Raw genomic sequence first — 70715 nt, forward strand, 5'->3', positions numbered from 1 at the left:
GGGAAGGAGGGAAAAGGGTGTAGGTGGATGGGATCTGGCTGGCTCTCAGCTAGACGGGTGGTCTGTCACCCGAGGCAAAGGCTGAAGCTAAACCAAAGGTGCTGCTGTGGCTGAGCAGGACAGTGGTGGCTTGCCAAGAGGCGTCGGGTCAGAGCTCTCGTGGCCCAGGGCTCGGGGCTGGTCGTGTGGGCAACCAAAGGGGGCCCAAGCACCAGAGCTGCCCAGCAGCGGGGAGTCACAGCTGGAGTTACACACCTACCTCTTCCCCTAGCATGCTTACTTGGGAGGGAGGAAAAATCCCTGTGGTTCACTCTGGCTACTCTAGTCAGGATACCCTACTAAAATCCAAAAATCAGTGGAAAAAAGCTCCTTTTTCTTACATCTCCATTTAAAAAAAAAAAAAAAAAAAAGTATCACAGCAACCAGGATTCTCTGTAACTGTTTGGGACTTTCCTAATTTTTGTAGGGCTATTTTCCTAGCCTGCATTTCCCAATACAAAGCTGTGTTTAGATTCATTCTGCCAAATCCCTTCCTTCCTGTTTGTTCAAGCACAGACTCAGCTGAGTCCTTTCTCTTTCTTCTATTATTCCAAACAAAGCATTTATTGTTCTGGTTTTTTTTTGTTTATTTCTAAACACAGAAAGTACCTCTCCCTTTTCTATAGCCAAAGGTGACTTTCAGGGTCTTTTGTTTTGATGAATCACGATCAGAGAGGTGGATTTCCAAATGGTTCTGCTTCTTCCTCAATTCTAAGATGAATGCCATTCATCTTTGAAAATCATTGAAATGACACTATACGTGAAAGAACCAATGAGGGGAAGATTAAGCTGGTTAAAGGCTTAGTTTTTAACGGCTGTCAGAACTTTGTCCTGGTTATGCTCTGAAAGGGCCGGGCGTGGGGGCTGGCGATGCCCGGGGAGAAAAGCAGGTCACTGGGTATGTGCTGCCAGGGGCTGCAGCCTGGGCAAAGCCCCCAAGGTCCCTCCACAGAGAGCACGGAGCCTCCATCTGCAGCGTGTCTCTACGCTCTGACCTGCCTAAACCAGTCCCACACCCAGAATAGATGAAAGATAAAATCAGCTCCAGCGGTTTTTTTCCCAGGGGCTGCACATCAGCAGCGTGAGAACTGTTTGCGATATTGGCGTGTCAGGGTGAGTTTTTTCATCTTCAACTAATGAACACGAAAGGAGTTACGCATCTGAGTAAGGCTGTTAATGCAAAGGCTGCCAAGTTCACTCATATTTGGCCAGCTTGAATGCTTGCCCAGCACTTACCAGTTTGCCGCTGCTGGTTTGCATATGTTTGTATCTGCAGCAGGAAATACCAAGAAAACCCCAGCTTCCCAGTTCTGCCTTGATACGCAGCCTCAGTCACTTACGGCAAGCGGTACCAAAAACTTCCTCTCCACCTCATCTCTTTATCACTAAATGGCCGAGCACTTTCTGTAAGAAACACCTAGAAGAAACTTTCTTACAGAAAAAAATCCCACTTTCTACAAGAAACACTGAGCTAACACGTGGCACCAGTTACGGCAGGTCATAGGCAGGAGATGCTCCTTTTGCCCCCGCAGTACCTGCTGCAGCAGAGAGGACGTGCCAGGAGGTCAGCTCTGGCTCGGATGGCCACGGGCTGCTCCTGTACGCCTGTGTTCTGCTCACAAATCAAAGCTCGTTAAAACTCTGGCAGGCTCCTAATTATTTTAGCAGTTAACACTTTGGGAAATGCTGAATCATTTCCCAGGCATGGAGCTCAAATTCAAGTCTTGGGAAATTTAATGATTTAAGGTCAAGACTTGACATAAATCCCAACTCATTACTGTTACTAATTTACTCTTATTTTACTGTTACCGTCATCACCATCCTCATTATTGTTATAGGGCACTATAGTCTTTAGCTCCAATTATTTTTGACATAGTATATTCAGCTTATGGTTCCCAACCAGAAGAGCAGGACAGCTTGCGTACCATCCTCTGCTGCCCTACACAGAGGGACATCAGGACAGTGGTCCTGTGACTGCCAGCGCAGCCGGAGAGGGACCCATGGAGCTCTCTGCATGGTGCCAACCACAGCACATACCCCCGGCCTGGAGCCTTTCTGGGGTGGGCAGCAAGGGCGAGGGAAACACCTGGAGCAGAGCCACGACACAGAAGGACACAACTTGGACTCTGGGCATGGTGGCTTCCCGTTTTCTCGTTTCCCTCCTCAAAGGAAATAGCCCTCATGCCACACGCTTGGGAATGAGCTCATTCACGAGGGCAGCTCATGGCATGCCAGAGAGCACTCAGGGGAGGATTTACTGATTACCCCTATTCTGAAACTTTTTGCTGATCTTCTTGAGCTGCTTCCAGTATTAACAAGCATTTGTTTGGATTTTCAGTCCTCTCCAGCCTGCTGATATCCTCGGTCACAAGGATTTGTGTCTCGTTTTAGTGGAAATCCCCCTCTCTCCAACAGTCTCTCAGAAATCCGAAAGTTATTTAGCAAAGTTTGTTCTCTGCGTCTGCCTGAGCCTTTTCCCGGTCCCCATGGAAGTGTGGTCACCCCATCCCACATGAGAAAATCGCAGCAGGTCAAATCATCTTTTGAAGCAGTGAAGCAATGCAGCCAGCCTGAGCTAAGGGTACCTTGGACGATGCGGTGACACCTAAATAAGCTGCTAATAAATCAAAGCAAAGAGTCTACTGAGATGCCAGCCACAATCCTTGCAAGTTGGGAAGCCCTCCTGGGCTTGTTTCTACCAATTTTTGTTAGCTGGATTGGGGACTGAATGGAGACACTGTGAAGCTGGGGGCTCCCATGTGGTTCTGCCTGGGAAATCACAGTCCACAGGTGAGCTGGGTCACCAACAGTCCCAACTTGAAATTGTACTGTGCAGGTGCAATCCATGCTCCTGTTGCCAGACTCCTACGGGACACCCACCACCTCATATGGTCCAGCACCATCCCGATGCTGGCCAAGCTCTGCTCCTAATGGGGTCAAAAGCTGAGGGGAAACAAAACCTATGTCTCTGGTAAAGAAGCCAAGGCAGGAGCACAGCATTCCCAGGGGACCTGATCCATGTACCTTAGCAGTGCCAGGCACCCCCATAGGGATTGGGGGTGACAGAGGACCCAAAGGACTTATTGGAATGGCAGTGGCAGACCACGTAGAGGATCCCAGGGTACCTCACCTGGTGTGAGATGCTTTAAACCAGCATTAAACCATGCTATCACCTGTCTGGAGAACAGCACAGATATTGCTACACAATGCTGCTGTCACTTTTAAATGAGAATTTGGTTTCCCTAAATTACTGACGCACAGCTGAAAATTGTCCTGTAAACCAGCATCTCCTGTTGTTTGTGAGAATTCTTCAAACAGCAAAAGAGGAGAAAATTACACATATATACTGTTATTGGGAAAAAGCAGAAAATATGTACTGTAATTAGCTCTTTTTTCTTCTTGCTTCAAATCTGGGTAGTATCATTTTAAAATGCTGCCGCTGAAAGAAAAAACAGCTGCTGCTGTCTAGGATTTTGTTTTCCTATTACTATTCCCAAAGCCAAATCCTGCATTCAGGCTTGGAGTTTGCAAAGTTCACTGCTAGAGCTAACATCGACTGAGAAGATACAAGTTCCCTGGGACCCAGATCTAGAGCTCCTGGAGTGCTCGCCTCTGCCGGCACTTTCAGACTCTTTGGCTTCTCGGGCCTCTTTTTACAGAGGGAGTGACCGAAGCAAACCCAAACCTGAGTTTTCCAAAGTCCTCTGCTCCCGTTTGATCAGTTCAATCGGAACTGCCAAAACTCAAAATCCCTCGGCGGGGGCAGGCAGTTGAATACAATCATAGAATGGTTAGAGTTGGAAAGGACCTTAAAGATCATCGAGTTCCAACCCCCTGCCATGGGCAGGGACACCTCCCACTAGACCAAGTTGCTCAAAGCCCCATCCAGCCTGGCCTTGAACACCTCCAGGGATGGGGCAGCCACAACTTCTCTGGGCAACCTGTTTCTTTAGGTTTTCTGTTCCGAATTTGGGTGTGATGGTGAGGGACCATGGCTTCTACATCAGCTATATGCTCCAGTCACAGAAAGTCTTCTCCTTACTTTGCAGCAGCCTCAAAAAGAAGTCCTGTGTTAGGATCCTAACCCTGAGGTTGAACCCTTCTGTTTGTGCCCAATGAGTTGACACAGTGGATATCAGGCAGCTGCCCAAGAATAGGAGGGAATTTTGACAGGCTCTTTAATGCTCTGGGAAAAGGCAGGTCCTAGGGGCACTGGTACTTCCCTGACTGGGAAAAAAAAGTCAAAAAATGGCGAGCATGGCAATACAGAAATGTGCCAGCTTGGCACAGTGACCCCAGCAGGGTGCAGGGTACAGAAGCTCCCTGGGACCGTAGGGGATCCAGGCACTGAAATGGTGTTTTTCCAGTACAGCCAGGCTGAGTGAATCATAATTCAATTCTTTTCCTGTGATTTGGGAGAAAACCACTTCCTGCTGAAGAGAGACAAAAAGGAGGGGTTGGGAAGTGCCACGCTGAACCTAGATCCTGGTGCCTGATCTTGGTTTAGGATGCTTTGGTGCCCAAGACCTACGTCTGGATTTTGGGGAAGGGGTTGAGGAGGCGGGTAACAGGAGTCACTGCTCGCAGCCTGTGTTCAGGCCCTGAAATTTGGGAGATGAGCAACAGAAATTAGACCCAGCTGTCGCAATGTGATTGCCAGGCACATATTCTGCTGTCCCCAGCCCTGGGATGTGTCTGGAGCTGCTGTCCTGGCAGCAGTTCGATTTATTCTCTATTCTGGTCATTACAAAGCGGGGCTGAAACCTGTCGCTTTCTCCGGGAATCTATCCTTTAGCACTTTTCCCTTATTTTCCCCCTCTTCCAGACACAGCAGGGAGCTTTACCCCTCCCTCCCCTGGCAACAAGTGAGCCGGGAGGGGAGGCAGAGGCGCGGGAGAAGCGGGAGGGAGACACCGGCCCAAGGGGAAAGGGAAAGCCCCGAGCTCCGCAGCGAGGAGAGGCGGCACAAAGGACTTACTCTGCGGCGGTTCCCGGGCGGGCTGCGGGGCTGGCGGGACTCGCTGCGCGGCGGCGGGCGGCGGCGGCGGCGCTGGCTGCGGAGCCCCGGGGCAGCCCGGCTATAAGGGGAGGGCGGGGAGGCGGGGACCCGGCCACGCAGGGAGCCCCGCTGGCTGGGAAACTCCGGCTGCGCCTCCCCTCCGAAAATGGGCTCAAGCCAAAAGGAAGAGAGAAATCCCCTCCGGCGGGGAAGTGGTCCCCCGCGGGAGGGGGGGTGGCTGGTCCCCGGTGGTGGCGTCTGTTGGTCCCTGGCAGAGGAGCTAAGCCCCAAGCATCACATCCTCATGGACTGGTGATGGGGCACTCTGGCCTCACTGCCCCAGGGGTTTGGATGTATGATGTGTCTGTTCCCCATGGCAGCCTTGGAAACCCACCGTTAGGGATGGAGAAGATGCCTCCAAACGCTGTGCTCCCTGGGCAGGGCATTGCCACGGGTGGGCTGGCAGGGATGAGACACGTGCCTGAAAGCACAACCTGCTGTATCGGGGTCCTACATCGTGTCCAGGGTGAAGTGCTTTCCCCAGAGTGGGGTTCACGGCACTCCCAGGAGACACTAATATCATCAAGTACCTTCTGTATGATGGTTTGAGACCCTGCTGGGGGACTGGGAGACATGGGCTTCCTTCCTCATCCCAAAGCCTCTGAACCTTGAAGAAGGGACATTTGTCTTCCTGATTTCCTAGGTACATCCCTGGCTGTGGAGGTGTGGTGAGCCTGTTACACTGGGGAAACGTGTGCTGCCATGGCACGGGATGGCTCAAGGATAATCAGGGGACAGCTGGGTGACACTAAGGGCTGTGTGGAGCTATTGCAGAGGGTCCGTGAAGGCTGTGCTGTCCCCTGCTTAGATAGCCTTAACGAAGAGCATCTTCTGCATCCACATGGGTGAGATCTGGGCTGGAGCAGTGGCCCTACAGACAGAAAATCAAAATATTGTGGTCCTGCAGAGCCTGACCTCCTCTCTTCTTTCCTGGGAAGGTCTTGTGGGCAGAGAGGGGTCATCCAGCAGGTCCCAGTGCCTGGTTACTGTGCCCAGGACAATTTCTGTTTTATAACTGATAGCTGTGATCTAATACAAAACGCAAAAAAGCGGTCCAGAGACTTAAAACAGTGTGAACCATGAGCTTTCCTGATGCTGCTGATGCCCACGCTCAGCGCCTGTGTGGCTGCACAACTTTGTGGAGGGCTATGCAGGCCCAGCATGCGGTCATTCCTCAGCAGCCAACGTGGTCTGGGACCATCGTTTGTGCTGGCTGAATGGCCTTGGTGCTGGAGAGGAGATGCTTCTCTCAGTCTGTGCCTTTTGGCAGGCATTCTGCCCGCCGGGGCTGCCGCTTTCCTGTCTGGGACTCTCTCCCCAAAAAGACCATGGTAGCAGGGAAAAAATCTTCCCACCCAACAATGTCTGCCAAAACAGGAAGCAGAAGCGGAGGGGCCACCCCAATGCGCAAACCCATGATCTCCGGTCTCTGGAAAACACTGATTCATCTCAGGCCAGCCTGCGGCTGAGCTGGGCGGAGGGTACCCCTCTGAGATTACCCTGGGGTTGGGTCCCCCCCTTGACAACCGGTGTCAAGAAACAGTCACCGTCATGGGACAGAAATCCTAGGTACCACGTGGTCTGAAAATCATTGGAAACATGAAACGGTGTGAGATTTGGCTCCGAAGTGCAGTAACTTTCATCATTCTTGTATAAATGTCTGTACGGAATCATTTATGTGGAATCCAGAGTAGATTCACATAGTGGGATCTGTTGCTGGGCCTTGTCTTTAGCTTCTGTGAGTTAACTTCAGTGGGGTCAGGGCAATTCTGCCATCAGACAGGGGACCGAGAAGCATCTTGTAATTGGGCCTTAAATTAAAAACCTAGAGGTTAGGTGTCATCCTTCAGGTGCCCTTATTTACCTGAAACAAACTGATCACTACTCTTGGACCTCCTGCTGGTCATGGCATTGCTTGTCTAAGTAGCCTGATTTCTGGGACAGGCACCTTGTATTTACTTATACGATATTGGTTAGTGGCTGACCAAGATACACCAGGCTGCACTTCTTCTAGTGCTGCACAGGAATTTTTCTGTGCTCTGTAACTACTCAGGGTGTATTGCATAGGGCTGCACTGATATTCTGTGTTTATGCTATCTAAGGAGCCATCTTAAGTCTGTGATTTTGAGAAATCCGGGGTTTTACGCTTAACTTCCATAATACGTACGATCTATTTCTCAGCTGCAACCTACACTTAAAAGCAAAAGGTACTTCAGAGATTTGTAACTTAATTTTGCAGATGCTTCCTTAAATTTGAACAGTGAACTTGCGTGGGGTCATTCACCTCTTCTATACTGAGCATCAAAGACTTTCTCACTAGCAGTCTTTATATCCAAATTTTGCTGAGCTGGAGCCTTTAAGAGAGATGCGTCTCTACAGAAAAAAAAAAACACTTGTGAATCCTTTGCACTAGACAATGAAAGATTTTTCTTACCTCTAAAAATGCAGAGACAATAACAAGAGGTGTTGATAAGAAGAGTTTTGAAGCAAAGTTTTAATTTGTTCTTTCAGCATGCCGAAGAGCTGTTATCCTTTGTTGCCAGCTAAAGGTGTGTCAAGAAGCAGATTGTTATGGGGGTAAAGGTTTTTCTTCCTGGAATCCATTAGTTCAATATGCTTATTCATTGAATGGTATTTGAGATTTTTATTCAAGCTTGTTTTAATTACCTTTATTACCAGACAGGGGGACTATTAGTTTTCCTGTGGGATTTTCCATGAGCTTAACTCATTTCTCCTAAGTAATGACAGCTGTGCGTGCTTCAGTGATAGAAAAGCAGCAGGTCTGGGTGCAGGTGGCTGGTAGCAGCCCTCTGGGTCAGTGAGTACCATCTTGTTACCTTCTGCTGGGGATCTGGGAGACAATCTCCTGGAGCAGGTGGTTGGTACACAAGGAGGTTGGCCCAAGTAGAGCTGCCTGAAGAAGAATTTAAGTGAGTCAGAAAATGCTCTCAGGGTGGGATTGGACAGAAAAACCAGGGCCAGGTAATGTCCAGCAGTGTTTCCACATGGGATGGGGTGTGCAGCAACTTGGGGAGGGGACAGGGAAAGATGCCACTGTGGTGGCTGGGGGAGGTACATGAAGGAGTGTGTGATGGGGACCACATCTGCTGTGCCCTGAGCTGCTTGTACCTGGTTGCTTTGCTGCTTCTGTGCACAGAAATACCTCTTTTAATTCTGGTTACTCTGGGATATTTTGATAGAAGTGAGGGCATCTGCAAACAGAGGAGAATTTGGGGTCCTCATTAAAATGTGGAGTAAAAGACCAAGAGGTTGCACCAGCCACGTTTATCTGGCTCTCCCCAGAAGTTTTGGGTCTGCAAAAGGGTTGATGGTTTGAATTCTGAAGACTCACTCAGACCTGCAGGCCAGAGCAATGGCAGTTTAGTTGTGAGGGGCCCCAGCTCCTCTCCCTGAAAGGAGGGACATAGAATGTCAGTAAGCTGTGAAGGAACTTGCTGGCTCAGAAGGCACTGTCACTGCTCAGCAGCTGAGGCAAAGCAGCTGGTAACTGGTGGGAGGTCTTGAGGAGATAGATCCAGCTCTCAAGACTGTTGTGCATTTTAACTTGGACCACTCAAGTCATACAAGGATTGCTTGGATGATGTGCTCACCAAAGCACGTTACTTCTGATTGATTGAAATGCCTTCCTCTCCAGTAATGGCTGCAAGTAATGGAAGCAAGAGCTCTTTTTCTTCATCAGCAACCAGACTCAGAAGAGCTGTGATGATATACCCAAATATTGGCCTTATAGCATAGGAACAGGGTAGCTGTGAGTGGCAGGAACAGAGCATGAGAAAAGGAAGCTGAGGGAACCCGAGTTCACCATGCAGATTGTATTATGCAATACTCACCACTGTGGGAAATGTTCCTGTGACAGATGATGACTGCTTCATGTAAAAGACATAAATAAGTAGTGGTGAGCAAAGATGAAGGACCCAGGACTTCTCCCAGACAATACCAGAAACCACTAGGATGAAGTTTTGCTTCCTCTTGCATTTTCTTTGTGCCAATGAACAGAGAACCTCCTATGTTGCAGACAACTGGACTTCTTCTAAATGTCCTAGGGCCCAGCTTCAATGGGTTAGTGAAGAGTACCTCCTGGGACACAAGTTTGAAACCTTTCAGGCTGACAGGACTATAGTTTCTAGCTAGTCTGAGACACCTCCTGTGAGATGACAAGAGGAAAAATTAGAGGTTATATCCTATTTCATTAACTACTTCCCTGGCCCAACTTTGTTTTCGTTTGTGCCCCACAACCCTTGATAATTATCCATTTGCAATGAATTCTTTGTCCATAGACATGTGTTAAGTCATATGGTTTTAAGTAAAGCATCCTTTGGCTTTCAAAATGTTCAACATCTGTTGTATAACAGCCACTGCAGCAGTGTATCTTCATCCTTCTCTCAGTTCTGTCTCCCTTCTCTTCCTCCCTAAATGATGAATGCACGTGTTTTTACCCAGCTCTATTTGAGGGAGGTTGGTGTTGGGGGTTTGACCTGCAACAAAGCTGTGATTTAATAGCTTCGAAAGTGTGAGCCCCTTTTGAGAATTTTGCTACCAGCAAAGTTCTCAAAAGGTACAAACCTCACAAGGTGATAGTTTTGCCCCCTCCAGCCACATCTGAACCAAACTAACCATGCAGAGCTTTTCTGATTTTGGTTTGTACTGGTATCAAAAATCCTACGTGTCTGAGTAACAAACCAGGAATTCAGAACTGTCAGGAATGCCCGAAATCTTCATCAAAGGAAGGGCTTGTATGCAAGTGTGGTCTGCATCCCCACCCTGATATTTCTGCTTGAGGAGTGGTCCATAGCTGAGGTTCGTGACACCTTTGCCATGATATTTCTGGTGGAGGAGGTATCTGTCTCTGAGGCTGCTCTGGCACCCTCCCCCTGGTATTTGTGGGAGAGAGCTGTGCATTTTTGAGGTTGTTCTGCCACCCTTCCCTTTACATGGAGACTGGTGGAGAGGTCCGTATTGGAGGTTTCTGGCTGGGCCCAGCTGTCCCTGACATGTCCACAGTGGGCAGGAGACATGGCCTAGAAGTGTGGTCCCCTTGTCTTGACAGCCCTGGCAGCTGGACATTCCCAGTTTGCTATCCCTGGACCTTTGGCCGAGCAGCTCCATGGGACAAATTGTTGTCCTCCATGGAATGGAGGTAGTGATATTGTCCCTGTGTTTGGAGCTGCCTGCAGACTGATTGATGGGCATCCTCAACAACTGCTATGCAGAGACTTAGGGAGGAGAGGCAGGCTCTAGGGGAAGGGTGTAGCTTCTTCCTCTTCCACTGAAGGAAACTCGAAGTGTTCTTTCCTGGTGTGGAAGTCCAGTCATCTCGGCGCAACTCATTCCGGAGGAGTGGGAACTTGTGCTTCCTGCCATCCCAGTTCCATTGGGAAATGGAGGGCATGTTGTGGAATCACAGCACTGGGCTCGGGTCTGGGACGGGGCTGAAAGAAGCACTTGGAGCAGATCTGCGAGAGCTCTGGGCTGGGGCAATCGGGAGGTGTCACATCTGCCTGTACCACAGAAGTTTGGGGAAACACTGGTGCTTTGGAGAAGCTTCGGAGATCCTCTGACAGAAAAGCACTGTCGTTTTTATCACCCTATTTTTAAGGTACTCCAGCACTTGCTACCCCACAGTTCTTCATTTTTCCTGGCTGACTCTTGCTTCTTTATATAACACTGCTTCTCTGTTCACAGCTTCCTAACACCCTTGGAGGGGAAAAGCACGAACACACAAGGACCAGCTCTCTGTAAAGCTAGACAATTGTGTGTGTGCTTGGAGGATGCAGGCTGGCTTTCTCCCAGTGCTCCTGCATTAAAAAGGGGTCATTAAGATGGGGCCACTTTTGACTCGGGTGCCCTCAGAGGTCAGCACAGCCAGGGGCTGAGGGATGGCAAGGGGGAATTGCCTCACCAGCAGAAGAAATGGTGCAAGAGGCCACGTTCTGGGCAGCATCAGACATCCACGATGTGGCTCAGTGCTTCCAGATGTGATGGCACAGGGCTGGGTTGCCCGTCTCCTGGTCCTGAGGTGCCTGCTCTGCAGCCTCAGGTCTTCACTACACTCCCGAGCTCCAGATGGACAGCAGGGGCTGTCTCTAAGCCAAGCCATCCCCAACAGCCGCCGCAAAACAAACCTTGCCAGCTGAGCCCTGGCGCTGCCAAAACCGCCCTGCAGCAGCCAGAGCTGCTTCAGCCGTGTCGGTGGAGCTGCCCGAATACCTGCTGCCCACGGGTGTGGGAGAAATGTGCCCATTTTTAAAAGCTGGAGGTAGTGCATGCTTGTCCTTGCTGGCACTCAGCTCCTGGGTCCTCCTCAGATGCCAAGGTCGGTGCTCGGGCTGGCACACAGCCTGTGTGCAGGGCTGAGAGACCTAATTTTAGATGAGGGAATGCGACAAAGGTCACAGGATGGTACCAAATCCCAGCTGGCCCTTGTGATGGTAGCAGCATTGCGTTTAGACCTGGTGGGACTAATCAGGACATGTTTTCATGCCGGTGGTTTTCCCCCAGCCCAGGCCCCTTCCCTGCCCCAGGACTCACTGCTTTGGGGGTGTCTCTGTCTGCCGAGTGGGAAAAGCTGCCCATAAACTCCCCATCCCCACAGGGTGGAAAGTACTGGGGGGGAAACACACGGGAAACTCTAAAAGCAGTACTTCTTTTTGAGATCTTGAAAGCAAGACAGCAAGAAGTTCTTCTGTTTTGAACTTCCTTTTGGGTCCTCAAGGTCTGCCAGTTGCTGCTGCCAGGCTTTCTCCTGCTGGGTTATCCTGGGGTGCCCAAGCAAATTGAGGCTTGGTGAGTGGCATGGAGGGAAGTTTTCAGGGGAAATCCAAGTGGCTGTGAGGACTCAATAGCCTGTTTTTCAAGCCCTCTGACTTAGTAAGGAACTCATTGCTTATGCCGCACTGTCGAAATCAACAGGGCTGTTGCTATAGAATTTACTGGCAGGAGAGAGAGGCTCTTTATCTCTTTGTAAATAGCAGCATATTCCTGAGTGAGATTTACAGATCTCCCGAGGACTGAAATTCCCACTGACCTTGCAATTAAATATTCCTTTTTTTTTCCCTCAACAAATGCCTGAGGAATCCTGCTGGCTCTTCAGGTTAACAACCTTGTTCTTTGCCTCCCTCTGCCCTGGTAGAGCCTGCACCACTGGGCCAGGTAAAGTGCTTTTCTCCCCTGGGAATTGTCCCAATAGCCCAGCGGCCAGACATAGATCCTTCCTAAACTGTTCCAGCATTGAATGAGGTTGTCACAGTATTTCTAACATCCCTTTCACAGAACAGAGGAAAAGCTCTGAAGTAACTAAAGATGATTGATGGATCTGAAAACCAATATTGCAATGCCTGCGTGAAGGCAGTATTTAGGATGCCGTATTTAAAGGTAAGCCCCATGTGTGCACTTCTAACTCCTTCAGACTTCTATCAACCTGCAGTAATAAGAAGCAGCTTCACTTATAAGAGGTTGAAAGGGCTGTTACATATAGTATTGATGGGTTTTTGTTTTTTTTTTTTTTTTTTTTTAACTGTGGAAAATAATACTCTTTTGGGGATTCTGTTTGGAACACTCCATGCAAGCATTTTCCCAGAAATAGAGCTGTAACAGCAACGATGCAATTCAGTTTTCGTGTCGTGACTAAAACAATGGCTTCTAAATCCACAAACCAAAACCCAAGGTTAACTGATTGTGGAGTGGTAACGGTTGTTGTTTGCAATGGACTGTGAATAACTCTGGGGAAATTGAACAATATCGCTGTGAGTTTTGCTGCTTGTCTGTAGGCAGTTTTGTTAACTCAAGAATTTCTCCTGCTCTGGATGTTTAATAGAGCAAAACTAGGCATCCATTCAAGTATTCCTGCCCTGTTGCAAGCCAAACAAATCCTTTTTTTTTTTTAATTCATTCAGAAGAGACAGCCTTGAACTGTTTCAGTATTTAATCACTTGCAAAAGGCATTTTGATGGAAATGAGAAATCCCAGACCCAAGGTTCAGAGCCAAAGGCAGAGGAAGTGGCGTGTTCAGGTTCGGCCCCCCCCTCCCTGTCTCCCTGTAGGCAGCACTGAAATGTCACATGTGGGGTTCCACCATGGGGGGCTCCTGGGAGGTGCTCTCTTGCCATGGTGCAGTAGCCTTTGCCGCAATGCGGAGTGCTGCCATGTCAAGGGCATGCCCAGCCTGGGTGGGTGCCGCGGCTGCTCCAGGATCCTGACCAGCACTGCAAGGGAGGCTTTCTCACTCTCAAGGGTGATTTTTTCCCTCGCACAGAATAATTGGGTTGAAATTTAGGCCCCAACCTGGTACAATCCCATGGATCTATTTTTCTTTCTTGTGCTGTGGCTGAATTTGGCTTTGTGCTACTTGGTAGTGAAGAAATGAGTGAAAGTCGTATGGTTAACAAAAAAGGAAAAAAGAGTTATTTTTTCAGGTAAAAGAGAGTTGCAAAGAGGCATTTCACATGTGACACCACAAGGCTGCATGTCCACCCATAGGGCTAGAGGTGCTTCTGAGATAGGAGGGGATGTTGGACCAGAGCTGTGTGGGTGCCTCCTTCTCTGTTACCTTTTCCAGGGCCACCATCTCCTGCTGGGCAGATGCAGATGGAGGGCTGGGCTGCAGGCTAAGTCAGGGGCAGGAGATATACGGGATGAGCAGCACAAACCATTTCTTGGTACCTCCCTTCCCTGCATCCCGCTGTCTCCCCTTTACCCCTCACCCTACTTCACCAGGACCCAGTTCATCAGATCCAGAAGAAGGTCTCCTGAATCAACGCGGTGTCTCATGCATTGTCCAGCAGTCACAAGCAATCATGCTTCCAAATAACAGCTCCTTCTTGAGCTTGTTGAGAGAACTTATTATTGGCAAATTGAGCCTGGCCTTTTGGGCTGTTATTTCTCTCCACGCGTCTCCTTGAAGTCAGTATATGCATCATCCCGGGGAACAGTCTTTGTTTTGGAGGATGACTAATGGCTGCTTAGCAAGAACATGTGCCCGGTGGATTCAGCCTTGAGATCACTGAGGGGAGAGAGACACTGTGGGCTTTCACTAGTGCTTTGGAGGGCTCAAGGCCCATTCATTCAAAAGGTTCTCAACATGAAAGTATGTGTAATGCATTCTTGTGCTGTAACTGGGGCTGTGAGGGGAAGATGATGGTCCACGTGTGCAAGTGACGTGCTTTTGAAGACAAAAACCACCAGCTTTGTTGGCCTTGCTCCTCCTAATGAATCTCTGATGATTAATTCCATGATTGCGTTTTATCTACTCAATGAGTTTCTGTTCATAGCACAGTTCCTTCAGGAAATATTTTTTTAAGAAGTTTTGGAAAAAGTATTGTAGAGTTGTGAGCTCTCTCACTCAGGAAATGATCCCCAGCATTTTGTGCCTTGCTCAGGACACCAGACTTTTATGATCACTTTGTTTTTCTCTAATTTCAGCTCTGGGATTACCCACGATGAGCGTCAGCAGACAGGGCTGTTGGGTACGTGCACGTGAAAGCATGAGAAACTTCCCGGTCTTGTTCTTGCTGCCGGCACTGTGGGCCACCGAGGATGCAGCTGCTTGTTGTAGGTCAGCATCTGAACCAGTGCCCCTGGGGCTGGTTATGGCCCCACGGTCCCTCGCATCACTACAGCCCTAGAGAGTCAGTGTCACCAGGTATTATCAGCTGGTGGTTCAGGTCACCAGCACACTCCTGCTCCTATGTCTGGGTGGTCAGGCAGCACTGCTGAGAAGGGACCCAGCACATCTCTCCCCATCGCAGAGCAGGACCAGCCATGCTGGCACATCTCTTGCAGGCATCTGCCTGGCTTGCTGCTAAATGCCACTGATGGTACGGACACCACGCTGTCCTCAGCGCTTCAGCCCCTCAGCACTAGCAGCGGTTTTACTTCATCTCATCTAATTTGTGCCTACTTGCTGTAGCAAGTAGAGAGCTGGGACTCTTTAGCCTGGAGAAGAGAAGGCTGAGGGGAGACCTTATCAATGCTTATAAATATCTGAAGGGTGGGTTGAAGGAGGAGGGAGCCAGACTCTTTTCAGTGGTTGCCAGTGAGAGGACGAGGGGCAACGGGCACAAGCTGGAACATAGGAGGTTCCACTCAAATATGAGAAGAAACTTCTTTACGGTGAGGGTGACAGAGCCCTGGAACAGGCTGCCCAGGGAGGTTGTGGAGTCCCCTTCTCTGGAGATTTTCAAGACCCGCCTGGATGCAGTCCTGAGTAACATGCTCTGACATGCTCTGGGCAATCCTGCTTCAGCAGAGGAGTTGGACTAGATGATCTTTGTGGTCCCTTCCAACTCTAAAAATTCAGTGAAATTCAGTGAAATTCTCTGTGCCTGACCCACACAGAAAATGGAGAAGAGCTTATTTTTTCCCTTTTGCAGCAATTTTTTAACTGGCTTGAAGACGATTATCCTGTTTGTGCTCTGTGCCTTCCCTGGAAGTACTTTTTTAGTCCACAGATGGAAAAAAAGTTGAAGGCCACTGCTCTGCACTGACAAACATTAAGCAAACCTCTCTTTCTCTATGGATGCAGTTTGGGAGATCATTCCTGTTTTCTGGGCTTCCTTCTGATTGTCAGCATCTTTCTCCCAGCTGCAGTTCACCAGCCCCTTTCCAGGAGCTGAGTGCAGCCGGGGGACGGCTTGGCCAGCTGTGAAACCCCCCTCTTTCTGCCTTCTGGCTTCATTTGCTTTCTCTGTACTTGTGTAACACTGTTCACAAAAAAGCAGCTCTGTCTCGCCTGATGCCAGTCTCCCCACAGTCCTGGGGAACCAAGGCATAATCCTGCATCGTAACAAAGCCCAGGGCAGCTCCCCAGCCCCAGCTTGTTACGGAGCTCAGGTTATGGACCTAATTGTGCTGCCAGGCACAATTTCATGCACGGCCAAACATAAACTATGCCTGGTCAGACATCTTGGGACTTAGGTGCTCATCTTTGACCTGCCATTCACTTTTTCTGCCTCAAGAATATAATCTCCATGCAGCTAATAGAGAAAGCCTTACATGGGCACGTTGAGAATCTCAGTGATGGAAGTATCAAGATGGCAAAATTACTACAACAGCCTTTTCCTGGAAGTTTCTCCATTTTACACGTTACTCCTTTTCTGGGATAATGTATTTGAATTACTTGATACAGATTTATAAATATAAATGGAGAATGCTACGTTGGAAGGGTATTAGAGGCTATTTGCAGTGCTCCGTGTGACAGGGATGAACACAGGGAGGCAAAGTTCATGTTAGCTCAATGTCCTCAGGCAAAGAGTTAGTTATGTGGCTGTGGGACTAGAGGAAGTTCTTGCAGTTCTTGAAAAGTTAATCCACTTCTGCCACACATTAATTTACATCAATCTTTACCTTGATGTAAATCAATACTCTCTTATTATTGTAATAGTAACGATTTAAACGAGCTATGTCCAATAAATGCTCTGGCAAACTGATGGATCTCCTGCACGGGTTTTATGGGAGAGGTGGGCCAATCCCAGTGCTAATGTTATCTCATCGTTAGCAGTCTTATGTAAAAATGTCCTTAAGGGATGTAAATGCACAGTGATGCTGAGCAGAGCACTCCTGCCTCTGCCCAGTGCCCGCAAAACTGACGTGACCTGCTTTGGGGCAGTAAATCCAACCACAATGAGATTTCATGAAGAAATATGCAAAATACAGAAAATAAATGTTTGCTAAACACCGACAGTATAGAGAACTGTGATATATAATTACCGAAGTAGTTAGTAGCTGAAAAGTAAAGCTGCCCTTGAGATAATAATGTCCTGGCACCTCTTTTCTTCCCAGCTGTGTTTGCTGGGTGGTGTCAGGCCCAGTAGATGTAATGTTAGATATAATATTAGATGTAATAAAAGTAGATGTAATACTGCAATCCACTTCTCCTTAATATTTTAGCCCAATTTAGAGCTCTTTGCTGAAAGATAATACATGGCAGGGAGCTAAACATTATAGTGCTGCTGCACTAAAAGGCTTTTTCTGCAATATTTTGACTGACTGATGGATTAGGATCCTCAGCTCAGGGACAGCCTCCTGAGCTTTCCCTGCAATGTCTCAGTTTTATTACTTCCTTGCTTGGAGTGAACCTGTTTTCCATGTATAAAGCTGCATATTTTTTCCCTTTCCTTGCGGAGTAATTAGCAATTGAGTGACATGGGCTGAAGCAGGTGATGACTGCCAGCCTGGCTCCTGCTTTCCCTTTTGCAGACAGAGCTGATGCCCCCAGTGAGTGCCTGCCCACCCAGCTGGGCTCCTGCGTGGGCACCGGCAAAGCCCAGCAGAGGAGCTGGGAACCATGGACGTCTGCTGTCCGTCTCCGCTGGCACTTCCCAGGCCTTCCTTAGGGAGGGATCGCTCTAATGGGCAGTTTGGAGCTTTTCCAGCTGCTGGTGGTGAGCAATGGGGTGGCGCTTTGCTTCCGGGCAAAGACAATTCCACTAAATTGCTGAAATGATGGCATCTGAAGGCCAGTCTCCGATGGCAAATGCCATCCTGTGGGCCACCCTGGCTGCAGACATTGTTCCCCTGGACAGAATACTGGAAGCTCTCCTTTTCACCCCAAACCAGAAACAAACAGTATTGTGAAAGAGCAGAGCCCTCTGAAACAAACAAAAAATAAAATGTCGCCACCCACACAGTGCTGTGAGCTGTGCCAGGTCTCCCCCCTGAAAAACAGCGTTCACCCCTGAGAAGCTAAATCTGGAGAGAGTTTGGCTCTTCCAATTAGTTGGATACTTTTGAGAATGCCTTATTCACGGGAGGATATATCTGCACTTGGTGGTTCAGGGCCTCCAGGGCAAAGCTAAAGGTCTCCAGCTGAGTCTCCTGGTGGGGAACGTAACTGCCTGCTGGCGTAGGAATAGGGCTGATGGTGGAAATCACAGGGAAACAGCAAACAGAGGGAGTTAATGGTGTAATCCTTGGCACTTTCCTATAAAAGCAACATATTTCACAATAAAAGCCCTGAGAGGCCTCTCTTCTCTTTTATTGGAATGTAAAGTATGGTCCTAATCAACGCTGGGTGTTTCGCAGAAGACAGCTGGACAGCAGCAGGGAGCATAGCCCTTCTCTCCGGGCTCGGATGCCTCCAGGAGCTGCTCTTGCAGCCCAGACTGAGCATCCCCCTTCCCAGGGGGGGACAGGACCTCACTCCCCGCCCACCCTGGAGCTCCCTCTCCAGCATGGCTGTTGGGGCAGGACAAGGACAGAACTGTAGTCTCTTCCTAATGGGGTCACCGTTAAACTGGATTGCTTAAGAGCGAGCATCAGGGGAGCAGCAGCTCCCGGAGGAAGCAGGCTGTGCTCCTGCCGCTGGCTCACAGGATGCCAGGCTGCAGGATCTGACAGTCCCAGGAGAGGCTGTGACAAAAAGCAGGTCATTGTGCCCAGCTTTCCTCCATGACTTCAGGATAGCAACTTGCTTTTATTAGAAAACGGAAGCCGAGTGCCTTATCTAACCCCAGGGCCAGGCGGCTGGAGCCCGAGGAAAGGCAGCTGCTTTGTGGAGAGACCGCTAGTGAAATAATAAGACTGAAAACCCAGTATACGTTTAATGCAGTTGGGAAAAATTCTGGGCCGCAGACGCCTTGCGTGAGGTGCTTGGATGAGAGACGCACACAGGGCAGAGGGAAATTTCTGAGGCACAAAAGCTCCCGCTGAGGCTTTAGGGCCTCAAATCCCACACCCCTCTGAAAATCCAGTCTTAGATGTCTCAAGCTGAGGATGAAAAAGTTGAAAACCCCTTTTTATCCTCCTCCCTCCCCCCCTTAGTCAATGCATTTGACATTAAATGTAAATCTCTCAGCGCTGAAGCCCTTCCCCTCTGCTGGGATGGGGGATGTAGCTCACACATCCATGGGGGTGTAATCCAGGGCTCCCTGCTTGCACCGTGTCCTCAGGACAGGGAAGGGGAGCTCCACAGTGTTCCTGAGCTCTTCACACCTAACAGGAGATGCAGACGGCAGTTTACTTCTCCTTCTCCATAGCAAATACAGAGCGTCACCAAGCCAAGGATTTGCAGGAATTGTCACGAGCTGTATAGAAGAACGACGCAGGGCAGAAAATTCCTCCCAGGATTTCCTGCCTCAAGCTCTCAATTTATACCCAGTATTTCAAAGCCATCTTTAGAAAAACACTTCATCTTGACTGTGGAGGTAGCAAGTCTACCTTAGAAAAATTTTCATATGATGATTGTGAATTAAAGGTGGACTCTATAATTCTTATCCATCACAACAGCTCCCTTGACCTGTCACCAGCGCCTGCTGCTCACCCGGGTTGAAATTTATACTGGTGCAAACTGGAGCAAAGGAAGCAAAAGAGTCTCACTACTGATGCTCTAGGCTATGCAGCAGAAAAATTAGTGTTCCAAGGCTATGCCATGTCCACATTTATCAGATTAATTGATAGATCATAAACATGTCTCTGTACAGTCTTGGATTAATTCCAGCGGAGGGCAACCTAAAGGATAAATTGGATTAAATAAAATCAGATTTGTATGGCCGTAGGCTGCTGGATGTCTCTTTTAGACTCCCATGCAAATGCTGGATGTAATGCTTTGGATCCCTCATGGAGTTAAACCGTTGGTATTCCATGCCCATCAATGGGGGGATGCTGGTTTACACTGGATGAGGATCCGATCCGTAGCACTATGCCTGTCCGGTTCACATTAGGTTTCACACTGCAGTCAGATTGTACCAGGTTTGGTAAAATACATTTGAACAAACAAGAAAATGGACTAGGGGCACGGTGGCCCTTTTCCTCCGGGCAAGGAGGACTCGGAGCCTCCCTCCACGTGGCACGTCTGATCCAGACATGTCTGCCCACACAGAGAGGCTGTGATGGCATGAACAGGTCTTTGCTCCCTCAGGAGTTTTGCAAGGCAGCCCACGCGTGAGGAAAATCTGGCCACGGGGTCCGTCGTGGAATGCAGAGTGGTCCATGCGCTGCGTGTCCCAGCTGTGGGCTTTGGTTACCCTCCAAGGTTTTCCTCCTCAGGCAGGTAGTGGTTTGTGGCATCGAGTCACAACGTCACCAACCTTGTGTCATACCAGCTCAGCCAGCTCGTTCATGGGGAAGGGAAATATAACTTGGGCACTACCACATCCCTGCCCGAGCTCTGCCCCTCGGTTGCTCAGGGACACTAATTATGAAGGAGGCTTTTGCTCTGCTGCTGTATAATTATGCAATGCACACTTCAAGCCTTAATATAGCTCTGAGTGAACTCCTTTTGGTTTTCTCCTGTTGTCTGAAAAGAGACTCATTCTTGGACCAAACAACAGAGCAATAAAATCTGAATTGAATACAGGGTGGATGCAGTGCCTGGGCTGGGGCTGCTGCCCAGGAGCTCTTGCAGGAGGTCAGTGTCTTGGCGCGTCTGCTGCCTTGGGTTTCTGAACTCGGGGTAGCAAGTTCAGAAAACTACTCCTTTTCCCACAGCAGTCAAAAAGTTGCGTTTGCAGAGGAGCAAGGTGGGGTAGCAGATTTTGGATCACGCCGTAGAGGCAGCGCAGGAGGAGGGAGGATGCTGACTGATGTTTTGGTTCTGTTTTAGAAGCAGCTGGTGATCACCGGGGCATCAATTTCGGCGAAGAGCGTGCTGCCCTCCCCACCATCAGGGCTCTCCAGCACATGGTAGCCTTGCTGAAAAATCGCTGCTCTCCTGGCGCGCCCCAGCCCCCGGAGCATGAGGACCGCCAGGAGGTGCTCCTTCCTGCAGAAAGCAAACAAGACCTCGCTCAGTCCTGGTGAGCAAAACCAGCCCAGAGGTAAACAACCAACCACCGTGCCGGAGAGGGAGTGAGGCCATGGCAAAGCACTGGGGAACACAGAATCATAGAATCGTCTAGGTGGGAAGGGACCTTTAAGATCATCTAGTCTAACTATCAATCAACATCCCCTTACTGGGCTGGAAGAGCAACCAGGATGGGGGTCTGCAGCCTGAGGAGGTACCGAGGCAGTGAGCATCAGCTCCTACCACCCTGCGCTGGTGGGACACCCTTCTGCTGCTGGTCCTTCAGGGAATTTCCTCCTCTCTCTCCACACACACGTGACGTCTTTTTCAAGTTTTCCTGAGAGGCTGCAGACCTTTTATTTAATGATTATTTTGAGTTGAGTAATGGAAGTGCTAATATTTAGGAAGCTGACAGGCACTAATTAGATTAGAGCTAGGAAAGCCAACTTGGAAAGATACCCTGTTGCAGTCATCTTGGTATATAGAAATTCAGCAACGTCTCTGAGAGCTCAGGGGAAGAATTAACAGAGACCTGAACAGGAAGCAATGCAGGTCCAGCAGGTTCCGCCTTGTTTTCCAAACTTAATTGTTAAAATAATATTACTCAATAATGGAAAGCCAGGAAATAGATCAACCAAGAGGACAAGCCTAAAAACCTGGCTGGGGTCTAAGGCTAATGACGAAAAAGTACCACAAATCACAGCCTTGTAAATGGCTTTTCTGCCTGGAAAATTTTTTTCAAATAGCTAAGCCTGACTAGGCATCGTTTACCTCCCCCATTCTTTCCAGAACAGGCACTGCCTCCTTCATCAGCTGAGTCTGGCCACTGGGATTAAGGCTTTTTTTTTTTTTTTTTTTTTTTTTTTTGTAGGATAGGTGTGTTCACCTAGGAAATTACTCAGGAACAATTATTCTTTTTCAAATCCATGTCTTGAATTTCCCCACACAGATAAGCCTGAAGCATATCTGACCCACTCAAGTTAAATATACTCATGAAAAATTTTGAGCCTCGTATTTGGGGAGAGGAAAATATATTTAATGTCACTTTTTTTCTAAATATTTGAGAGTCCACATCAGTGTCCTGAGGAATTTGTTAAATTTATAGTTGATTTTGATTGTATAAGTGTTCTTCAGCAGAAACTGTGTAACCCAGTGCAAAAACCTTTGGTATTTTTCTGAAATGACTCTGATGAAACAGAATTATTTTGCAAGCTGTACCACTGATATTCCTTCACAATGGTTGGTAGAAGAGCCGTAGATGAGGAGGTAATTTCTGATACATAGCTGCTTAGCCATGCACAGAGCTAGTCACTTTGTTTACTTTTCCAGTAGACTTAAATTTTGCAGATGCTGCTTTGGAACAGCAAATGGAAAGTACAAAAGAAAGAATTTGTGATTTATTCCAAAATTTAGTGGTTGTGTTGAGGCCCTTTCAGAAACTGCAGCTGAACTGTGTCAAGGTCTGCTGCACTTTGAGGTCTGAGCCTGAGAGCAGGAGACAAAGTATTTGCTCCAAAGTTGGAGCCTGCAGGTTGGCAAACTGGTCTAATACCAGTGACGCACTGAAAGGCAACCTGGAGCTTTGAAGCGAAACAAGGTTCATTTGGAGCAATAAAATGGTATCCAGTGATAGGACACATGGGAATCCTTGAAAGCTGCGTCAGGGGAGCTTTAGATTTGACATTAGGAAGCATTTCTTTACTGAGAGGGTGGTCCAACACTGGAAGAGGCTTCCTAGAGAGCTAGTTGATGCTCTGAGATTGTCAATGTGTAAGAGGCATTGGGACAATGCCCTTAATAACATTCTTTAACTTTTGGCCAGCCCTGATGTGGTTGGACCAGGTGATTGTTGTAGGCCTTTTCCAACTAAAATTTCTATTCTAATTCTATTCTAATTCTATTCTATTCTGTTCTATTCTAGAATTAAAAGGCTTTTGAGGTAACTTGTGTGCATTATAAGATACAGCAGATGGGGAGAAAAAGAGAAAGGATACAGCCATAAAGAAAGAAAACCAAGGTGGAATGCCCCCAGTTGCTGGCACCTTGACCTCTAACGTGTGGCTACCAGCAGAGAAGAGAAGCTGAAGAGCTTGGCCAAGGCAAGGAGCGAGCTGGCACTGTTTGGGATGGAGCCCGGCAGTTCTGGCATCTGCCATTTCACATACCTGATATCTGGATAATCCTGACACAGCTCCCTGACGTACTCCTTGATCTTGTCTTTTTTATTCTCCCCAATGATGTTGGCGATGTGGTGTATGGCAGAAAGGAGCCAGTCGGAGTCAGAGCCCTGTGAACGAGGAGACGTACGAGGACGTGAGGGGGAAGCGCGGCACCTGCAAAATGCTTTTTACCTGCCGGGCAGAGCGCGGCAGCGGGTGGCTTTCCCTGGTGTAGGGCAGTCCTGCTGCAGGCAGGACAGGCTGCCCTGGGGCGGGCAGGGTGCTGCCGGGGGGTGGCAATGGCAATGCACCCCCGGGAGCAATGCCGGGCCTTGACTCCGTGCTCCCCGACACTCACGAGCACCCCAGGGAGGCAGACTCTGAGCAGGGCATTGTGGCCGTGGTCCAGCACAGCAGAGGATGCCAGAGCCTTCTCCCGCCTCTCCTCACCCCCCCACCCCACCAATAGATTCGTGTGCCTCACTGCTGAGAGGGATCTGCCTCGGCCAAGTAACCACCCAGGTGGGGCTCAGTGCTCCACACACCCGACTTTCTGCAAAACCCAATAAGTTCAACTTTGGCTTCCCTGAAAATCCCAAACTGATGCTACTGAGCCACAATGCGCACAAACAGCTGCAATTTTCTCCCCATCACCCTCCTGTACACAGACTGTGTGCCCGGATGGACCTCCTTGCTGGACTCATCTCCATGAACTGTACCCAGGGCAGGGATCCTTCCAAGACAAGGTGCATCCCATGGCCCAAGGGAACAGGCCCAGGACCAAGTTGCCACAGGATGAGCTTGATCCTGCAACATGTACTACTTGATCCCACAGCTACACAAAAGGCCCGTGGGCAATTGCAGAGCTGCCAGCTGAACATGCAGAAGCTGCTACTGCAGAGCAGCCACCAGGCTGGAAGTCCATGCCGTTAACCTGCAGTGACCACCTCGCTTGCTCTCTTTTAAGCACTTTTACATTTCTTGAGGCTTGCTCTCCTTGAAAGCCTGCAGCCTCAGTCCTCAGGAAGCCAAGAAAGGACATTGCACCTCCAGGAATGGGACAACCTGGGGATGCCAGGAGGGAACTCACATACCTGATCAATGAGCATATTATTAAGGATTCTGGCTTCCTGGTTCATCTTTTCACTCACTTGCTGCCGTGTCTCTTCATTCATTTTCCGTCTGGGTTTGATGACCTGCACGATGTATTCCCTCACCACGTACTTATGAATGTCACGAAGAAGCTCCTGGTCAAAAAAAACCCAAACCTCATTTTTTTTCTGTGGTTCTCAGGCAAGGCTATGGCAGTGAGAGTGGGCAGAGGAAGCCCTCGGGTCTTTAGCAGCAGCCGAGGGCATGGAGGAGATGCACAAAGGCAGCGCACCGGCCAGGACACACTGCCCAGGCCAGCTGAAGGCAGCCAGCAGCTCCCACAGCAACGGCAGTGCCCAAGGGAATGCATGGAAATACTCCTCACCCTGAAATAGCCCATGGTTTTGTGTTGGCAGTTCAGCTCCTCGGTAGCCAGGGGGAATATTTAACATTGTTTTAAAAGTAGGTTTTGATGGTGCTTTCATATTTTAAGTTACAGTGCTGTTGTCACCTACCCATTTATTTCACAACTGCACAGATGTGAAAGGAGTATATGGGCCTGCGACTTGTGGAATTGTAATGTTCACGAAAGCTTTTGGTTCCTCTTTAAAGGAATCATTTCCCGTATTTAAACTACAGAAAGGAAAGATGTTGCTTATTCTCACGTGGAAGTATGGTAATAGCTGAACTACCCCATGGTAGCATCATGTCATCATCATCAGACCCCATGGTCATAAACATCCCCCACTGCTGGAGATGAGTCTGCAGGTCAGACCACAGCCTGAAAATGACAGTGGGACTCCCCCAGCATCACTGCCCAGGTGAGGGACCATCTGCCTACCTGCCCCGTGGGCTCCCTCATGTGCTGCAGGTGCTTGGAGAACTGCGAGATAGCCAATGCCAGCGAGTCCGGCCTCTCCGTAGCCAAAATCCAGTCCTTGGTCAGGATTTTCTTAAGGAGTGGCTGAAAAAATACCACCTCACTGGTGACACCGGTAATATTCAGACTAGGTGATGCGCTAGCTGAAGGCACCCAGCTGTATGCCTGCTTGGTGGGCTTGAACCAAAAAGCACAGAGCACTGACGGTGCACCCACTCTGCATGAAGACGCACCAGGAGCAGGGAGCACGCTGGGATTCTCTCAGCACCCTAGGGAATTCAGACCCACATCTCCCCTCTCTGGGTAGGTGCCCCAGTGCAGACAGAAGAAACAGCACTCCCCGAGCAGGAGATGCTTTGGCATTAAAGGCTTGCTTGGGACACCTCATTCCTTTGCTCCGTGCCGCCTTCTAATCCACCAGCTATATTTCTTTATCCCTACTGTATCCCTATTCATAACCCTACTGTATGGATGAAGAAACAGATGTGAAAGTTAATCAGAGGAAACTCAGGCACGGCTAGAACAGGCTGTGGTGTGCAACTATGTATGCTAGTGTTACCTGGGTTTGCACCAGCTATGGACATGATAAGTGACTTGGTAGCGAATCTGTTGGAAATTAGCCCAGTAATCCATCTCAAGCTCCTCTTGCTCACAGCACTTGCAGGGGACTGTCTGTCCTGCCTGCAGACCCATGTGTCTGTGTCTCACTGGGATTTTCCTTCTGCTCACTGCTCTGATGTGGTGGTGGGGGAATAGCAGCTGGGAGCATCCCCAGCTCGATGCCTCATGGTCAGTGATGATATGGGAGTGATGGCACTGTTTCCCATCTGCCCTGGGTACAAGGTGCTCTGACCAAGTGTCCCCAGTGGGTGATTTCCTTGCCACGTTCCCAGAGCTAATGTCCCTCCACACAGACACACAGCAATATCCACTAAAGGCTTCTAGTGGCACCTGGAAGAGGCTCCCCTAAGGGCAAAATTCAAAATATCCCTTCTCTGGCACATTCCCTTTGTACTTTTCTCCTCTTAGCTCTCAGGATCTCTGTCTTTCGACTCCTGGTAATCTTCCCAATTATTTCCCCAGCTTGTGCCCTCCTGCTGTGCTCCCGGCCTGCTGGAGGGCTGTTTGGAAATGCTTTGTCCCAGCCACTTGCAGTTCTCATGGCATTTTGGCTCTCTTGGTCAATGCCTTGGCATGACTCCTTCCTCGCCTGCCCCTTAGGCTCTGAGACAAGCTCTGCAGTCACTGGAAAGTCCCCTTGGCCAGACAGGCTTGGCTTAGATTGGAACAGTTGCGTGACTGTCTTGGCCACTCAAAGTTGTGCTCGGTGATTTAGAAAGTGAATTAGGATGAGTGAAAAGAGGTCAGACCAAAGGCTTAATTTTCCCCATCTGGTGTTATACCAGCTGGAGCTAGTGGACCCCCAGCCAGCTGGGGGCAGAAAGCCCCATCTGTAGCACGTGGGAAGCACAAACTGCATTGCAGGACATTGCCTTTTAGGCCTCTTAACACAAGTTGAGATGATACCAAAGCTTTATCGGCTGATACCAGAGCTTTAGCATCCTCATGATGAAAGAATCAGTCTTTCTTCACCATGGAAACAGCCTGGAAAAGTCACCTCTACCAGAATGAATTCTGTCCTGTCTGAAGAGGTTGATAATGGACTGTGATGGCAGATCTATGAATAAGTAAGAGTAAATCAAAGTCTTGAAAAATCCAAATGTTTTGATAGAAGGAAAAAGGTCCCATTGGTGCCGACTTCCCCGGTGCTTCACTATGGGTGAGGTTTCCCCCCACTGCTTTGCCTGAGATGCTGGAAGCCACTAAATACCCTTTTCTTTTGGTTGCCGTTGTACTAAAGTAAACAGCTTCACAAATGTATCGTTACTCACAGCAGAAAAGCTCCCAGGATGCTGAAAGTGTCGCTTTGAGTCAAGGAGGATTTCTACAAATGTTAGGCATGATGGATTTCGGAGGGACCCTAATGTCATGCACTGCAAACCAAGGTCTAGCTGGTGAGACAAGGGAAGGGCAACGGCCCTCTGCTGCTGCCGTGGTCCTGCACATACCCCTTAGATTTAGGAAATAATGTGGCCAAGATCCTCTTACCTGTGCTTTTGTTCTTAATTTATTTAAAAAAATATTTGTGAAGTTCCTCGTCAGAGCTGCCAAAATCTTCTGCAGTTCCTCAGTGTTGACTTTAAACACCGTTTCTAACCCTGACCTAGAGAGAGAGGGAGAGACACAACCAGTGGGTTAATGTTAAAATGTAAACTATTACCCTGCCCTAAGCACTTTATCCAGATTGGTATCTTGGACATTATTTTAAAATAAATTTGTGTATCTAGTACTTCCTCTTGGAAACACTTAATGGGTGAAAGTAACGACTCTTTTTGCACAATCCATACACAGAAAATTAATCACAACTGAGTAACTGTGCTTAAAAAAACACCTATTTCCTCATCAGGTGGGATGGTTCAACCGTGCGGAGCGGTTGCATGGGCTGGTTACTCTTTCACTTGAGCAACACTTCTGCTAAATGATCTCCAGGTACCCGAGAGAGCACCGAGACAAGTAAATAATAAAGCCAGAGAAGGGAAAGCTGCTGACCCTGCGTCCCCCAGAGCCCTGCTGACTCACTCCGGGCAGTATTTACCAGCAGCAGTTGGGACGGTGAACTATGGAGGTGGAAACCTGTGGAGTTTCCTAGGGACAGTGCATACTTCTGCAAGGTTTCCCACCAAGAAGGAAGAGAACACAACTTCGGAGAGGTTAATGAAATCCCCGGCAGTATGTGTGGGCTTTGGAGGTATTGCGATATCCTGGCTTTCTTCTCACTTTCCATCCCTGCCCCACTGGAACACGCTCCAGGGGGAGCTGAGGCAGCACCACTAAAACGCCAGTGGTCCCCAAGCATCTCTGGACATGCCATGTCCACTGCTGTGACCACAGGGCACAGCGGGTTCCTGCTGCTCCTTGGTAACTAGTTTGTATCTGAGGATGCCCAGGCAGGACTACAAAACATGTAAGAGCAACCCTCTCACCCCAGGCTGGGGCTCAGGTCCATAACTCCTGCTGAACACCTAAAGTCTGCGTCCAGCACCCACAAAATCACCACCTACCTCTGCACAGCAACTCATTGCCCCAGGCTGAAAAATATTTAACTTGACATGGGAATAAACCCAGAGTAGCCAATCCACCACCTAAATGATTGCCAGCTCCCTGCCTGGGGCTGGCTTCTCCCTTCACCACCTCTCCAGTCCCCAGCAGGGAACGGGAGAGCAATTTTTCGCAGGAGGAGGGAGAGGAAGCCGGCTCCTCGGCGAGGTTAGCATTGCTGGAGAGACCATGCCATCTAGAGACATCCCGATGGTAGTGCTCACTGCGGCTGGAGCCGTTGGCTCCTGTGAGACACTGCAACATGCGATCCTCTGCATCCCCTGAATAATATTTGGCATGTAACATCCCCGCCACAGGCAGTGCTGGGCAGCAATGGAGCAGCAGCCGGGGCTGGAGATAACAACCCAAGCTTCTTGGAAGCCGAACCCCTGCTGCGTGTCAGGTTGACCTCTGAAGCACCACATCTGCATGGCAGGGATGCCCAGAGCTGGTGGGCATACCTGTTTATCAGAGGCCTTTTCAACACGTGGCTTTAAATAACTAATTCTTAACGCATGCAAAGCCCTAGAAGTTCCTCCTCCTGCCAGCAGCCATGGCAGGGGTTTATTTGCAGGGGTGCTTTCACAGAGTTTCCTCCAGCCCAGTGCCAAAAGCAGCTGTCAGACCGTGCTGCTGGGTTTATTCTGCCAAGCTCCAGAACAAAAAATGAAAAAGAACCCTCCTCTGAGGCTGAAATAAATGGGCGGAAAATGAGTTTAAAGCTTTCACGCAAGCACCGGATCTGTCTGCGAACCAGATCCATCCCCACCTCTGTCTCTTCATCTTTTTGCCCCAGTGAAATGACTTTTGCATGCACCTCTTGAGGAACATCTCCCCCGTGAGGTGAGGAAGGGCTGGAAGCTGAGCACCCCACGAGGCACCCCCAGGAGACCTTTCTGGACGTTGCCACCCTCCCGTACCCCAGCAACGCGGCAGCTCGGCTTGGGGGGGACTTACACCAGGTCGTGGAAGCTGTTGATGTAGGCAGCAAAATAGGGTGCAAAGATGGGACTGTCCTGGGCAGTGCTCCACGCCATGAACTCCTCCCCGAACCTGCAGGAGAAGACACGTAGGTAATGCTAACGGCTGGGGGACCGAGGATGGCTCATCTTCTGTGTACACAGCGATGTCAGGAGACACCGGTGGCTGGCCCAACCTGTCCCCTCTGTGTGCGGACATGTTTTTTTCCAGCTGTCATAACACGCGAGTGCATTGGAGGGGAATAGATGGCAGATAATTATGGGTTTAGGGTGCGCTCGCCTTGAGCGGGTACGCAGCACTTCTGGAGAGATGCCAGGGATCTCGGCACGCCAAATCTCTGACTTTTCCTCACGCTGAGGGATTAATTGTGGCCGTGGTCAGGCTCATCATTCTGGTCCTTCATTTCTCTGGCTTTGGGGGCAATATAATACGTGCCCTCTCAAGAGCACAAGGAAAGGATTTACCTCAGGGCTGATTTTACAACAGAAGGTGAATAGGAACAGGGCATCACACCTACGTTTCCCCTCCGCAATCTCAGCGGGGTACGTTCAGTATCTGGTTTCCATGTAGCACTGCTCAGAATCACAGAATCACAGAACGATACGGGGTTGGAAGGGACCTCTGGAGATCACCTAGTCCAACCCCCACTGCTTTTATGGCTTTGACAGCTGTTTTACAGCCAGGTCCGCACAGCTGGCAGGAGGCTGCATGCTCAGGCGGGCTTTGCCTGGTGGTCCCAATCTTTGTCAGGGTAAAGGAACCTGCTCGGGCTCGCCTCAGCGACTTGCATCTCAGTTTTGTTTAAGGAAAAGCTTAAGTTTCAGTGACCCTTTCATCTGGGAGCCCTTGCTGCCCCAGCTTGCATTTTACACCGATTTTGTTTAAAAAAAAAAAAAGGAAAAAAAAAAAAAGAAAAAAATTAAAAAGAGAACAAAGAAAAAAAAAGAAAAAGGGAAAAAAGGGGGGAAAAAAGGAAAAAAAAGGAGGAAGAAGACAAAAAAAGAAAGAATGGAACATCAGTACTGTGTTTCTCCTCAAAAACACAGGCAGACTTCAAAGCCAAATAGCTGTTTTGAACTACCCTGCTCACCTAGGGTATGGGAGACAAGTGTAGATGGCTGGGCCATTGGAGACGAGGGTTTAGAAGAGGAAAAACTTGCCTTTAATGCACTTTGGACACCTGCCATACCCCAGGTTCACGATCTGAAAAAGCAGTGTTTGGGCTCCCCACCCTCACTCCTGCAAAACGCCTGTTAGCAAACTCCCCACTCAGCACCTGCCGGAGGTGGGAAACTTCAAAGGTTAATGTGAAATTATTTTTAGTCTCACTCGGAGTTGATTCATGCTGAACGGCCTTTCTCCTCCACAGATCGCTGCTCCGGCAAGTGGCCCTGAACCCCCCGAAACATGGCCCCGCTGCAGGGGGTCGGACAGCGTGTCGCTGTGCTGGGACCCTCTGCGAGCCAAAAAAACCTTCCCTGGAGCATCCCCAAAGCATGTCACAGGGGAGAAGACCTGAGACCATAAATCAGGGCCTACCAAGCAGAAAATCATTATTTCGGCAAAGTTGCTGGGTCCTGTGCCCTTTGGACACTGGGTAAGTTTTAAAAAGACTCAGAAGGTGGCCTAGCTATGCTTTTTGTACCAGAGAGGGTCTCATCAGCCATTTCTATGCCCACGGGATGCTGGAGAAAACCCTCTCAGCAGGACTCACCCTGGGACACCTGGGGTGTGTTTTGGGCAAGCAGGCTCTGGGTCTGGGGGTCCATAACTGCTGCTTGCTTGCGGTTGCAGCTGCAAACGACCAGCATCCAAGGGCACAAAGGTCCTGGATGGATGGGAGCGCAGTGGTCCCACTCCTTTTCAGCCAGCCTGGACCCCTGACCTCAGATTTTGGGACTCGCGAGAGTCCCATCTGGGTCTGTTTATGACTCCCTCCAAGTTGTTTTGCTGCTTGCTCGTTATTTGGCTCATTGTGATCTCCAGTTCTCCCAGGAGCAGGCCCATGCCGGCTCGGTGCCAGTCTGGCCCAATGCATGGACCTTTTCCCTGCTTTTTTACCAATGTGGGACTCATTTGGAAGGAACGTGCTACCCAGAGCGGCGACAACCTTGGTAAGAATTCATGCAGCTCTGCCAGGCACAGCTCAAGCGTTTGTGTTTCCAGGCTTCTGCTGATGGCTCCAGATATCTTCATGTGCTCCACGAGGATCTAGCAAATGGCATGAAAAAACACCAGTGAATATGACAAGCACAGGAGAAACAAGGGTCTCATGCAGCTTTGGTTGATAAAAATGACTTGCCTAGCAAAGGGGGAAATAGCCAACTTGTTGCCAGGAGGTTTGTATTAAAAATAATAATCCAGAATGGGACAAGAAGCACAAACTGATTTGTGGCATAACCTAATGGCGCGTATCCTTCTGTCTGAGCGTGAGCTAGATGCAGTGTTGACTGGAGCCCTGAGCCTCCATCCTCCTCTTTTGGGGGGATTTGTGGATCAATTCCCAGCCCAATGCCCAAGGGGAGCTGAGCCATCCCCGTGTCCCCCTGCGGAGGGTGGCTCTAAGCACCGTCCCTGGGGGCACACGCAATCCCCCTCCTCAGGAGCGACACCAGGGCTGCATGGAGGCTCAGGCATCACCCTGAAATCTTTCTTGCCCCGATTCCCATTCCCACAGTCCCAGTGGCCTCTCCAGAGTGAGGCAGGCTGCTGTCCTGCTTTGGCACTTCCCGAGACATCCTACCCATCTGCTAATCCAATTCAGACCTGCCTTCCCAGTGATCACACAACGTGTAATATTCCTCTACGGAAAATGAGTCACGGCAGCCGGCAAAACTCTTTGATTTTCTTTCTTTCTTTCTCTCTCCCTCTCTATTTTTTGGGTTTTTTTGGTATTATTTAATTGAAATGACTCAACCCTTTGAGTGAGGAGAATGAATCCAAACCCCTCCTGGCTTTATTACCCTGTAGTCCCTAAAGCTAGTAGGAGCTTTTGTTTTTTATACTGTTTAAATTGGAGTGGCTGTCACTGCCTACGGCCTTTCTGTGGCTGCCGCAGCCCCGGGACAAAGTTGCTCTTTCAGCCAAAGGGTTTTTCTAACAAACCTTTTCTTTCCGCCTTTTTTTCCTTTCTCTTTCTTCTTTCTAATCAAAGAGATTTAAGGACTTTAAAATCAGTTGCCTATTATGTTGCTGACACAATTGACAGCAGGTTTAATTTGCAGCTAGAAGGCAAGCGGGAGAGCTAAAAGTTGTAATAAACTGCATTTTCTGCTCTAATGTATTCTGCCAGTGCGTGACTAACATAAACTATCGCAGGAGGTGGTACCTCCACCCCAGAAGGTAATGATCCAGTTTCCCTGGAGCCACAGAGCCCCTCACACTTTGTCCCCACTAATTAAATACCGTTTGAATATCAAAGGAGAGCGAGGAGTGGTAGAGGTTTTCCTTCACTTCTGGATGAACTTCCTTCTCCCACTTCTCCGTGACCTCCAGTCTCAGGATGTTTCCAAAATAGCTTTTGATTTTCCCCTAAATGTTAAATGTAGGAAGGAAACATGCAGGTCAGGATAATGAAGGAAGCATGAGTAAAGCGGCTTGGGGTGTTTTGCTCCGTCGGCACGTGTGTAAGGCTCATGCGTGGCAAAGGTCCTGCTCCAGACCCCATCAGTCTACACAGGAACCTGGGAAAAATCAGGAGCTGTGCTGTGTGGGGGCAAGGTACTCCCAAATCAAAGGGGAATCATTCTGCTGGCACGCAAATATTGTGTCAGCTGTTTGACTGCTTGATTGCAAAGTCCTCCAGCTCGTGTAATGCTCAAGGTCACACTGGTCCTTTCCAGAGGTACAGCCACTTGTGTAAGTGGCAGCACTGTTCAGTCCTGGCTGATAAATCAATCTTGCTGCCGGTGAAACAAAATGATCCTTCACCAGCATGATGGAGCAATACCGATTTTATTCAGCTGGGTACCTTGAGCTCACCTTCAGCACTGCCCCGCTTCAGAAATGGTTTGCAAGAAAATCTCTGCACCCACCAAAGAGCCAGGAAAGCATGTAGTCTTACACAGGGTCCCAACAAAGGACAGCAGAAAGACAACTACAGAAGGGACTTCCTAGGAGTAGCTGAAACACGGGGAGGTCCTCTGTTGGGGACAAGCCCAAGGCTGTTTGGCTACAACAAGCCTCAGATGCGCTGCAGGAGCTCACACACCATGAAAGTAGCAGCTAAAATGTCTTTACTCCTAACTTTGCAATGCTTTCAGTGTGATGAGCCCCAGCTACAACCTTTTGGTATGCCTTAGCCATACTGTATGGGTCTGGTACAGTCCTTTTGGCTTTGCGATCATCCAGGTTCAAGCTCATGGCCTTCTTCGGTCCTAGAATTGGTGTTCAGGACTTTTTGCTTTTGATTAAAGGCCATTCTGCGTGGTGTTGGCAGGACTCAGCACCTGGTGGGGCTGGGAACCATGATACAGCCATCCAAGACCTCTGCCAGGGGAGGCTGGGACTCCCATACCCTCCTTGGGGGGCACGTGGGGGCAAGGTCAAAACTCTCACCTTTGCAGAAGTGATGTAGTTGCTCTTCAGTTTATCCCAATCAGCTGGTGTTAACAGCAGGGACAGGTTTTCTGTCTTAACTTCTGGTTTGAGATCAGGGTGACCCAGAAAGAGTTCACTGGAAAGATTCAAATGAACAAATTAGGTTGCCTTAGAGTATAAGTAAATTGATGGAATATTCATGTGGCATGAGCTACATAATTATTAAGCCGTGAGAAATATACTTAAAGCTTAAATTGTGATGCTTGTTTTCAAGCTTTAACAAGAAAATCTTTCCTCACTATTCAAAATCCTAATTATTCAAAATCAAAGTGATCTAAGGTTCCAGCCCACCTTAGAAATCATGAGACTTCTGAGTTGTTTGGACATGAAAAGTGCTATGAGAATTTACTTTTTTAAATAAACAAGCTGAAGCTGATTCATTTGACTGCAAGCCTGCGAAATGCCTTTCAGGGTAATTCCTGTAGCAGCCTGCTGCTGTGGAGTTAGCTGATCTCACCGGCTCCTCTCTGGTGTCACGTCACAGCCCGTGTCAGCCCCTTCTTTTCCCCTGTGCGTTATCCCTAGCACAGGGAGGTGGCAGAGCAGCCTCTGGAAGCCATTCCCGCGCTTGGGACAGGGGCCATCGCTGCCTCCCCCCTCCCGCTTCCTCCGCAGATGGAAGCGGTGGATGGACTTGCAGCTAGAGTCTGACTACAAAGTGCTCTCAGCTGACACACGACTTCACCACTCGCTTTCCCCTGGATTGCAGTGTAATAAGGCCAGCTGATTAGCGGGGAGGCAGGGAAAGGGAGAGAGCACTCGTGTTTCTCCCTCCGGGGCAAGAAACCCCTTATGAGCCCGCACAATTGAATGTGCTACCCCTGCAATCTGCCACGGACCGTGGAGGCATTGCACCTTTGAAGTGATGAAGGTGGAGAGGAAAAAGAAGAAAATATTCAGGCACTTGAATAAGTTGCAAGCAGTCACCTGGTTAGCAAGGAAGAGAGCTGCGATGTCCTGCACGCAGCCTGTTAACCACAGAAAAGCACTCCCATCGCCAAACCAGCACTGAGGACAAGGTTAGGTTTGGGTCCAAGTGAGGATTGCACTGTACAAGGTCAGGCTGGTGCAGAATGACTGCTCAGCAGAAAAAAACGCTCAGCACGCTGATAGTGCCCTGGAGTCCATGTCCCCATGGTCATGGTTCAGATTTCCAGGAGAGGTACATCTGCACATGTGGAGCATTGCACAGCCCAGCTGCTGCTTGAGTCTGCTGCCCGTTTAAAAGGACACCACAGATTTAAATACAAACTCTCCACTATGACTTAAACGACTGGCTCAAGGGGATGAAGTTCTTTCAGCATGGGAAAATCCAATGGAAACAGCCCAACTCAGCAAGGTGACTGCAGGCAGCGCCCCAAACAGCTGCAAGCTCTCAATAAGCTCTTCCACAGCAAGTTACAGAAATATGATGGGGGCACTTTTCTTTGGTGCAGAACCTGCCTGCTGAAGCTCGTTTCTTCCCCCCTCTCCTGCAATGCTGGGGTGCAGTACAATGCCCAGGGGCTGGGGACATCCAGGAATTTCCCTCTAGATGAGATCAACAGGGACACACTGGGGAGAGGGGCAATGGGTGGGAGAGTCATTCCCATAGCGGTCCTGCCATAACTCTGCTCAGCCAGTGCCATGATGCTGAGGGAGTTACACACATGTCAGCACAGTCACCACCCTAAATGAGTTTTGAGGAAAAAGTGGGCAAGTTCACAGGATAAATCTGTTTAGGGCTGTTCAAAACAACGACCATCTGCAGTCCAAATGTCCCTGGGCCAAAAGCTACCCAACGTAGGAGTACTCTGAGCAAGTGTCACTGCTGCATGCTTTGCTCCACCACTACCCCCTCCCTGTCCATTTTTGCCCACTGTTTGACTCACTGTTGATACTCCTGTCTTCACTCACTTTTTGGTTTGTTTGAGGGGTACCAATTGGTTTGCGTTCATCCCATCCTTTGTTATCTGGTTCAGGCCATTCCTGGAGACCAGCTACTGGGAGAGACACAATTTTGCTTTGACGTGGCTGTTCTCATGTACTTAGTAGCAGACTCACCTCCTGTAGATGTTGCCTCTCTCCTCCTTCCCACCGCACTGTGTGTTTCTGCTGGGTTTAGTCTAGGAGCTCTTTGGTGGTGGAATGATGGACTGTGGTCTAGCCCAGAGAACAACTGAGGACACACAATGCCTCGACCTTCTACTGGTGCCTATCTTAGATGTCTCCTTTGGCTGTAAAAGGAGGCAATGTCTGGCCACACAGCTTTTACTGTTGTGAAGAATTCCTGCCTTTATTCCTACACATACAGGGTGCCCTGAGGATGGTGTTTAATAAGTCTATGCAGCTCCTAAAACATTTTAGTCACCCCTGAATTACAGGGAGCTTTAACAGGTCCTAAAAAGCATGGACCTCCTGTTCAAGCAGTGGACATATCTGAGCCAGAGCCTTTGTTTTCATGTGGCTAATTCCACACGGTGATGTCTTGGCACCTCCTTGAGAGGACTCTGACCCCTGAACGTGGCGGGTAATGTGGCCTGTTTCCAAATGCATCACAGTTTTAATTAAACAGGAAGAAGGCAGGGCTCCCCCATAGGTCCCTCCCTGTGCCTGGAAAAGTCATTGAGCAGCTGCTGGACCTGGCAAAATATTTGCAGAAAGTGAGCAGGTTTATCAGTGCTGCAAGGAGGAGCTTCCTGGCATGTGAGAACAGTGAGTGGGAGAAGGAGGGGAAAACGAGGTAATTTAGATCTGTGAAAAGCAGCAAGTGTTTTATCTACAAACCTTTGTCCCCACCTATTAATAGATTAGCTATCTGGTTCTACTGTAGAAGTGACTGCGTCTCTCCTGCTTGCTCAGAGAAAAATAGCTCATTTCTGTGCTTTGAAAGCACCCTGCGGTCCTGCTGCTCCCCGGAGGAGGCTGAAGCAGTGTGGCAAGCGTGGCATCTTACCTGCGGTAGGTATTGGCCACCCAGTCGAGCAAGCTGTAGAGCTCGTTGAATTCCAGTGGTCTATGGGAGAGATCTTGCAAGTGTGAGGCAATGGCATTATGAAAAGCCTCCATGTATATGTCACATACCCGGTACTCCTCTGGGTAGCACTTTTTTACTGATAACTTAATTTTCAGTAAGTCTTCACTCAGGTGTTTCTGGAGGAAGCCTAAGTGGAGATCAAGCCAAGAACTCTCTGCTTCCTTTGATGCCATGGGTACTCTCTGGACTCTCTTTCTAGCGCTCTTGTTGACAGCTTCCCTCCACTCCTCCCTCCACTTTCTGGGTGTGCCGAGCAAGTCCACCCCAGGACAAGCAGCGTTGCCTGTGTTAGGATGAGCTGCTTCTTCACGGGCAATTAAAGTCACCAGGGAGGTCAGCATGGTATCCTCTACAGTGGGATGCTCCAGTGTTTCCATCACGATGGACTGGATCGCATTTGTGATGGAGTTATAAAGCAGATCCACGTCCTTGGATTTCCTCACAAACTCCTGGGGGTTATCTTTGTATTTCTCAGCATCCCGTTCAGCAATAGTCTCATCTTCCAAGTACTTGATGCTTGCAAATGCTTCCAAAAGTTGCCTCTTCTGAATAAGTTCATTGATTTCCATTACTGCAGAAAGAAGGGGGGAAGGGGTTGGGACAAAGCAGGCGTTAGGTGATTGACAGGTTGGTAACAGGACAAGATGTCCCACAGGGAGGCTCGCAGGGCTGCTTTGAGTAGCCAGATCCCAGCAGTGCCCCTGAGACTTCCGCGCCCCCCCCCCCCCATCACTCCAGCTCCTGTTTGACACAGGAGAGGAAAATTGAGCCACATCTCCAGACTGTTGGTTTCAGAGGTAGGAAATATCTGAAAAACTGATTATAGCCCTGCAGGAAAACCTCAGGCAATGGCTGACGAGGCTGCACGGAGGGGCACTGGTGTCTCAGGCTTCGTAAAAACCACCGCTGGCTCTGCCCTCCTGTTAGTGTGGAGCTGAAGTGTGACTGGCAGCAGGAAGAGTTTGTGACAGACCGTCCCAGCAGGATTTCCTTTGGCAGGGATGCCCTTGTTTCCCAGCATACTCAGCACAGCTCTGCTGCTGCTGCATTGGCCACAGCATCTCTGGCTGAAAGGGCATTCCAGCGCGGTGCCCGAGAAGGCAGGGAGGGTGCCCAAGGGGTCCAGCTGGAGGGGTGGGAGGGAGCACAGTGGGACAGACCCCCTCAGGCCCTCTGAGCTCCTGGGCTAGACATCTCACTAGAGGGTCATGTCTGCCCCCAGCCTACCCACCAGCATGTCCTCCAGAGATACCAATGCCCCAGGGAAGCCATTTGGGGGATGCTTCTGATACATTTTCAGGAACATTCCCTGTTCAGATGTAACGCTGAGCAAATCCTGGTCTTCCCTCCTGTCCTGATTTTGTGCATTAGCAAGTTTTCCTAAGACACTTTCCTAACTAATGTCACAGCTAAACTGGCTGCTGCATTTCTGAAGACTTAGTAAAACACTAACACAAACTGCAGAGGTTGTCATTGGTGATTTTTTATTACGAGGACTCCTTGAGATGCAGCGACTGAGGTAGCAAGCCAGACACTGGCTCATCCGTGGCTGGTCATCCTTACCAGCCTGTGCCTACCACAGCAAATGGCCTCTGAAAGATGCCTCTTACTTGTTCCAGACATTTAGGAGATGTTCTATGGATGCTCAACCAAACCTCTCAACCAAAAAGAGGGAATTCTGGAGGACCAGAAGCCACAGTGCACTAACCCTTTTGCTGGGGACAGAGGACAGTCTCTGGGATGGTGGTCCTGGGGTCCCAGCAGAAGGAAATGGAGAAACACTGAAGTATGCCAGGTATGTGAAGTTCACCCACCTGGAATGGTTCAGGGTCGGGTGACCTGGCTGCTCACTGCCTGTATATAAAGCTACAGTCAGATGCCAAGCACTGCCTCTCACCTGTGACATTTGTTTCCCAAGCAGTGAGCACTGCTGTCCCTGGATGGTTTGGGGACATGTGTGTATTAGAGGGGGATCCAAACCTGTGTGTGCTTTCTCCTGGTGCTCAGGTCTCATGTAGGTTTTCCCCACCTTCTCTGCTTTTGCCACTCACTACCAGTACTGGCTGGTGTTGGCTGAGACTGGGGGAAAGTCACCAAATACTGTTACCCCCAAAGTCGCTGAGATCTACTGAGTTTCCCATTTCTTTTTCAAAGCCTTGCTGGTGCAAGAACCCCTGCCTATTTTCCAGTAACATAAGAAGCATTTGCCATGTGTTGAGGAGATCCAAGAGCACTGTTGGCTTTTGAGAGGTCCTAGGAAGCTCTCGCCATCTCCGGCATCATAACAGATGCTCTAAACAGGAGATCCCACCGTGATACTGGGCATGAGACAATATTAAAGAGGAGAAGGGAAAAGGTACTATTTAGGCATGTGTGGCCACTGCTTCTCAGACATACACATATAAAATGATACAGAAAAACTGGAAAGCACTCAAAGAAGATATGAAGGACTGGTTCATAGCTCATCATTTACGCCCTTGGGCTTGTCTGCACACAGATTCTATACCATATGCACCAAATAATCTGTGCAGCATAAGAGCATCTGTATGAAGACAGAAATATACCAAATAACCCAACTATTAATGCAGCATACAATGCATGTAGCTTTGATTCCCTACATGGAGCTACAGTTTCTTCTGCACTCAGAGGGGAGGGAGATTGTGCCAATTAACTTAGTCTCTTCTAGAAAATTAATATAAAACCTGTGTTTGCACAAGTGCTTGCAGTGAGAGACTAAAGGAATACATTCTGTTCTGTTTATCAAAGTGAGAAAACACCATTTAATCACCATCTAGGATAATTATTCAGGGAGGTGATATTGGGTGCTAAATGGATCTTTAATTTAGCAATACAAGATCAGCCAGCTGGTAGTTGAAGGAAGACAATTGAAAGGCAATTAACCATTATGCAGCTTAATGGTGCACATGGTGGAGTCTCCATCGCTTGCCATATTTATCTCAGGATGGGATGTGTTTCTGACAGAGCTGCTCTAGTCTAGGCCAATCACGAGTTATTGGGCACAGGATGGGCCTTATTAATGCAATTCCTCAGCTTGTTTATTGCAGGAGATGAAAAGGGCTTATGGTAACGTTTCCTGTTGCTCCTCATCTGTGACCCTTTGAGAACAGACTAGCAAAGTTTATGAGACAGGCTCAGATCCAGTTTACCAACCTCGCAATGTATCAGTGCAAAGCAGTAAATAACCTCATGGCACAGCAGAGCACGTTATAGCAGGGAGACAATGTCAGCCCTTCTACCTGATCCTCATGACACCCGATGAAATTTTGGCCGAGGAAAGGTCAAGCCGCGTTGACCCACTTCAATCTATCTCCTGGTGGATGCATCATAGTACCTCTGCCTTGAGAAGGTGGAGGAGAACAGTGCTCAAACCAAGATCAGTCATTGCAGTCTGCCCAAACTTGGGAAAGGTGAGAGCTATGCTGAAGGTAGTTATTACAATTTGACTAAGACCTATCTATGTAATGCTGACAAAATGCATGAGAATAACCAACCTGGGGAAAACAAACCAAACAAATACTTGCATCACTGCTGTTGTGAGAAGAATAGATGGAAAGTCAGCATAAGACATTAAAATCATCTGCAGAGGCCCCTTTGCAAGGCAGTCTCTAAGATTAGGAACCAAGGTGGAGGTGCCGAAGCAGATCACATCCAAACCATCTTTCTTCCCCTTCAAGGCCTTGCAGCAACCTACAGAATACAATCCAGGGACCATCAGCCTGAGAGCTAAAAAGCAGAAATTGTCCAAAAGTGCAATGCAGGCAATAGTGTAGGAATAGCCCACATTGCACTTCTGGGTACTGTCAGACCAGCAGTTCCCAAACTGTGATCAGCAGATTGGCGACTGGTATGTTGCACAACAAGTCTGCTGATATGTGAGCCAACAGGTTGATGTAGTGATCGTAGGCAGGTTGTGGATATGGTTAAACTAAGATAGTAGAGGCCACTGAACAGCCTGTTCAGTGATGGGCGACCTGCCCAGGCTGGGCCAGGTAACACCCCAACGAGTTTGGGCAAGGGGTGACAGTTGTCTCTGCCCCGTAATGGGATGCCTGGTTCTTTAGCATCTCTGCTGGGCCTAAGGCTTGCAAAGTGTAAATTGGTTGAAGGTTACATATATCCTACCAAGCAAATTACACTGGTGGTTTTGCTTCTTACCTGAAAGAGGTTTTGCTTGAATGGGCTCTGTTTCTAGCTTCTCAGCAATCTCCTCCACGCCATTACAGATCGTGGTTTTGTTCTCCTCGTAGCTCTTGGAGAATCGTAGAGAAAGTCGTTTTCCTTTCCAAGTACCAGTACCTTCCTTTCCTTTCTCTTTGTTCAGACTTCGTTGTGATTTCCGGATGCTTAACATTGTTTTAATACCTCTTTCAAAGAACCCACTGTCTCTGCTATGTAAAGTTGGGCTGCTCAGTTCAGAAGCAACCTCCATCTTGTTCTCCCCGGCACTGTTTGTCGGAGAGGCTGGTTCTTTGGTCACACTCCTTGGGGCTAACTCCATATTTCTATTAATCTTGCCTTTCAACAAGGGGTTTTCCGAACAGGTTGATGGTAATCACTGAAATGTGTAAAATAGCAGAATTAGATTAGACGTTCGTAACAAGGTATTGCTGTGTCTCCAAAGTCAGTCCTGGACTGAAAACCTGGCCCATCCCTTTCCTGTGCCTAATACAAGGCCAGAGCAAGTTGTTCGAGCCTGTAGCAACTGGAACAATCTCTCTACCCACAGACAAAAGGTGCTGGCCTGCTTTCAGCTTTGGAAAGCTCTGCTTAACTCCATAAATCAGGCAAGTGGCACCTATTTCTCCAGCGCCAAGGAAACGCTGTGTGTTACCATTTTGGACGGTAACAAGGTAAGTTTTTACTTTCTATTCTTCTGGGTGGATTTCCAGCCACGTAGGATTGATAACCCTTCCTGAGCCTCGCTGAGGCGTTGCCACTTTCTGATGTGGATACGGCAACTTTGGGTCACGCTGCTGCTCCTGCCTTGCTCGAGCCCTGGCTTGCCACTGCTGGAAGGTGGCCCAGGGGTGAGCGGTCCCCAGCGGGTGGCTGAGCTCTGCTCTAGCCCCTTCCATCAAACCCACAGCAGTCTCCGCACTCCGAATCGTCATGGTTACGGCGCGGCAGGCTGCGGGATGCAGTAAAGGTTCTCATCACTCATCCTGCCTCAGCACCCTGCATCCTGCCATGCTGAGAATGGGTATCTCGAGGGCCAAGCAAGCGCCTGCGTGAGCTGCAGGGGATGCTGCAGGAGATTTCAGATTTCAGCAGAAGTGCTCCTGTCAGCGCTCCTGGGCTGTAGTCACTCGCTCAGCTCCTGCCCTGCTGCAGGCAGATTGGCTCCCCTCCGCCCACCCTGAGGCTGGCTTGGGTGCTTGGGAAGGGGGGAGAGAGGTTCTGCCTTCCCTCCCTTGCAAAGGGCTCTCACCGGGTCACTAGCTAACAGGGCCCACTCACAGGGACGTTGTACATTGCAGAGCTCTGAGGATGGGAAAAGCCACATTTCCCCACAGCAGGCTCAAGGCAGCTCAGCGATCAGTTTAAATCACTAGAAACAGCTATCGCTTGAGGTCACCCAGGAACTGCCTGTCTCAGGTCTGTCCAGCTCACAGGAGACAGAGATTGAGATATGACTGCAGTGAACAGACATGTTGGGGCTCTGAAAATAGATCTCATCCTGCCTCGACCCGAGTTCGGCCAGAGTTTCGCTCCCTAGTGCATAGTTATTTCACAGGCTATAAACCGCAGGGACTGTGTCTTCCCATGGGTCTGCTGAGCTGCTGGCCCAGTGGGGCTCAGCCCCTGCGTCACACTTTCTCAGGGGAATATTTAATCATTCGTTGCTTTGCTCAGGAGCAACCCACAGGGTGGGAGGAAGAGTAGGGTACCACATTTTCCAGGGATTTCAGTAGGAAGGGGGCTGATCCCTAGCTCAAACCCCTCACCGGGGCTCTGTGGCCAGAGCAGAGCAGCAGCAACGATCAAAGGGATGAGACGTGTGGTGGAGGGAGCCAGGTCAGGAGGGCCACAAGATGTGAGCCCACGGGCAAGGAAAGAGAAGGGATACACACCCCGGTACTGACCGAACCGATCCTCTCTGCAGGGAGCTGGGATAATGCAGGCGTGATCCGTGGAAACTGAGAGCAGCTCCGTGCTGCAGGAAATCCCAGGCAGATGCAGTGATGGGTGGGCAGCTCTGCAGGGCAGGGGTCCGGGTGAGCTCGCCCACCTCAGCTGGCTGGAGCACCATCCTGCATGCCCACGCTGGCCGAGGGGCTCCCTCCGGCCATGGCACTGCTCTCCATCTTCCTTTGCCCTCTGGAAAAGGGCTGCTGAAACTGGAAAAAAAGGCCTGTGCCCACCTGCCCAAGACCTTCAGAACGTTCTCCTGTTTGTTCCCCAGGAAAGACTCCAGCACCGTTTCACTTTCATTATGTCTGGAGATTTAAAAGAAGGGAAGAGGCGGGGAGAAATGCTTGAAAGCCCCAAGCTTCCATTGTTAATTATTTACTCTCCAGTTGGAGATGAAAGTGAGATTGGGGGATTGGCTGGGGTGAGCTGCTCAGCTGGGCTGGCCTGGGGGAGCCGGGGGGAGAAGGATTTTGGCACCTGGTCCTGCCCTGGTGGGACGAAGCCCCACAGTGTCTGGGTGTGGGGGTTCAAAAGCAGCCCCAGAGCTGCTGACCAGGAGCGGCTGCATTTCATCCTCTTCTGTCCCGTTTCTGGAGGTCATGGGCAGCTTGGTCCTAGTAATGATTGCCAGGTGTGGGGGAAGGACAGGGAAGGACGTGTCCCGCGGTTACACATTTATATATTCACCTCCTCGCTTCTCACTTTGCCCCAAGGGCACTTATTTCCATGGGGACGCTGGCTCTGGATCCTTCCATCCCCAGAGCATTTGGGTACCTCGGAGGGGACTCAAAGCAAAGGAGCAAAAAAAGGGGTCTGGAAGGTTTAAACGTCATTAAACACAGTCACTTGGCTTGTCACTGGTGTGGTGTAAGTGATTTAAGCCTGGGGACCCTGCAGTGCCCAGACGGAGATGAGCCAGGCTGTCCAGCTGGGCACACCAGGCAGTCCCGGGTGGCTGAGACCCCAGTACAAAGCAAGAGGAGTAAATCAGGAGATGCCACTGTGCCGTGGGCAATGTGCACTTCTTTGCTTTAGGAGCCTGCCATCACGTCACCTGACTGTGTGATAGGAGAGATCAGAGGGTTTATTGAGGGATTGATGCAATAAAATGAAGCCCTGTGACATTTGGACTTTGTGCCACGCAGAGGAGAACAAAAGGGCTCTTACCTACCCTAGGGCTGAGAGATCCTGTGTGTCCAGCCGATGGAAAGTGTGTGGGGTGGGAATAATTGTAATCAACTAAAGAAGGGAAAAGTGGCAGTGCAGACTGATGGGAAGATGCCCTGATGGCAAGACGGGACTGGGCAGAGCACCGTTTGGGGCTGCCCTGTGGGGCAGGAGGAGTCCTGCCTGATACCTCCCCCAGCCAGGTGGCCCAGAGCTCAGCTTTTCGTCCTCGGGCTCTTCAAAGCCATGGTTCAGCCAGAGACCATCCTGCCACGCTGGGGAAAACCGCAATGGGTAATCCTTCTGCCACCCTGGCAGGGTGACAAAGGGAGGGAGCTGCTTACTCAGGCACACGCTGAGGTTTGGAAAGCCCCTTTGTACACAAAGTCCAACTAAACCTCTTTCTATCCTGGTTATTAATTGTCTCCTCTGCCAGGCATTTACAGGGTGCTGGTTTGTACAGACAGGCTTGCTGCAGCTGGGGTACAGTCAGAGCAGGTCCGACATGGATAGGTTCTGACCTGGACCTCCCTGGGAGTTCTCAACTACCCCAAAACACAGCTGGAACCAGGGCCTGCTGGGATGCTGATAAACACAACCCCGGGGGAGCTCTGCACCCCACAGTTCAGGTCATCTCTCTCCCCGCAGCTCTTTCCAGTGCTCCCTCCCAGCACCAGCTCTCACGGAGCGTGCCTGTTCCTGGAAATGCCACCAGGGCAAGGCTGATTCCAGGAGCCTGGCCCCACAAGGTCATGAGAATTAAAAAATTTACTATGTTGTGCAGTTGTTTACCATTATCCTTCAATTTTGCTAGAAGGTCATAACCCTCAAGCTAGCTGTGAGAGTTAATTTTCTTTAAAAAGGAAACCTAAGGTCACCTTACCCCAGGAAGGGGCTTCAAAGAAAAAAAACCCACTGATTGTGGTGAAGTTCAATAAAATGGTGAAGCTGGGTGATGCTATAACACATCTATCCCTCCCTACTCTCCGTAGCCCCTGGAGAGAAAAGCCTTCAAGAAGTCCTGCTCCCTCACACACCACCATTAACCGCCCTGCAGTATCTGATGTATATTTTCTTAGGGGTACCATGGTAGAGCTGGTGAATGGTCAGAGAACTTTGCACTAGAGAGCTCATGGTCCTTAGTGCCATGGGCACCTTGTGGCTACCACCCTGTCCCCAGCGAGCCGTGGGGCACTCATGGCAGCCCTGCCAGGCATCGCAGGCCCACGATACTCCTTCATCCCTTCCAGGCACCAGGAAGACACAGCCCCCTGATGCTAAACTCACAACCACGCTCTTAATTTGAAGTGGATGAGCGAACTGGAGAGAAAAGCCAATCCTTGCAGTAGGTGGCCTCCAACTGTTTTTCCCCAGCGATACTTTGGGTTGTCTCCTGCTCAGCCTTTGCTCATCCACCCACGGATGCGGCGCCAGCCACGCAGCATCCCGGCTGTGCCAGCCTTCGTACCCCAGCCGGCACGCGGCGCTCCGTAGGGTTGTTCAGCCCTGCCGTCAGCGGGAACACATGTTCCTGAAAAGATCTGGCCATCTGGAGGAAGCATCCTGAAACTACCTTCCACCCAGCAGCACCAGCTTAATTGCCTTTTGGGTCTCCAGGCGCAGTCGTGAGAACAGATTACTCACCGTCTGGGGATTTGAATATCGGTTCTCTCAGCCTGAGCTCGCAGCAGGCGGGTGGACCAGGCTAAGCTTGGACCGTCCTACCAGGACAACTCAACCAGGGAGAAGAAAACAGAAAAGGAGGCAAAAAATGTGTTGAGAAATCACAAGAGAGAGCCTAGCAAATCCAGTTGAAAACACTGGTGCTTCATAACTGTGGTCGGGGATCTCACGGCAAGTGGCTGCTATGAGCCCCCCCTCACTCTGGGGCTCCTAGATGGTATTTGTGCAGCTTGCAGTTGTCCCCAGCCCCCGTGTTTGCTTGTCGTGTCCTTGCTTTGGCTTAATCTGGGTTTAATGGACACTGCTGAAGCAGGACAACCTCCAGAGCGTGTTGCTGTGCCCTCTGCCTCAGTTTCCCCATCTGTGAAATGCAGGCATTCGGTTTACCCTCCTTGGGAGGTGTGTTTGTTGATCTCTCGCTATGAGAGTATTTCAAGGGGTTTCTGATTCCCTTGGCCACGGTGTGAAGGACACGCACAGCCCAAATCTGCAGAGGTGTTGCTGGCCAACAGCTCCCTAATGCCCTGCAGCCACTGACCTCTGTGAGGCTTTCGCACTGCTGCTTTGCCTCCTGACCCTTCTGAATATTTGGTTTGGGGTTTAGTTGCTCCCTCTTCCCTTCTCTGTGTTTATTGCTCATATTTATTGTTTTCCTGCTTATATCTTCTCTTGCATCTAACACCCGGGGATGATGGCAAAAGGCTCCAGAGGTGCAGTGCTCCTTGTTGGGGGCGAGGGGCAGGGAGAGCGGTCCCACAATCCGCTCCACAGCCCCGAGGTTTTTCATCAGCTCCAAACGCCAGGAGAAAAACACATTGCTGAGGCCGCAGGGGAATATTGCTCCGATGCCCTTGCAGAAATCTGTGCTCGATCCCCGCTCCCAGCCTCGGCAGCCCAACCAGTATGGCCTTGATGGGGTGTGCTGTGACCTGCTCCCTTTCTGCAGGTTTCACTCACCCCGTGGTGGGGCCAAAATCTCAGCCTGAGCGGGCAGAGGAAGCCCTGGAGCTGCAGTGATTTATTGCAGCGGAGGAACCGGCCTGATATTTTTAACAGCATCGTCAGTGATGGATGAGGCAAAGGCATGCTCAGAGGCTGCATGTGCCTATGCAGCTATAGCCTCCTGGGGGGTGCTTTGCAGTGAAATGAGATATATTGCTTGTACTGAAATATTTTTCTTCCTGTTTTTAGGGTGTAGGGGAAGGTGAGGGAGCGTTGAGCCTTAAGCTGAAAAGGCTGTTTAAAGGGGAAAAGCAGGTTGTGATCTGGAGCCTGGCTTTTGCAGAGGGGATGCTGCCCCCCTGGGCTTGAGTGGAAGCATTTGGAGGGTGCATTTCTGCGAAGCATCTGGGAGAGAAGGGAGCTCCAGACCCAGCGATGGGGATGTGACAGGGTCCAACGCTGTTTCTGTACAGCCATGGAAGGACATCACTGGGATTAGTAAATATTACACTGGGAAACAAACACACGAGTCCTCAATTCTTTGCAGAAAGGTGGTCCTGGAGGATATTCCATGAGAGCTGCCGCTGCTGCAGAAGCCCATCCTAGGTGCTTTTGAATGATAATCATCAAGGTTTTCCCTTCCCTCCTGCCAGGAAAGGTCTGAAACAGGCCTGTATGAGCAGGATCTGTCACACTGATTTTCATCTTTTTTGGTATAATGACAGCATCTGACACTTTCAGCAAGCCACCAGCCCTGTGTGCTATGCCAGGAGCTCTGCCTAAGTGTGCCAGACCTCGCACGAGACCAACAGGGATGGCATGGCTGGGGGACAGGCTTCCCCGTTCACCTGCTTCTGGCCTTTTGAGCCACAAATCCTGTGCTCACCACCCTCTGCAACACCTCCGCAAGATGCGTGGCGCAGCCGGGGCCGGGGTGCAGTCCCCGTGCTCTCCCCACAGCCCTGGCAGCAGCTCTGCTCCCGGGGATGCTCAGCAGGTGCACCAGGGACACGTTGTGGTACCGTCTGCCAAGCCGTTTCCTTCTGCTTGCTTTTCATTAGTAGATGGATGGTAATTGCTCTTCACTCAGAAAAAACCTAGCTGTCCAGGTTGTGCACTCAGAAGCCCATTAGTTTGCAGCAAACATGAGCAAGGCCAGGGTGGAGCCCATCACCTCAGCCCTTGGAGCAGCCTTGAGACTGAAATGTCACAGCTCATTGACTTCAGAAAGAAGCTGCTGTCCACCGAGCAGGGTGGACATCATTCGTCCCATTCGTCACAGGAGCTGCCAAACCAGACCTGGAAGAGCAGAAGGACTGTGTGCATGGCAGTGATCGTGGATGATTGTGCTTCCACTCTTAATTTGCCCTGTTTTGCCAAAAAACCAGCCGGACACCACAGCTTTTCACTGTGGTGTAACTCCACGGGCTTCGGTGGGACGGAGCCTGAGGTCCATCAGCACAGGGGGGGATAACCAGTCCCATCACCTGGAGATGGGGCATCGCACTCAGCAGTGAGAGTTTCCCCTTGGAGGTGGCCGAGGGCTGATTGCTCCCCTGTGGCCAGCAGGCTGTGAGGGGGGAATAAGCCCCGCTGAGCAGTCCAAGCAAAGTTAGACTACTCTGTCATTTAAATTAGGTGGCTGAGAGCAAACCACTTCTGGAGCGAAGGCACCTGCCTGCTGTGCATGTCACCACAGCTAGATGTCTGCTGCTGAAAATGTGTCATTGAGGCCAAGGACTGAGCTGGGAGCTCAGCGCTGCCTCTGTTGGGGAGGACCAGGAGGTCAGCAGGAGCTTGTCTTTCTCCATTGCAGGGGTTTGCTTTACTGCACCAAAATTTCCATTCTACAGTTCTCAAAGACTTTACCAAAGCCAGGTTCATATTTGTTTGCCACATTGCTGCAGGATATTCTCGAGCACGAGGACCTTGAGAAAAAAACAGCAGAGCCTTGTAAGCAACCTCTTTGACCTCTTCTTCCTGGCTGAACTTTCTCCAGCTTAATCCCAGGCTTGGTTTGATGGAGGGGGGAAAGGTGCAGGCTGGTTCTTATCTGCGTAGCACTAGGAGTCCACAGCTTTCTCCCAGCACTGAAGGGTGCAGGTATCACACTTTTACATTGCCCACAACAGTGGGAGCTGAGGTGCCCCCAGGGAAAAGGGAAGCAGTTGTTTTCTAAACATCTCCCCAGATGAAACCTGGATGTCCATCCTCAGGAAAACTGAATTTTCCTTACTTTTGGTGGCTGGGAAAAACCGAGAACTAGCACTTTATTTAAATATATATTTCTGTACTCTTTTTTTTTTAAGTAAGTGTTTTTCAAGTTTCATTGAAGATGTTGTCACTGGAATCATTATATTTCTATAGAGATTATAATGACTCCTTTTGAAGAGTTAGTCTCAGTCAGTCAGTGCTTAATTCACATATCAATGACTCCATAAACCCTAAATCTATAAATCAGCTGAAACTACTCTAATCTATTGTGCCAATGAATGCCTTTAGGGGCTCATCAGTGTGGAGATAATTCGCTTAACGAGCTGCTGCCATGAGGGCAGGTGGTCGGCGATAGCAGAGGGGCCTTGTCCGTGCAAGGCAGCCATAGGTTTTATAACCAAGCCACGCTAGGGACGAACATCACTCTCTTTGGTTGATTTGCCCCAAACTATTTCATGTGCAATCCATCAGTCTGACCCTCACAGTCTTTCCCGTCATTTGCAGTGAGTCGTGAATCATTTCTACGCGGTGACGGTGGGGTGGTTGGACCTTTCTGGTGCATCCACATCCAGCTGGTACGGAAATTGTGATGTTGCTTTGTTCAGACCAAACTGGTTAAGCCGCAGCTGGTTATTAAGCCGCTGAAGGCAGTAACTCCTAACCAGTTATTAGACTGTTTGGAAACCCTTGCTGCTGCTGCAAAACACTGAGCACCTCTTCTGGCTGACTGGAGTCCGTTTAATGATGCTATTGTAAACCAGTCCTAGGAGTTTGTCCTTTATTTTATTAAATGCGTAATCCCTATGGAAATACTAGAGACCAGTAGAAGATTGTGCCAGAACCCCCCGGAGCAGCAGGAGGGCGGGCAGCTGCCGAGGGGGTCGGTGGGAACGGCTCTTGCTCACACCCCGGCTGGACGTCACCCGTGCACTCGAGCCACTCGGGTGTATAATTTGAGTATCCCCAAAGCACTCAGCCCCGAGAGCCGCCTGTTAGTCCTGTTCGTCCACTGCCCTTTCCAAAAAGAACCAGTCGACTGGCAATTTTTTTTCTTTTTCAGTCCAAGGGGGTTTATACAGCCGTGTTTTGAAACCTCTCAATGTGTGGGGCTACAATGGAGCCCTAACTGCGGCAGCATAACAGGTGCTGCTGTAAAACGGCTGTTTTCTTTTTTTTATAGAGTTTAATTTGATTTAAAGTGGTGACAGGGACACAAAGAATCGCTCACACGCACTGGCAGATTTTGCCCCTCCTCCTGTGTCTCTTACAGAAATGGGTGCAAAAGCAGCATAAAGCAGCACTCGTGCCCACCGGAGCCACCACAGCCCCACCGAGCCCCGATTGCAGGGGCACAGGCGAAATCTATTCCTGGGGTACAGGCATCTCAGGGGGAACTGGCTTTTTGGGGCCACGGGCCACCCTGCTGCAAAACAGGGGAGCCTGGCTACTCTTCTGGTGCTCCCCATCCATCATCCATGGCCACCCTTCACCCACGGGCTCCCACACCTCTCCTCCCGCTGGGCGGCAGCAGCCCGGTTCCTCCAGCATCGCTCCGTCAGCAAACGCTCTGCAAACCATTTGGCCGTCCCCTGCCTCCGAATCCCCGTCCCTGCTGTCCTCCAGCGAGTCAGGGGCTGCCACCGGCACAGGGAGCCGGCGTGGTGCAGCGGCAGCAATTTCCCCTGCTGATGCACACCGCAGGGGTTTCGGGGCTGCCGCACAAAATCAGGCGCATACCCCAATGTGTGGTATTTGTATCTGCTGTGTGGCCCTTTAAGAAAGCCTATCTATCACATTTCCCCGGGGGGGGGAAGAAAAAAATAAAGGACAAAAGTGGAGCAGATGCAGTTGTGCAGCGCCGGGGCGGACTCTGTGTGTGCGTTAGCGGGAAGCTGTGATTTACCTGGGGTGAAACAAGGAGAGGCTGCCTGGTGGCACACTCCCCTCCGCCCTGGGGTTTGTGCCGCTGGGGAGGCAGAGCTGCCGTTGGGGTGCGTGGGTGTCCCGGGCTCCTAAGGTGCTCTGGTGGCACTGGAGCCAAAACCAGAAAGTAAAAGATCTGCTTAATTGCCTCTATCTGCTCCAGCATCAAAAATCTGCCCCAGTGTTGTACCTGCAGAGACAAAACTGACTTTCTTCCAACTTAGGAAACAAAGGCTTTGGATTTACTGCGTATTTACTTCCCTTCACGTGCCACTACGTCACCCCAACACATGCAGTGATTTTAACCTGTCTGCATGTGTGTGCATAGATAGACAGGCGTGTTCGACACGTGCAGGTATGTAGGGGACACCAAAGGACCATCACGTTTCCCTTCATACGAACTCCTCCAATGAACATTTCACCCTTCTGTATTGTTTCTCTCTGCTTCCTTTCTTCTGCAATGCTATAGTGCTGGCAGGGTGAGAAGGATTAAAGCACAAAATTATTTTTATTTTACTCACTGAATCATGTTGCTGAGAAATCTACTTTTGGGTCTGAAAGTCAGTCTGGCACTGCCCAGCAAATCTTGCAAGAATGGAAGTAAATCATGGTAACAGACTTAAGACCCAGCTTTTCTCTGTGCCCTGCTAGAAGGGGATGAAATCCAGTGCTTGCAGAGGCAGGAGAGGGCAGGGTGGAGATCTCAGAGAGCCACGTTCCCCAGGCTCCCTGTGTCCTGCCAGCCCAGACCCTACTGCGGTCCTGGTCCTCACATGACTGCCAAACAGCAAAGTCCAGCAGCCTGGCTTGGACCACTTTGTCCCCTTCGCTGCCAAGATGGGGCTGAGTGTCACAGCAGCACAGCCACAACTCCATCCCCGAGCCCACAGACAACTCCTCCGAGCGATGTCTGGGTGGTGTGTGCAGCACCAAACACGCCGCGGCGCGGCTGAGGTTGAGCAACCCGCGTCAGTCTGCACTACCTCCTAGGTGGGTAAACCTTGCCAACCTTTCTTCTTCTCCACCAACAGATGTGGTTTAATTTGACCTGATGCTATTGACACAGTTTTGAGGACACGACATGCCCTACAAGCCACAGCATAGCCTTGGTATGCAGAAAGCGCCGGTTCACATCCCTCCTAGGACTGAGCCAAACTCATCTCTATAGAGCTGAGGATGTGCTGGAAAACCTGTCATTAGTTGGAAAGCTGGAAGATGGATGAAGCTCTCAGTGCCTGGGATATGCAACGTTCTTTAGCTGTGCCGCTGTGGAGATGGGCTCTCCAGGGAGCATTGTTCCCTCAGCCTGGGAGCTGTGTCCTGCAGCCAGCCCCTCAGTCCGCAGTGGTGCCCGTGCCCCTGCTGATCACATCACCGTGGGCACAGCACCACATCAGCCCTAGGGACAGGGTCCCCACCTGGGAGCCTGGCACCCTCGCTGCTTCTCACTGCTGCTGGTGCTGGATGAGCTTTCCACTGCAGGAAAGAAATAATAATAAAAAAATCAATTTTGAAGTCAGCAGATGGGAGCGAGCTGAGATTTCTGCCTGTTTCTATGGAGCCCCACACGAGGCCCCAGCTCCCAGTGGCTGTCGGCAGTGTCCCTTCCTGGGGGGAGACTTTTTCCCTTCTACCCGCAGGGAAGCAGCAGCTCCCTCCTCTGCACCCATCCGCTTCAAATCTGCGTCCCACGCTCCAAGCAGTTCTGCAGAGCTCTGCCACGGCCACGCGGTCGGACACCCTGGAGCTGGGCAATCCCAGAGAGAGCCGCAGCACCCATGGCAGGCTGGTGCCACGCCATGGGGCATCCCTCTTGCCTGGTTTCCCAGGCCAGCAGCCACACCAAGCAATTTGTGGGGAGAGAAATCCATTCCAGAGTCAAATGAATTTGAATTTTTTCAGGTTTTGGGAGTTTTTTTGTGTTGTTGTTTGGGTTTTTTTTTTTAAGTGTTTTACATGAGACCTTGCCTGATCTTTCCTGCTCCTCTCCCCATTTTGCTCTCAGCTATCTGTTGGTAGAAGTGGTAGAGCAGGCTCCAAAAGGAATACTGGCACCTTCCTCCTGGGGCAGTGCCTGGCAGGCGGGAGCTCAGACCTACCAGGGGTTTTGGAGCTCCGCAGTCTGGCTGAGGGCACCCAACTGCCGTCCCAAACCTTCCCCTGCTGCACTGGCAACTTCACCAAACCCAGTCCTAAAATGCTACTGGTTTTCTCCAGATGAAGCTATTTGGAGAACACAGCCCCAGCCTGTGAAGAGCTGCTGGGTGGTGAGGATCACATTGTCACAGGTTGCTGCTCTCTGAAAATACCCCACATGCACCTGCACAGAGATGACATTGCCACTCCGAATTCCTTGTTTTACCCTTCTGCAGTGTGTTTGCAGGAGCCCGTAGGTGCTGGAACCATGCAGCTCTGGTCTGAGGTAGGCTTCAGCTCTCTCTTCTGCCGGAATTTGGATTTTAGGCTATTTCTAGCAATTCCCCAGAAGAGTCAGCGATTAACAAAACTCCAAGGGCATTCTTCCAGTTTTCCGCATTCTTTGTTTTCTAATCAGCCATTTGAGACACCTTTTCTTAGAAGGGGAGACAGGATGAAAGAAGATGATGCTGAGGGGGAAAGGTGTATAAATCCTCCCTCTCTATGATTGCAAAATAGCAATGGGACTGATAAATCACATTTTAAATCCAAACATAAATGTCTTCCCCAGCCTGCTAAAAAATCAAAGGATAAACAATGAAGCCAAATTTGTATTGCTTCTGTGGCTGTTGCACATTTTGTCTCCGCATTTTAATTTTCTCTTTGGCTTTATCTGCAAAACTGATGTTGAAAAATATTTGGCCTTGTAGTGACTATCTTTGTGCCACATCGCAGAGGAGCGTCAGTCATCTCCTCTTCTTTGACCTATTAAACAGATCTTTCTAATATATTATTGACTTTTATCAGGCTGAAAGAATATAATCAACAAGCCTTTTCAATTTTCCCTATTAAATTTTTCTGGGCTTTTGTTGTTTTATTTCAACATCATATTCTGAAATGCAATTCACCCTCTGCTCAAGCTGTGATTGTGGGCTCCGAGTTATTCAGTGCAAGTGCAGTTAGGTTTCAGATTTACTACACCCTGCATCACATTGTACAACCCACCATGCTACAGCATTGTGCCGAGATGAAAATAAACCCCCCACAAGCCGTGATTCAGGTCATTATGTGCAAGCCAGTAATTGCACTGGTGTGACTTCTCAAATCGCCGTCTCCAGTCTCCCCATCCCTTCAGCAGCACTGACACGTGGGGATAGTCCTCATTCCTGAGAGCAACCTCTCCAAAGTCTACAGACTGCCTCTGCTTGAGCTTGATACTTCTAAAATATTTCTTATGTCTGGCGGGGGGAGCAGGCGGTGTGAAGTGGGTGTGGATTTATCTCATGCCCACCAGCCTCGGTGGGAGCAGGGCTGGCAGCCACTGGGCACTTTTGGGAAGTTCCTTTGTGCATCACTAAGTCAGGCTTTCACGCGTTGTGGCGTCCAGCGGTAAGAGGAAAAAAGTCAAACAGATGTGTAAAACCTGACCACAAAAAGCCAAGCATCAGCATACAGTTCATAACATTAGAACTCCAGTAATCATCTGTATTTACCTGCTGCATTGTCTGTGAAAAACCAAGGAGCACCTCTGGATGGCCTGTCCTCACTGCGCTTGACTGTGTTTGAATACAATGGTCAATAGCCAAGATCGTTAAATAAGATAAAAAGCAGGACTTGGCCTTGGATGTTGACCAGGACAAATAAATGTATCCTGTTTGGTGCTGGCCGCAGCCAGCTGCTGAGTCACGACCCATATCACATCCTCGAGTTTAACTGACCGGGCTGTGAACAGATAAGCAGGGTAAAGCGATGCAAGGCAAGCTGTGAAAGAAACTTTACTTGGTACAAAGGTCTGTGCCCAATTTTTTTTGGTTCACATGAAGGTCTTCAAGAAAATAGGGTGTGAAACTAGTGCAAGTATCTGTGCTTTTCCTTCTTAGGAGGTAGAGCTGGCTCTTAGGCGGTGAAGGTAAACCCTGGATTCAAGCGTCTTCATGTAACAAGGGATGTAAGATCTGGACCAAGATCTGGAAGGGGTGGCTGGCATCCCCCTGCCCATGTCTGCTGCAGGAACAGCGAGTGCCCGGCCCCCCTTGCCCACTGTGGCGAGCAGCTCAGAGACCCCCGCCCTCCCCGCCTCCCCCCTGCAGCCGCACAGCCTCTGCCAGCCATCCTCTCCCCGTCACCGCTGCGTCCTCCAAACAAGCGGCAATGTTGACACAACCAGCCGTCGGTGTATGGGCACAAGTGGCTCCCGCGCTGATCCAGCTGAGCGCTGCGCCAAGGACTCCCGGCTGTGCCAGCAGGCAGTGCCAGGAGTGGCTGCCTTTAACTGAATGCACCTTTTTTTTTTTTCTTTTTTTCTTTTTTTCCATAGACTCTCAAAAGTCTTGTTGTTCCTCCACAAACCAACCCTACGCAGGTTCCCAAAGAGGTGTAGGAAGCCGATGGTCGCATCCTGCCCCAAATCTCTTCCCCACAGCCCGTCTCTTTTCATGTGTCCTGGATCCATCAGGAAAATCCATCACTGGATTTCCCCCAAGAGAGGCTGCAGCACCCACGCTTCTTGGAGCCGGGTGACTTTTAGTCCCAAGGCAGAAAGCAAAGTGCCCTAAATTTAGGCAGACTTTCGCCTCTGCCTCCAGCAAGGTTGGGCACAGCAGCTCTGGCAGGCAAAGGCTTTCTCGTGTTTGTGCTGAACTGGTGACTATCTGAAATTGTTACTGGTACAGACAGCTTATTCCCTGCCTCCTGGCATCATGTTGGTGGCACCCACATCTGCTCCCCTGGGGGATCCATGCTCTGCAATGGGTCCTTAGAGGTGATGGAGAGCAGAAGAGGCAGCCCTGAGTGGGGGAAGACAGGAATGTAACATGTTTCGTGAAGGAAAACAAGTAAAGACAACAGAGGAAAAAAAAATGAAAGTAACTGGCAGAAATAAAAATCTTTCCAGCAGAGGAAAAGAAGACAGATGGGAAGACAGGAGAGAAACAGCGAACAAAGAAAGAAGTGCAGAGAAGTCAAGGAGAGGTTGGGGGAAGGCTGTGCAATCATTTGGCACCAGCTCCTTGCATTAGTTCCCTGAAAACTGTGCAAAGCGGGGGCAGAGAGCTGCGGATTACTGAAGCGTAGCACCACAATATCGTGGGCTGGCCACTAAATTACCATTCAGAGAGTCTCTTGGCTTAGCCTCGCTGCTGCCATGAGAAGGAGAGGGATGTATGCTGAAAAACAGATCTATGGGGAAGAGGGTTGAGACTAGAAATTCCATTATATTCTTGGCACTTTGACATTTTTCTTCCCCTTTTGTGAAATCTCAAGGGAGCGCTGCCTACTCTTGCAATAATAATAATAAAAAAAAAAAGGTAGCATATGAGTTGGCATGGTAACTTCATCTACTAAGTAACTAACACGTAGGATTTGCTTCTTGATCTAGAATAATAATGTCAACAGCCCCCAGGAAGATGCTTTCTTGTGACTGACTGCCTATTGCTGACGGGGTTTCATGCTTCGCTCACGCTTGGTGGCCTTGGTGGGGCTCTCCATGGTGCAGGGACAGACCTGTGCTACACTGACACTAGGGTACACATTTTCTGGCTTCCTCCACTATGCCCTTCAGGCCAGCTTTACTTAATCATGACCAGGCACCGGTTTGCATTTAGTTACCATTATTCTTCGAGGTTTCTGAAAGGTCTTTAGAACTGGGAAGGTCTGAGAACTGAGCTGGGAGCACCGTGCTTTTGCCCAGCGTGGCCAGTAGCTCCAGTAACTCCTGCTCCTGAGCATTTCCCTGCCCACAGGAATTGGCCAGGGGGCTCTGCTGCTCCTGCTGAGCCTCTCCCGGGCAGGACGGACCACCTCAGAGCGATGCCGGCCAAGCGATGCTCCCGTTCACACCTCCAAATAGGGTACACGCAGTGCTACCTTGGAGTGCCCAGGTGGGGAGAGCAGGGGCAACACAGGGGACAGAAGAAGCGGAAACTGCTTCTTGTTACCATTTTCAAAATACGGAGGGAAAAAAAAAAAAAAAAAAGCGGCCTGATACTTTATTTTGCCCATGTTTATGGCTGAGGATTAGCTGTACAGTTGGACTCCTTGCGTCTGTACCCCTTCTGCTTCTCCACCCGGGACTGGTACTCCAAGAAAAACAAGTACAAAATGCGCTGTGCAAACAAACAAACAAGGCTGCCTGTGAGGAGGGGGAATGGCGGGCCCCCAGCACAAAAAGACATTGCTCCTTTCCTATCTGCTTTTTTATGTCCCTGTAGATGGGACTCCTTCTGGGGTTAGTGAAGGGACTGTGACCATCTTGGTCCAGGAGCTGGCAAGCTGCTGCTATCCCCATTGGGGCCCAGGGAGGAAAGGGAAGGGCCAAGGGATCATCCAGAGAAAACTTTGCTTTCTGTGGCTCGGCTGCTCCTGGGAGCTGGCTTCTCTTCTCACTTCTTGCTTTAGATTCCTGCATCCCTCAGCCCTTCCTTTACGTGGGTCCCACATAGTTTATTTTGGTCCCAATGAACAGACACTGTCATATTGCTGCAAAGACAATTTGGATCAGTGTGGCTTGTTTGAAAAGCTTGCAAATCTGGCAATACTGGATCTGGCCATAGGTCCATTTAGCCCACCACCCTGTCTCCGAATCCTAAATGAGTGCACGGAGAAAAGTAAGAAGAAAACAGATACATCGGGTACTTCTCCAACCACTTTCGGCTCAGGGCCTTCCTGAGCTAAACGTGGTTTGCAGCGAGCATGTAGCAACACTCAGCAGCTTCCTTTTCCAGGAACTCCTCCAGCTTCCTCTTGCATGCATGCAGACTTCTAGCATCCAAAACACCATGCAGCAAGGAGTCCCACACGGCCACTCGCTCTCTGAAGAACCACTTTCTTTTGCTTGTTTTGAAGCTGGGCTTCACTTTGAAGCAGACTTCACTTTCTGCCCCTAGTTCCTGTACTGGAAGAGACAGAGAATGTTTCCTTCAATGTGCAGGAAAAAACTATTTTAAAAGACGCCTTTTAATTACTGTATGGCCTGAAGAGTGAGTTAAGCTGCTTTAGTGACACTGATTTTAATTCAGTGCAGCTAAGCAATACTGAACAAATAACACACCAGGCCTTTGTGGTCTCCTCCGCCTCTGCAGGCTCTATCCTTGTTCAATAAATTAACGTCAACTGCAAGAAAGACAAGTCATAGGGCACCCAAACCCTTTCTGGGCCAGAGTTTGTCCAGTTCCTCTGACATATCAGCTGCTATAATAAAAGATAGATCTTCCTGCACTCCTTTTCTCTCTTGAAGCCTTAGACTGCCACTACCTTAGCACAGCTGCATCTCGCTGATGCTGTGCTGGCTTTGCAGTCCCAGCAAGAGCGCGGAGAATGCAAAGATACCTGAGTGAGTTTTAAATGAGCAAACCCTGTTCCTGTTAGCAGTGGCCAGCAGCTAATCCCACACAGCTCCGGCAGCCTTGAGCCACCGTGTTTCTGCTCCCCACCCCCAGCATCCAGTGGACCCGAGGTAGGGAGCTGCCCCGGGGGGTCACAGAATCACAGAATCAAATGGGGTTGGAAGGGACCTCTGGACACCATCTAGTCCAACCCCCCTGCCAAAGCAGGTCCACCTAGAGCAGGTTGCACAGGAACACGTCCAGGCAGGTTTTGAATGAAGGAGACTCTACCACCTCCCTGGGCAGCCTCTTCCAGTGCTCTGCCACCCTCAAAGTAAAGAAGTTCCTCCTCATGTTTACGTGGAACTTCTTACATTCAAATTTGTGCCCATTTCCTCTTGTCCTGTCACTGGGCACCACTGAAAGAAGCCCGGCCCTCTCCTCTTGACACCCACCCTTTAAGTATTTATAAGCATTGATCAGATCCCCCCTCAGTCTTCTCTTCTCCAGACTAAAAAGACCCAAGTCCCTCAGCCTCTCCTCGTAAGAGAGATGCTCCAGGCCCCTCATCATCTTTGTAGCCCTCTGCTGTACCCTCTCCAGCAGGGTCCCAGAGATGCTCTGCCCTTTCAGAGCTGGGCCACCTCCTGCGGGTCCTGGTCCACATACTGGGGGTTGCTGGTGTTGGGTGGGGGGACGGACAATTCAGCCTCAGCCTCCTGTTGGGAAGGGGGGCTTCATCTGTGAGGGCATGTGGTGTGCATTTCCAAATGTGGGCCGTCGCGTCCCCGCAGATATCTTTTAAATGCAAGGAATGTCTGGTTTTAAGGATTTTCATATCGCAGAAAGTTATTTAGAACGTCTGAGTGATAACCTCCTCAAAGGAAGATTTATAAATGTTTGCATCCAGTTCCCAGTGGCACAATAAAATATATATTGTACTTTAGGTAACTGCTTTGCCTAGGGGAGTCCCAATAAAATCAATGATCCATTTTTTTTTTCTTTGAGTGAGCAAGAAGCTCTAAAGCCCTTTATTTCCTTCACTGATCAGTGACTCAGAAATATTCTTCAGTGCAAATCTCTTCCCCATAGAGCTCCCTTTATCTTTTCTGTCTCTGCTGGAGAAACAAGCTATCAAAAGGCAAAAGCAGCTACTGCACAAACTTTTTTTCTTGCTTTATCTACTCTCTAAAGAAAGTCTGAGGCAAGCAGGGTGTCCTGAGAGCTGCTTCAGGGTTTCCAGATGAGCTTTGTAAATGCAGGGTGATCAGGCTCCATTTGCAGCCTCGCGTGGGTTTCAAACCCTCCAGTGCTTGAGTCCTCACCAGAGGTGTCTGTGAGGTGTCTTGTGGTCCCCCACCATCGCCCCGCCAAGGAGCGGTCACACACGCAGAGCAGGAGCCAGGGTCTGGCAGCATCAGTGTGGTGAGCGGTGAGCAGAAGTTGGGGGGCAGCCTTGGGACGATGGCGTGGGTTTGGTCTCTTTGAGAAATACGTGGGCTTGAAAAGAAGGGATGGAGAGCCTGCTTTATGTTTCTTTTGTGAGGATCACACAGTAATGCAAGGAAATAAAATCGTGACTCGTGTACGTCATGGTGCCTCCTCCCGCCACTTGTGAACACTCGTCGGTGCTCCTGGCTTCGGTGCCGGGGCTCGGTGTGTCACTGCAGCGCTCGGAGGCACCACGCACCCTCCCCACGGTGACTCAAAGCGATGGCGGGGGAGGCAAACAAAAGGGCGCTCGATTCTCTGTTTGGTGATTTATTCTCCTTCGCACAGGGCAGGGAAGAGGTCATGGGCAACCCGGCTGTGCCCAAAGCCCCACCACTGCCAAGAGAGGGGGTGAGGAGGGTATCATACCTTGGGATGGAGACGGGCTGCTGGTGTGATGTGCTGGCAGGGACTTCTGCTCTGCAGGTAACCTGTGAAACAGCCCTGCTGAGGGACTTCACACCTCATTTCATCCCAGCAAGAAATCATTCTTCTCTTTGCATGGGGCACCTGCAAAACACCGCAGTGTAACTCACAGCGGGCAGCAAAGGGCCCCACTGAAGAGGAGTCATTAAAGCCACATGATTTTTGGAAGGTGAGAAGTGATATAAAGCAGGTGAAATTCCTTCACAACGTGTTGGGTTTTTTTTTTTTTTTTTTGTGTGTCAGTGAGAGCTCCTTAGGGTTATGTTTTTAAATTGATGTTAATGATAAGTAAACATTGCTGATCAGCTGATGATTTCCGGCTGAAGCATGTGAACTAAGAAAACTCCTTAACTACAGTCAGTGCTAGGGCTGCTGTTTTCTCCATGGCTGTGTGCAGCCTTGCTAAAACAAACCAACCAAGAGGCATCTTAGAGGCCTTGAGTTTGTGCTTAGGGATAGCGTTAGGGTGAGGTGAGCTGTGATGCTGCCTGTTCCGTGGTGGGTGATACTCCCCTCACCCTCTGGAGGGGCAGGGAATGCTGGAGGGAAGGAGAATTGAAGCTGAGTGTGGGGGTGTGTGAGTGTGAGTGCACAAAGCCGCTAAAAACTCCTGCGTGAGAGGGCAGCTGGGGTGAGAAAATGGCTGTAGCCCGAGCTGGGGTTGGGTCTGCACGTTGTTGTGCTGGTGCAGTGCTCCAGCAGGACCCTGTCTGCCACGGAAAACGTCTTCCCTGTGGTAAGCTGGAGTTGTTAGGCAAGACCACTGGTGGCTTGCTTTTATTGTTTAATCTGCTGGGTTTTTGAGGACTTATGGCGTTTGCCCCCCTCGGGGTTGGCAATTCTGGAACTGCAGTGCCTGAGGCACTGAAGTGCTTTGGAACTGGTGGGACCTGAGCTGCATCCCCTAATTGGCAGGTTGCTGTAGATGTGCTTGTGTGGAGAGATGGCTGCTGTGAAGAGTGCCTTTGCTGTCTCTTGTGTGGGTCTGATGGGTCCTTCATGTCAGACCATGCAAGGAGGCTCCAAGCTTCCACAATTGGGCTTTGAGGTCTGCTTTCAAGCAGCTTTTGCTCTAGAGTCTCGGGCAATTATTTCCTTCTCTACCTATAAAAGCGACAGCAGAGATGTGACCACAGTAGGTTTCTGACTCTGTGCTGCTGCTAGGAAGAAGTCCCACATCAAGTGCTCTACGTGTTTATTTTAAAGGAAGGTCTTAACCCTCAGGAAAAAACAAAACAACACCACAACAGCTTATTTTTTGTGCTGGACCCATTTTGATTTATGTGCTGTTCAGGCCACTGGCACTGACTGTTCCTCCATCAGCTCTGGGACCATTTGCAGAGAAAAGAGACCTTCTTGTTTGCTTTGTGTCAGGGGCACAAAGATGCTGAAATGTCACGTTGTGGACATTTTAGTGCCTGTGCATCCCCATGAAAATGAAATTACCCTGGAATTTTTCTCACTGCTGTCTATACACTTACTTTTGAGTTTATTTCAGGGCAATTTCTTCCTCTCTTTCTCCAGCCACTGTTTTGCCAGAGATGCTCAAAGTGTTCTGTGAATGAGCCCAAGGAACAGATTTCCTGGCTGATGGAAACTGGCAAGGCTCCTCCAAAGTCAGGCGACATTAGGAGACAATAATTTTGGATTGCTATTAAAAAGCTTACAAGTCTGTAAACTATTACATGAAGTTGTCTAGCAATGTTATCTTCTGAAGTTATATAAGCCTACAACAGAAAATGTTTTAAAACATGGCTCCCTTTGCTTTCCTAAGGGTAACGCTATACCATGAGACCTCAGTCAAAGTAACATCAATGCACCAATTCAAAGGCAAGGAGGTGGCTTTTGATGATTACTTTTAACGCATTTTTTAAAAATAAAATTAGGCCTTTTGGTCAGCTGCATGAACAGCTGAGGCCCTTTCTATTACAGTATCACTAATGATCAGTGCCGTGATATGGGACACAGGTCTGGGGCATCTCAAAACCCAAAAGCTATAACAATGAGGTTATAGCAAGCCAGAAAAAACAGAAAGTGTGTAAGTGTCTTGCTCGTACTTGATGCTCGTATCATGATATTTGAGACCAGTTTGGTGCTGATGCTCCTGGTAAGCTCCAGTCCAACCTCTGGTCAGTGTGACACACATCTCACCTGCCAGGCACAGGAGACAGAGCTTGTCCCTGCCAGACATAGGGATACATCCCCATAAGAGACAAATGTTTCCAATTTTTGCAAACTTTTCCCTCATAAAACCACTGCTGTAGTTGTGTTTGCATTTCAGAGATCACATTAGGCTGGTTCTCATTTGGGGTTTGCCTATAACAGAGTTTGTTTAGAGACCCTGTTGCCCAGCTTTTGTAGGACGTACCCAAGGCAATTCTTCTCTCCTGTGCTGCTTGTACAGCTGTGGGTGGACTTGTGCACTATAAGATCTCAGCAGTTTTCATTATGTCTGGCCACTTTATTCTGAACATCTGCTGCAGGCATTCACGATAAAAGCTATTCAGCTGCTGTTGGCTGGACTTACTTTTACTATTGCTAAAGAGCTGTAGCTTGGTGCTGAGGGTGCTGGAATTCCACTGCTGATCCTGCAAAAAAAGTGCTATCCACTGTGGATGAAGCCATTGGATTTAGGAAAACTGCTGCCTGGGTAAGTAAATGCATCAGAAATTCTCAAGGGTCCTGTTTCTAGGAGATGGTATGAGGACACAGTGACTTTTGTTCTCCCTGATTTTAAGATCCATTTGCTGCTAGCTGGTTCAAACTATGCTGGCCATAAGCTGCTGCCTCCTGTTTATCACTCAGGAGATAAATGTTAGATAAGTCCAGATCGCTGACCATACTGTCCAAACCTGCAACTGTAGTTGCCGTGAAAAAGGCCAGTTCCTTCAAAGAAGTGGATATTGATTCCATCACAGGGAAGGAGAAAAGTTTGATTTTGTTACTCAGCGGTAGCACTGAGCATTTCTTAACCCATGAATGGAGACCATATTTGATGTCTGATGTTAGAGGATGATTCCTCTAAATTTAGGTAACTAAGTATTTCTAGCAGACCACAAATCTTCAGCCTGAAAGAAAGAAATGCGGGGAATGTAAGAGAAGTCTATGAAATCATAAGAGGTAATGGAAGAGTTGAATGTGGGATGATCATACCCTTTCTCTGTCAGTACAAGAACTGAAGATCATCAAGTGTAATTAGCAGGAGGTTGGCTCAAAACATAAGAGAGGTTAATTTTTTCCACACCACAGAGTTCAGCTGTGAATTGCTTTATGTAGATGACAGAATTTTACGAGGATTCACAAAGTGAGTAGGTAGTCAAGGAAAATGAAAATCCACTAAAAGGCAATTAAATACAGCAATGGTCTCCTGGCTCAGTAAGACCTTAAGATACAGGTGTTTGGGGTGAGGAATGAGGGAAGTACCCCTAAGGAAGGAAAAAAAAGAAAAATCACTGTATGCATGCTCCATACCTGTGTTCTTTCCCTAAATATCTCTCGTTGGCTGCTGTTGGAGCCAGGATGTAGGACTAGATGGGCTGTCAGTGTGACCCAGTGTGACTGCTCTGGTGTTGGAGAATATCTGCCATGGAAAGTCTCTGTCTGCCCTGTCAAAGACTTTCTGAAAGCCAGTATAATATGGACACGATAGCTGCTATTCTTCCATTTGTTTAAATGATGTGGAAAATATGGTCAATGCAAGAATAGGACAAAGCCCAAGTTGCACTGGAAGCCTGTTCTTGACAGTGTTGTGGGCTCTGCTTAGTGCTGTTATGTAAAAAGAATTGCCTTGGAACAGGCAACAGCATGTTTCCATCCTGATTGTTACAGTCATTTAAATCTGCTGAGGAAATTTTGAACATCTTTTTTTCCCATCCTTAGGGGTAGATTCCTTTCCCAGGCTCAGCTGAGGAGATGTTTTGAAGCTTTCTTCACAGAGCTGCTGGAAAAAAAAATGGCTGGAATTTTATCCTGGTGTGTTGCTCTCTTTGCTTTGTTGGCCTTCACTTTGAATTCCTCTAAGGTGATATTTGCTTGTGATTAATATAAAATTCTGCCTTTGCACTGATAATGGTGAATTTTGTTTCAAGTAATACTTATTCAACATAATGAATAAAAAGGTCTGCTTAATGTTTTCTTTGTCCCTCATAGCTAGAGAGAATATTTCCATGTCTGTTTTGAATGAGTCACTCCAGTTGCAATTGGTTCACTTGTAGGTGTCTGAGGTTTGGAAGGGATCTCACATGCCCTGTTGCGCTTGCCACCTAACGCTCCTGGGAAAACCTGTCAATATTGTTTAGCTCGTTTCTCTAGCTGATCTTTTGCAGGATCAGCCTGGAAGATATTTTTCATCAGTCTTTTTCTCCTATCTATTAATAGTGAGGATATTCAGAGCAGCCTATCTATTTTCATGAGGACTTCTCCCTATGTCTTTTGACATAATTTTTACCTTTTACCTCCTATCCTCAAGAAATCCCAAATTTTGCAATATTCACATGTGTGTGCCTGGCACACATTATTGAGAACTGTAGGATCCCGTGTAGGTAAGTTGTTTGAGGGCTGAAGTTCAAGTTCTCTTGTATGTCTTAGAAGTTTTATTTGTTTGCTGTTTATAAAATTACTTGGAGGATGGCGGGGGTGGGGGGAAAGAAGCGTTTGGGTTCCTGGCAATACTGTCCGGATCTGCCTTGTATGCTTACACAAATTCTTTATAATTACACAAAAATTTACCTGGTAATGTGCTTCACTTTCGATTTTTCTTGGGGACAAAAGTTAGAAGTTGCCAGCGATTTTTTTGGTAAATTTCCTGTCTTTATTTCTAATGTATGAAACAGTTCCATGTGGCCCATTGATGTTACTTTTTTCATCCTTACCTATTTTTACTTGCACAGTCACCTTGCCCCTGAAAGTTTTGATATTATAACCCTGCAGTAACAAAGTCTGATGACATGATAACACTTGTCTCTATCTTCTTCACTGCACCCTTCTTGTTTAGCGGTAGTGCTGGATGATTTTTAACAGCATAATTCGTGTCAAGAGTCTTGCACCCAACAGTGGTCTTTTTTTGCACAGTGTCACTCAGAGGCAGGGCTGTGTCCCCTCTTCCTCCAGTTGGGGTGCCTCAAGGGTTCATCACTCTCTTGTTCTTCAGTTTGATGCAAGCTGCTACTGGCTGCCTGCTCTCACTCGTGCTGAGCAGATCACTGCTCTCTCCATCTTGCCTATGACTCGAGCTGGTTTTCCAGCTGGTTTCTCTGTAGGTATATTCTGGAAACCTATCTGTAATAAGTCTATTGCTCCAGGCTTGCTTTTTGAGGTCCTGACTTCTGGCCAAGACAGCTTGGTTAGGACCAGTCAGTAGAGGGCCACTAACTGGTCCAAGGCTGATAAATAGCCAGCAGCATGCTTTTTCTTCCGGCTGAGCATTATCTTCTGACAGGCTGAGTTGTCAGCCTTGTCCTCCATGTAGAGGCTCCAATCCTCATCTCCACTTCTAGACATGAGAAATGAGTTTTTCCTGGGCTATATGCTCGTATTTCCTAGACCCCTGTCACTGTTGAGGTCAGAAATCCCCCCGGTCCTGCGCACTGGGAGTATGAGGAGGGTGAGGCATCTCGCACCGCAATTAAGCAAAGTGTAACTAAGTCCCATGTGCTCCTTTCTCTTACGCTTATGGTAAGAGGAAGAAGTAGCAAAGAATGTGCAAAGCTAAGGAGAAACGGGCACTCAGTCAACTTCTTTGTTGTGTGAGGATGGTACAAAAATGTTTTGTTTCTTGTTTTTACATTAGCAATTCAGGTCTTGTCTACCCTGTTTGTTTTTTCTTCACTGGAGAACTAATAGTATTATGACAGTGCAAGTAAAAGCTGACGAATTTTGAGTAGAATTGCTTTTGCTACAAAATGTTTTAAGCAGTCTGTATTTAGCTAACATTTCTCTAACTCCACTCCTAACCAACAGTTGGAAGAGAAAATCTTTGCAGTTCGACACCTCCTCCTCTCCCCCTTTTCACTAGAAGCTGCAAAACCTCCCACTCCACTTCTCTAGATCTTCCAAGGAGACCTCTGCCAAAACACAACTTGATGTTTGATATTTTTTTTTTTTAAGTAAGTAAAAGCAGAAAACAAAACACTTCCAGCCTCTCATACACAAAGAATCAGAACAGGGCACAAGTCCAATTGGTTTCCCTTCCCATATTTCCTGAATGTGAACTCTTGCAGAGGCAACCAAGGCACTGTGCTACATGCTCTACCCACCAGCCTTGCTGTGGCTCTCTGGCAGAAGTATCAAGGCTGTCTCCAACGTGACCCTGTTCTTCAGGGTGGGAACCAAAGCAGGGCCTTTCCTGGGCTCCCAAGATTTTGGCAGCAAAGGAGATACTGTCTTTGACAGCTCAGGACAAACTTTTCAGTGATGCACCAGCCAACAGTGAAGAATCTGGGTCCCTCTAGTAGTCATTGTTTCTGTAGCCATTAACTGTTTCTCATGCAATTTGTGGGTGTGGAGGCTTTTTTCCAAAGCAGAGCACAGTCAGACTTCCCAAGGGCTTGCCCAGGAGGTGTCAGGCAGAGATCGTCTGCCCCACAGTCACCTGCCAGCATCAGGGAGAGGCTGTACTGGGGTGACAAGGGCTGTGCCCATTCCCCACTGTGGGTAAAATCCACATGGAGGAAGTGGAAGAGGCTCCCATTCTGGACTCCTGGTCAGCCAATGGGTGAGGTCTTGGTTGGGACAATTGAATGAGCCCTGTGCAATTAGATCCTGGCTGGTGTGGGGCAATGCCTGTGCCAGGGCCACTGAGCAGTCTGCAGGGCAGCAGCCTGCACATGCCAGGCCAGAGCTGGTGGCAGGAAAATAGAATACTACTTTTTTTTAAAGAGCCTATTTTTCTTCTCTTTCCTGTCTAGAAACTCTTTTCCTTAAAACCTGCTGATCAGTTGGGACAACTCACTGCAGGCTCCTACCCACTAACAGCAGCCAGGCTTTCTCCTATCATACACAAGAAGTTAAATCCTGTTCCCATTGACATGTAGGCAATGTCAGTTCCAAGACAGCAGAGAAGACCTCCAAAACCTCTTCTTTTTTCCACAAGTTTCTTTACCTACAAGACCATGGCTTCCAGGAAGGTTGTTACCTCTTTTTAAACTTTGCCAGCCACAGGTGAGCAACACCTCTGGTGTCTCATGCTGCATGGCTGGTCCCTGCTGAGCCGAAGCTGCAGGGACAGTCTTGGATAACTCAAAGCTGATTTGCTTGGGAGGTAGGCTCACCTCTTCCTCGTTTTCAGTTTCTAAACATCCTGAAGTGTGTCATTGGAGGCTTTCTTGCATGAGAAATCTGTGATGCACACCTATGGATTGGTTTTCCAATCTCCTTGTCTTGCTACTATTCTCTCACAGGGCCACTGCAACCATAGTTTGACTGAAGGTCAAGAAATACCAATGCCTCTGGTTAACTCTGAACAAAGTGGCATGAATCCATCAGATTCCCATGAGAAACCCTCATCAGGTGCTGCAGAGTTAAAAGCTTCAGCATGTGATAAGCAAGGGAATGCAGTGTCCTGGTGCATCTCTGAGTTGAGCAAGTGTCCAATTCACAGTGCTTCTACTGCTATAAAATGAAATGTCAGCATCTCCTGCTCTTCCTTTATCTCATCTCCTCAAATACCCCTTGGAATACCATGGTCCCACTATGTGAAACCTGCTTCACACCTGACTTCTTCTGTAAGCTTTCCGCTGGCATTAGTCCAACCTGCCAAACATGCTGCATTTCCCAGACCTGTCCCAGGACAGCTCAGATGGCACTCTAGGACTTGCAGGCTAAACACACAAATCCTTACAGAAATTTCATTACTTTAGGAAGCATGGGCAAAAAAAATACCCTAGTCATTGACCGCTTACACCAGTGGTAGGACCTTTCTTCCCCATCACAAAGGCTGTCCAAAGAGCCCCTCTTCAGAAATGCTTTCTCTGAAGCTCCAGTTTGCAGGTTGGAGGTAATGGCTGCTGCTTTCCCGAGTTGGCTGTTCTCTGGAAATCATGCAGGTAACTGCATGAGGAGGACAGTCCTGGAGCTTTGCCCTGTCCTATTTAACTTTCTGAGTAGCTTGCAAAGAAAACCTTGGTAGCTTGCAAGTGTAGACACTGGGAGAGTGGTAACTCATGAAGAGGACCTTGCTACTGAGTGGACCCTCTTGGTAAATTAGGTTAAAGAAAGCAGCTTGTTTACGTCAGCATGGCCAAATATAGGAACCAAAGATATGGGGCCAGACGTTATGCATGAGGAGGGGGTTTCAGGGAGGCCAGAACTTCTGAAAGTTGCTGGAGATGCAGAGGGGATGGCCATGGTGATCAATAAGAAGAGGGGGTGCAGGTGCATGCTGTGCCAATGACAGAGAGCTAAGGCAATTCTCTGGTGCATAAAGCAGACAATGAGTGGGAGTGGTAAAGAAGAAATTCTTTACTGTGAGGATGGTGAAGCACTGTGAATTCTGTGGTTCTGTGCACTGGAACAGGTCGTTGTGGAAGGTTCCCTGGGTTGTTGCCCAGGGAAGTTGTGGATGTCCCATCCCTGGAAGTGTTCAAGACCAGGCTGGATGGGGCTTTGAGCAACCTGTTCTAGTGGGAGGTGTCCCTGCCTATGGCAGGGGGTTGGAACTTGATGATATTTAAGGTTCCTTTCAACCTAAACCTTTCTATGATTCTGTGGGGGAAAGATAGGAGACTGAGCCTTGTGTATGGCCTGGGATCATCCTGCCTATTATTAGGCACCAAACTATGGTCTCAAGGGTAGGAACTGGGTTGCCTTGCATAGTTGGTTAAGAGAGAGAGGGTCCCCCCCCTGCTCAGCCCTGAGGGGGTACAAGTCAGGCGTAGCTCTCCTGGGGCACCCTGCTCAGTGCTGAACCCAAAGCAGTCAGGGAAAAAGGCATCATGCTCCACATACAACTTCACCGGCAGCGGGCAGCTGGCTGGAGGTGACAGATGAGTGCCTGGCTCCATCCATCCACTTGCCCATGGTGCTGCCCATGGTGTACTGCGAATTGAATTGCCATTGACCTCTGCACTGTTAACTGCTGCTCATCTGTCTTAATTACAAGCAGAAGAGATGATGGTGTTTTATGGAGGAGAAAGTGCTGCACGTTAGTGGTTATGGAGCTGACATGCGCTGGATCCAGCCTGAAATCAGAATGAAAATGTGATTCCCTTCTGAAGCAAAATCAAGCCTTTTAAAGACAGAGGGGACTGGAAAGCTCCAAGAGGAGCCAGCTCGGGTCAGGGAATACCCTGGTTATGGTGGGGATTTTCCATGCCCACAGGGGGACTGCGGCTTGAATGCAGGATTATCACAGAGCTGTCTGGCTTTAATGGGAGATTCTGTCCTGGGCTGAAGGAGAAACTTCATCAAGAGCTTTCACAGCCACAACTGGCAGTGGAGCATTGGGAAGATGGTGTTTCATGAGCACATTAAGTGCCTTGTAAGTTCTTGATTTTTTTAATTATTTTTTTAAATGGGTAACTTGGATTCTCCCCTCTCCCTCCTGTAGGGTGATGTACTGCAAAAATTGCATGATATGGAGACAGATGGAGGGAGGGAAACTTCTGTCTGACCATGTGGTTCTTCACCTGTTGTCTTTCTCTTTTCAAGAAAAAAAAAATCAGTTTAAAACTAAAAATGGCATTTAGATGTTTTTTTTTGTCAGAAATGCTGATATAAAGCTTTGTTGTACTCTTTTTTTAAAAAGTACTTTTTTTCATCTGGAACTGATGACTTGAATGCAACATTATTTTCATTTGGAGCAGCACAATATGTCAGACTTACAATTCACTGAATAACGTTTTTCTGACCCGCTCTGACTAGAGAGCCTCTGTCCCAGAGGCTAACGAGGCAGGCAAGCATCTCTGCCCCTGGGGTGGCTGGGCTGAGAGCACGGCACACTGGCAGGACAAGCGACTGGTGCTCAGGGTGATGAGGGGATGACAGCGGGTGTCACATGGACTCATATTCCTCTCCTTGATGAGTGACCTCCAAGGGAGGGTGAGGATGGAGCTGGCGAAGCTCCGCACCTCAGTTAGCGAGGGACCAAATAAGACTCAGATGAAATTCAGCGTTGACAGAGTCCAACTAATGACTCTTCAGAAGATTAATTTTGAGGGCTTCTACTTTATTGGGTTTCTCAATTAACTGTGACAGCCCAAGGAGAAAACAAACCTTGGTGTTGCTGCAGATGGCCGGCCAAGGAGACGTGGAAAATGAGGCTGGAAAGACACTGCACTGCTGGATTTAGGATGGCTGCGATCAAGCGGGTCTTTGATCTTTATCCACAGGCTGGTAGGGGAGACAGATGTGCTGAGCGCCTCTTTGCCCTCCGAGAGCTCAGCACAGACAGGCACTGTCACTTGGTGGCCAACATGACCAGCATGCAAGGCCTTGCAAGTCAAGCCCAGGCCAGCAGGATCCTCATCCAGGGGAGCAGTGAGTGGCAGGGCTTTTCTTTGGAATTGTAATCACAAGGTCAGAGGGATTAATTAGTCATAGCCT

General features: G+C 49.2%; 1 protein-coding gene across 1 annotated transcript; it reads right to left on the reverse strand.

Moving 5' to 3' along the window:
• Positions 1-20650: 20650 nt before the first annotated feature.
• On the reverse strand, positions 20651-41245 carry EXOC3L4 (exocyst complex component 3 like 4). The gene is made up of 11 exons (XM_074149839.1): positions 40897-41245; positions 36640-37291; positions 33663-33780; positions 32511-32636; positions 31216-31316; positions 29082-29177; positions 27075-27189; positions 24927-25049; positions 24088-24240; positions 23000-23121; positions 20651-20813 (listed from the first exon to the last, which is right to left on the reverse strand). The coding sequence occupies exons 1-11, from the start codon at positions 41237-41239 to the stop codon at positions 20651-20653; spliced, it is 2112 nt and encodes a 703-aa protein (XP_074005940.1). The 5' UTR covers positions 41240-41245.
• Between the last annotated feature and the right edge of the window lie 29470 nt (positions 41246-70715).

The sequence above is a fragment of the Numenius arquata genome, chromosome 6, assembly GCF_964106895.1.
Source record: "Numenius arquata chromosome 6, bNumArq3.hap1.1, whole genome shotgun sequence".
Classification (NCBI taxonomy): domain Eukaryota; kingdom Metazoa; phylum Chordata; class Aves; order Charadriiformes; family Scolopacidae; genus Numenius; species Numenius arquata.

What these genes read in the sequence shown, in the direction of transcription:
- EXOC3L4 (XM_074149839.1), bottom strand. Translation starts at nt 41,239, where the DNA reads ATGGAGTTAGCCCCAAGGAGTGTGACCAAAGAACCAGCCTCTCCGACA. An exon ending in TCTCCTTTGATATTCAAACG is followed by an intron (nt 31,317 to 32,510) that starts GTATTTAATTAG and finishes GCCATTTGCTAG; the next exon opens with ATCCTCGTGGAGCACATGAA. An exon ending in CTGCATGAATTCTTACCAAG is followed by an intron (nt 29,178 to 31,215) that starts GTTGTCGCCGCT and finishes CTTCTCCTGCAG; the next exon opens with GTTCGGGGAGGAGTTCATGG.